Source organism: Rhipicephalus sanguineus, chromosome 1 (assembly GCF_013339695.2).
Source record: "Rhipicephalus sanguineus isolate Rsan-2018 chromosome 1, BIME_Rsan_1.4, whole genome shotgun sequence".
In the NCBI taxonomy this organism is placed as follows: domain Eukaryota; kingdom Metazoa; phylum Arthropoda; class Arachnida; order Ixodida; family Ixodidae; genus Rhipicephalus; species Rhipicephalus sanguineus.
Genome location: NC_051176.1, coordinates 58,700,466 through 58,771,981, shown reverse-complemented (window position 1 = coordinate 58,771,981; position 71,516 = coordinate 58,700,466). Strand labels below are relative to the sequence as shown.

The following is a 71,516-nucleotide window of genomic DNA, read 5'->3' as shown; positions in this document are numbered from 1 at the left end:
CGCAGCCGCTGCCACTTGTGTTGGAGTCGCCATCTTGCCTCGCGAAAACGCTGGTCCGCTTCCCCACGACCTACTGTACTCCTGACCTGCCCAGCTAGTGGCATTCTACCATAGTCCATTGAAGGACTATGGTTCTACGAAGCTGCCTGCGCCGGATCCAGTTCCAGACTTCGCCACTAAGGGGGCGCTCGAATTGAGTCAAGAAAAAGTTTTCGAGGTAGTGGAAATAAACAGGGAGGTGCACAGGTGGGATGGTTTCCAAGAAGACAGAATTCACTTCGATAAGAGGCTTGGTCTGGTCATGAGGTGGGTTGGCGACTGGCAGGACGCGCAGTAGCTGTTCTGGGGGACACGCGGGCCCTTCGAGGTCCGGGGTAGCTAGTAACAAAGAAGACAACCAGGGGGACTCTTTGACAGGTAGTATTGCGAAAAAACATTAAAAAAAAGTAAAAGAAAGAGGGAGAAGACGCGTGTTGCAATTACAGTTACATAAACCTGCAGGCTGGCAGAAAAAATGCAAAATGGTTAGAGATTGAGGAACACTTAAACAAAGAACAGATAAGCGTTTATGCGGTTACAGAAACACACCTTCGAAATTTGGAAGAGCCATCACATATTGACAATCATGTTTCGGAAGGGTGCAACAGGATCATATCCGAAAGGAAAGGTGGGGGTGTAGGAATGCTAATTCACCGCGGCGCCAAATGGGTTAGAGTGAAACAGACGTGTTCAGAGCACCTCTGGGTTTCGGGCACAGTTGGTGGAAAGAAAACGTGGCTAGGGGTAGCCCACTTGTGGATGCGGGGAATAACTGCAGAGAAAAGAATCAGTATATAGTGGATTGCACAAGTACGGATATTAAGGAATTTGGTAATGGGGCCGAAATTACCCTTCTATAGGGGACATGAATGCCCATATACGTGACCTTGACGGATATTCAGACACCAATGGCAAGTTATTGCTAGATCTCTGCGAGCAACACAGTCCTGAGATAACACGGGGCCTAAAAAGTGTCATGGGCAGATCACGTGGGAAGTCGGAAACAAGCAATCAAGAATTGATTATTGTCTCATGACTGAAGCAATTTATCCCTAACTGAGAGAAATGAGAATGGACGAGGGAGGGATTGAAAGCTTGGGTAGTGATAACCAACGCATGATGTTACAAATGGGATATAAAACTGGAAATGATAGCATAGAATGAAGGTCTGGCAGCTCGTATTTAAATGACAAACAAATAACAAATATAGCAGCAAGAGTCGAGGAAGAAGTAGGCAAGATACCAAGCAAGGACTGGGAGTATAGTGAGCTGTTACGTGTAATGACGAAGGAGATAGGGAAAGAGAAGAAAACTATTTGCTGGAAAGGAAAGAGGACGTCAAAGAATTGGTGTAACAAGGAAATCCGGGAAGCGATCACGGGAGCATAGACAGGCATAAAAGGAGAAGCGGCCGCCTGACGAAGTCAACAAAATATGGGAAATATATTTAGAAAAAAAATTCATTGTACAGAAATTGGTCGAGGCAAAAATTAAAGGGTGACAGAGATTCACGAAACAAAGAAGGCCGCGCCTACACTCTAAGCCGCAAAGGGAAGGAAGAAACGTGTCTGTGGTTCGTCCTTTTGGGGGGTAACTGCACTGGCACAACCATTACTCCCTAAAGGATGAACGATTCGTCCTTTAGGGAGTAACCTGCCAGGGGACGAACTGTTAGTCCTCAGTTGTTTTGAGGGACGAAATGTCGGGGTGTAAAAGTACCCCTTTAGGGAGTAACTGATTTATGCATGGTAGCTGCGTAGGACGAAACTGTTACCCCTGATGGACTAACAGTTGCCCCCTTCTGGATTAAAAAAAATCAATTTATTACAGTTCTGGTTGAATTACCGAGAATTTGGAGGTTGCTACTGCATTTGACGACATACACAATTAATATACAGAATAAATTCAGAAGTAAACTACAGAAAATTCACAACAAACCCACAGGATTCGAAACTCGTGACCATTGATCAGCAGTCGCGTATGCTAACCCTATACCACATGCCAGTACGCAGCAGAGTGAATATTCCGGGGCTATTATGTACAGGCACCGGTCTGGAAGCTGCGCGTTCTGCCATATTAGTCAAAGTAGCAAGATTCCTTATATTAGACTTCAGCCTTCAGTGTTTCGCAAGCAACCATTCGGTTATCACGTTCATGAAATTGTAAAATGCGTTGGATTGGTTTTCTGCGCGCGTTTCGAGCGAATTTTGGGCGCTTGATGAATGTATGTATATATAAACGGTCTCATGTATGCACCCGTCGACGTGCCAAGTTGCTCGCTTCTCACTGTACAGAACACGGTTGGTTATATCGTTCAGTGAAAATGTCTGTTTAATGACAAAAAAACGAAAACGTCTAAAGAAACAACCAAGTTTATTCAACGACTCGTGTCAATTCTGCAGCATCGTGTGTACACATAAATTGAACAACTTTGTTGAATGCAGAAAGATAGGATGGCTTCTCTGCATTATAGAAGAGACAATGAAAAGTGCAATGTTTTATCGAATGGATGCTGTCCATCCGACGTCAGGAAGTGCAAACGCACCATCGACAGCTGCTGAGAGCGTGTTCATAGCAGCAAGATGTTGAGACGTTTCCCAGGAGCGCAACGCTCTCATTCATCGATTTCCTGAAAAAGTAATTGCAGAAGCATTAATATTCCGGCAGAACTGTTCCTGCACATGCAGTTACGTCACAAGGCGTCTGTTAGAAATGCTGCATGCGTAAAAAATTAGACGAAAACTGCTCTTTCACAAAACCTGTCATATAGTGCAATGGAAACAGTTCAGAATGTGTATGAAGTTCGAAAAAATTCGTCCTCGAGTTAACGTTTCACGCTTTCACAGCGAACACGCTAGTGGGGCCCACTTATTTTAATGAATGAAGCTTGCTCTCATTGAGAGATATAAAATAAATGATTCCTAGCATCGCTACAAACGAGCGAAATCTGCGGATGCCGTCGCCGACTGCCCGTGTAGCGATGCTAAGCCTTTAGCTATAGGCATACTATTTTAACAGCCAGTCTTCCCAAATGACTTGGTTACATTACTATAGAAGATATAGTGCGGAGTTTACGTGAATTTTCTTTTAAGTCGCGAATATTTCTGATAAACAACGCTTATTTGGGCAGCACTGAAAACAAAGCTATTTTTGAACAGCTGTACTTGCTACAGCTAATGTTGAGCCTTCACCGAGGTTACCATGTTTCGATGGCCCAACCATCATGCTTGTAATTCTATAGCAGGCGGGGCGCACTCCCGACGCTGTATTGCGCGAGCTCAACAATCATGCGTGTTTTGTTCGCGCAGAACGAGAATGTTAAACAAGCGGTGATCGTTAGATATCAACTGCACACAGGTAAAATCACGCGGAGCGATGGCAGCCTTGTTTACACTCACCTCTCAGGCGATGTCCCAGTCGGCTCGCGGCATTTCGATAGGGTAGCACTTCATTCCAGTAGCAGATCACGTTTACCACAACGCGAAGATGATTCAGTGCACCACAAGTGACAGCAATCGTAACCACGAAACGAGAACACATCCACAACGCACCGCAAAACCGCCGAGTCCTAGCTTGTCGTGCATACGACGAGAACACCACGCCGCGCATTGATACAGCTTGGGCGCGAGCACATTTTTATTTTTGTGTGTGTGAAAGCGTTTTCACATTTGTTTATTCTTATGCCATATGAACGATATTACTTTACTTCTGCCGCAGTTGCCGTAGTTGACAAGACCTTTTACACTTAAATAAACTGTTAACAGTTCATTTCTTTAGCGGACTCTTTGAATACGCGCATGCTGACCATTCGTTCGAGGTCGCCACTGCGCCGGAAAGTTCCATGGGAGTAAACGTTGCTCCCTGTGGTCTAACAGTTCCTCCCTCACTTTGCACACGGCACCCTCGTCTTGCAGTTAATCTCTGCGGGGACGAACTACCGGTTGCGGGGACGAAATGCAGCACTTACTCCCATTTCGCACCTTTGCGGCTTAGAGTGTAGGGTATTTTGGAGCCACATAAAAGTGCTAGGTAGGAATTCTGTCACAATGCAACAACATATTGTGGATGGAGGAGGAAATCAATTGGAAGGGTACGAAGCGCTAGGTTACGTCCGAAAAGTAACAGCCGATTCGTGTAAAAAGATGGTCAAGGGGATTTCCCGGTCAGTAAAAGTATGAAGGAGAGCGCAACTGAGGAAGAGCTAGTACTTGAGAATTTCAACTGGAAAAAGGCCGAAGGAAAAATTCCAAAGCGCACTGCTTGCCCTGGGTTTTGATGGGGTTCCCGTCAACCTCATTAGCGAACTAGGACATAACAATAAAGAAACACTGTTGAAAGACATAGAAAAAATGCTTACAGGACAGGCAAATAGCGGACAGTTGGCGAAACGTAAAATGAACTTAATCTATAAAGGCAATAGGAGAAAAGGATAACATTCGTTCGTATAGATCGCTAACCATTTCATCGGTACTATATACAGGTTGGCGATGCAGGCAGTAAAAATAAATATAGAAACGTGGGCAGAACCTAACGATATTTTGGGAGAACTCCGGAATGGATTTCGAATCGACAGGCGGGTAGACGATAACCTGTTTGTACTTACCCAGTGCATAGAAATATCTAAAATAGCAAACATATGCCCTTGTACGTGGCTTTTATAGACATCACTGGTGCGTACGACAACATTAATCAGGGAATTATGGGGGATATATTGAAAGGAATGGGCAGGTGACAACTGTGCACAGCTTTTGAGGGGTATATACCGAGAAAATGCAGTTTGCATAGAATGGGAAGGAATATATAGCAAAGAGAATGTGGATTCTTTTTGGGGCTGAGAGAGGGATGTCCTTTGTCCCCGCTGTTATTCATGCTGTACATGGTCAGGATAGAAAAAGCGCTAGAAGGTAGCAATGGTTGGTTAATCTGTCACACAAACAGGGCGGCGTGATGATTGAGCAGACGCTTCAGGTTTATTTTATGCAGACGATATTTTCTTATTTGCGGAAGTCGACATGATATACAGCGGCTGGCGGATATATGTGGAGGGAAAGGTGAAACTCTATAGGACTAGGATTTAGTGTAACAAAATGTGAATTGATGGTATTCAGTGATCCCAATGATCAGGCGGTGTAAATTCAGGGCCAAGAAATGCCGAGGGTGAGCGAATACAAGTACCTCGGAGTATGGGTAAATGAGGGTGATAAGGTACATGGAGGTACAGGAAAAAACCTCGGCAACAAAGGGAAAGAGGAATGTTGCAATAATGAAGCACAGGGCGTTATGGGGATATAATAGGTACGAGGTGCTTCGAGGTTTGTGGAAAGGTGTAATGGTTCCGGGGCTTACATTTGGGAACTCAGTGGTGTGCATGAGGGCAGAGGTGCAATCGGGAATGGAAGTAAATCAAAGTACTGTGGGACGCCTCGCGTTGGGCGCTCACGGGAAGACGACAAATGAGGCTGAAAAGGGCGATATGGGATGGGCAGGTTTTGGGGTGAGGAAAGCTTAGAGCAAAATGAGGTTCGAAGAGAGGCTAAGGGATATGAAGGAGAGTAGATGGGCAGATAATTAGGGGTGTGCGAATAGTGAATTTTAGAACCGAATCGAACACGAATCGAATAGTGATTGCATGCTATGAGCGTCCCCTTTATAACGGGGCGATGTCAAGTGTGCCACCAGGCTCGACAAATAAAATTTTGTTCATTTTTTTTTAATGTTGGCCTAATGCCTCTACTTTGATTAAATCTATCTTACAAAGAAAAATAGTAAATTCACAGCCCAGTTATCTGCCATTTACGGCAGAGTGTCCTTATATACCAAAGCCGCGGCGAAAAGGCCCCTAGCGGCAGAAAGAAGCGCCAACATGTGCGTCTTGGCGTTCTGCTCACTGGTCAGGTCAGGTGGGCTGCCCACGCTCCGCTGAGCAGCGGGCGAGCGCCGAGCGGTCCGTTCCAGTGATGCCAACCCTAGACAATTATCCCTAGATCTAGAGATATCCTGTCTCTCTCTCAGGGTTTTGGCGTCTTTTTATTGAATCTAGGTATTTTTATAAGGCTCTTTAAATGTTACATAACGCGGCCTAATCAAAAGCACTACTGAGTAATCACGCTTGTTGAACTAGAAAGGCTGTAAAAACAATAATTTTCGCTATTCGCTGTTTTTCATGTAACAGAGCTTTGGTGTTTCGCTGGGCCGAGTGAAGGCGATCGCAGTTCTGTAACGCGATATTATTATATGCTGAATACTGGGCACAAATGAAACTTTGTCGTTGCAAGTTTTAGCATGCACACACGTATTATCATGAGCGTCCTAGGTGACTGCTGATTTGTGAAACAAAGAGAAACTTTGTATTGTAGTGCACACGAAAGCGTGCCAATTAAGTTCACGCTCGCCACGTGCCTTCACCGTGCAAAGTCTCCATGTCTAATAACTTCTGGACCAGGATACTTTGGGAGCAAGAGAGCGAAAGTAGAGTTGCTACGGATTATGAAAACGGCATGATGGAAAGAGACAAGAAAACTGTTCGTGTGTTTTCACTCTTTCTAATAATAATAACTGTTGGGCTTTAACGTCCCAAAACCACGATATGATTATGAGGGACGCCGTAGTGGAAGGCTCCGGAAATTTCGACCACCTGGGGTTCATTAACGTGCACCTAAATCTAAGAACACGTTGGCCTCGAGCATTTTCGCCTCCATCATTTTCAGACTGTCTGTCACCATTCCCAGGATTTGGGGACATCTGTACGTGGCGCCATCTCTCGGCGGCAGCAACGGCGTCCTGCCAGGGCCGTAGCCAAGAGGCGGGGGGGGGGGGGGGTCAACCCCCCCCCCTCCGAAAATTTTCAGTTTTGCTTGCGTATATATACACGCACACTTACAAAACCCAAGCACGAACATACATAAAGTATGGTTGAACCACCCCCCCCCCCCACCCCCACCCGAAAAAAATTTCTGGCTGCGCCCCTGCGTCCTCCAATAACTGAATGAGAATTAGGCGAAAAAAAAAAAACAATCATATCTCTTGAAAAAAGCTAGTTATCAAAAACGAATCCGGGTTCTATACAGCAGATACCTACTGGAATATTAAGCACTCTGGGAAGCCACGAGGTTTGCAGTGCGACACTGTAATTTTAACAGAATGTTCAAATAAGCATCTGCTGTATAGAACAGGGGAGTCGTTTTTGATAGCTAGCTTTTTTCGTCAGATATAGTTTTGTTCGCCTATTTCCAATTCAGTTGAGAGAGATGGCGCTACGTGCACATGTCCTCAAATCCTGGTCATGGCCGTTTCATAAGAACGAAAATGGTGACAAAAAATTCGGCAGATCCCACGCCTTGTGGGAATCGGTTTCATGCGAAGCAGTCGGCGAGCAATTGTCTATGCTGCATTTTTTTTTGCCTTTGAGCCAAGCGTTACAAGGTGGATCGACATGTTTTATAAGTGTAGTAGTTGTGTGCACGGAGTAACTTATGCTCTGGTGTAATCGGGCCCCGTTCGCATCGCCTTCTTAATTGCTAGCCTTGCTTCTGTTCTCGGTGCATGCCTCAACCGTGCTGTAAGGAAACGAACGACTGTGCGCCTAACATTGGCCGTTTCAAACTATGCTAGAATGCCCACTGCAAGTACATTTATACGCGTCCATATTTCAACACGCGAACTCAACCTACGCAGCTGCTCACTTTGTTGATGCTTTTGCAGCTGATGATGATTAAATATGCCCGAGCGCTTTATGATGGGTGGGCCTTAAACACCCACTCGTTGCGCAATTCATATGTTTTGATGCCTGGCGCGATTCTACGCTTCTGCCATGCAATATTACACGCGTTAAGGAGACTCCTTCCACTACATGACGTTCATATAGTGTTTTTTTTGTTTTTTTTTTCCGAAGCAGTTTCAAGCAATAGCGTAGCTCTGTGGTAGAACATCTGCTTGCCACGCAGACGGCCTGGGTTAGACTCTCACTCAAACCGAAGATTTCTCTGATTTATTTTATTTGCATCTTCATCGATTTTTCGGTCACGGCCAAGGTGATGATTTTTCGCTCGCAACCAACGACGCCGACACCGAAGTTTCTGAGAAACGAGCCCATTAATGCTATCGCGTTAGAAGGGGGGGGGGACATAAGTTAACAGAACATGCAGCGTGAAATAGGTGGCTTTTATTTCTCTCTGGCAAAGAATGGTCAAGCTAGAGTGCCACGCCAATTCAATCACAACAGCATGTCAATAAGTCGTGTGGTCTGCAGCCACATTCAGCTTGTTTCTAGCTATGTTTGCTCTTCAAATATGCAAGCCTAGAAAAAGTACGTTCGCGTGCATATGTCGTAGAAAACTGCAAGAAAAGCTTACAGCAATCTCATGGAGAAGGGTAAACATAAGTCAGCTCCGCCGCAATGCAATGGTGTGATGCAGTGAAGCATTGTCAAGAGAGACAAATAGTGTGTCTTCAAAAACGCGTTTTTTTTTTCTAGTTTTCTTTGTGGGTTTGGCGGATCCCCATTTAAGAACCACTGCTCTAATATTTCAATATGTGACCACTGACAAGTCCCCGCCAAAGCGCGACTAGGTTCGCGGCCCGAATGCGCCAAGCAGGTTGGGATTGGATTGCGCAGCGACTCCCAACGTCCCGAAAATGAAGTTATAACAAAGCCCTGGCGTGGGCCCTGGCTGCTTGCTGGGCTACTACTTCTGTGGAAGTGAGCTGAGCACTCGCGTTCAGTGTTTTAAAGCAGCTCCGGCGCAAAGAAAAGGTTGACATATTCTTTATTGTGGATCCATAATAAAGAAAGTCAACGTTTCCTTTGCACTGGAGTTGCAGTCTAGAAAGTGTTCTAATGTATCTTTTTTTTACAGCGGAGTTGTTTATGCCAGCCGTTCGTTGTAATCCGGCAACAGAAAATTACCATCATCATAAACCTGCACGCGCTGTGTTCGTCCTCTTCTTCGCTCCCAGAACACGTGCGCCTATTAGTCTGGCTGGGATGGAATAACTCGGATGCGTGAGGGAATGGGTAGAGAGAGAAACTCTAGGCGAAAAAAATTTCTTGACGAGGCGGGATTCGAACCCGCGTACCCACGATCCGAAGGAAAGCATCGTAACCACTCGGCTATCCAGGCACGCTAGCAGGGCATAACATAGCCTGGCATAGTATTGGGCGCGAGGCCCACCACTGGAGACGTTGGCGTTGCAATCGCTGTGACGTGGATCAGGTGATCTCACCTTGCTCCGGCTATGGTGACTATGGCGAAGGGAAGCTGACGGTTGAATGCGTTGTTTTTAACCGCGATTTCGTGGCGTTTTTCCTTTTGAACAGCGTTGTTTTGCTCTCACTTCATGTGTGCGGACACCTAGAGACTAACACAATCAGGAAAAGAGCAGTAAAAGGTATCGGTGGCATGGTTCTTTTCTGCTCCTTGCCACATGCGCTACGTACGCGAAGGAGGCGTGAGCTTTCACTTTACCCCTACCCTGCTTTGCAAGCTGTCACCTAGTCTTTCTTTTATTATATATATTTCAAGCTCAGGGCGTTATAACGAACACCGACCACGAATGTCCACATCAGGCCCGTAGCCAGGAATTTTTTTCAGGGGGGGGGTCACTTGCTGAAAGCCTTGACTATTTGAGAAAAACTGATATTTTTCATGATTTATTTTCGATAAAACACCATGTGTCATCAAAATTTCGGAGGGGGGGCTGTCCCCCCCCCCCTTGGCTACGGCCCTGGTCCACATAAAAGCACGTATACATGGTTTGCATTGACGTCACCGTGGCCGCCATCTTGGTGCACAAACTGGTTGAGACGCAGGGTGAACTCTTGCTCGAACGCGCGGAGCAAGACACGGTGACATCAGATTAGTTCCGGTGCCCCCTCCAATCCTTTGTGTTCCCCCTTGGCGCAGCTGACGAACAGAAGAAAGCTGGGAGAGCACAAAGGAACGCGCGGGGAGGGAAGGACTGGGTGTCCTCCGCTGAAATGACACTCTAATAAGATAAAAAAGTCACGGTGGCCGCCATGTTGGTGAACAAGCGCAGAGAACCTGTCTGTGACGCCACGTGCAAGCCAGCTCCACTACGGCAGAATTGTTCCCAGCGAAAAATGAATGCGCGAATAGTCCGGTTATGTATGTTTTAAAATATGACGTAGAAAAACGTGCGCAGACGTGTGGGAATTCGTTGCCTTCATTACGATGAAGCGGGTGTGCCGTTGTTTGCACGGATTGTCAGCGATTCAAGGTAAAGCCGAGAAGTCTAGTTATTTTCTCTTAACGTCCGTGTTCGGGCAGCGCGTTCGATGAAACCTTCTTTATTGCATCATACGTGTGCTGCTTGAGTCTTTGCCTGAATGTTACCTGTCTTGCCGACGTAACTTCCTTCGCAGTCTGCCCCCCCCCCCCCCCCCCCCCTCCGTTGTCCATTGTAATCGTCCTCATGTCTTTTCCCGACCACGCGGGTTTCCGTCCGACTCTCGACTTCAGCCCATGGGGCTCCTCAATTGCTTACAGATTATGTCTGTAGAACGAGCCCATAGCCAGTGTCACTTGTTCTTCTCTATGTTGTTTTACGCTACATGCGAAAACGTGGCCCGCCTCAACCACTGATTCACCTTCTAACAGCAGCCGCGAAGTGTCATACTGCTTATCAATGAAGCTGTAAATGCTGGAGGCTGGTATTTTCACAGAAACATAATATTGCCATTTAGATCACGCTAAGCCCTTGCAGCGTACGTGTTCATGAATTCAAGTGCGTAAAGTATTACGGCCGGCTGGCACACAGTGAATTTGCTATCGTAATCGAACGCGATCGGGCCGTATATTTTTCGATCGCGATTGGCCGTAAGCGAGCTGAGTCAATCGTCGAAAATTTTCATCCATATGTGGCTCGATGGCGACCGAAAGTTCACCGTGCGACAACCGTAGAAAATTCGCGCAATAAGAAGCAACAGATAAATATTGAGATCGTGCCGCAGAGGAACTTGTGCTCATGTGAAATGTCTAGCTCTGAATAAGGCGCGCGCGTGCATATAAAGGTTGCGGCGGCATGCAGCTCTAAGCATGTTGGATGCTTGCTACAAATCGGAGAAACTGCTTCCGTCGTGATTCATGGGGCGTGTGCAAAACAGGAATGTAAATTTGCGCATGCTGTGTCAACCGCGTCCCGTTTTTAGACGCAAACCTACAATGAATGAAGCTGCACGGTTGCACGCGTTTCTTGCAGCAAAAATAGGCAGTTTTAGAATAGCGTACGCAAAGCTTTGCGTTGGCTTTTCGCGCAACTGCACATGCGTCGTACGCTAACCGCTTGCGGGCTCCCGTTAAGCATACGTTAAGGCAGGTAGCGCAAAGAGACACGGACACAAGCGAAGAATAAGTGCACAGGTGGCGCTTGTCCTGTGCACTTATTCTTCGCTTGTGTCCGTGTCTCTTTGCGCTACCTGCCTTAACATGAGTTCCCACAAACTAGCCCAGTTATCCGTTCTCGTAAGCATACGTTAAGTGACGGAAATAGCGGGCCGCAAACGCTAACGCTAACTTAGCGTACGCTATTCTAAAACTGCCTAATATGTTTCTCTGCTGCAAGCACGCGCTAAAGCCCATTTGATGCTCAGTTTCAATTCGACACAAAATAGTTCGTTACCTTTTACAAAAGTAGCGCGAGTCGGCCCCCGTAGCTTCCATATCGGTGGCCGTAACGATGCCGGCAGTCAGGGTAGGGTGGCTAGAATTCTAGCCACCCTAGTCAGGGCGTTGTATAAGGCACAGGCGTGCGCAGGGTTCTCCTTCAGGGGGGGTGGGGCGAAGGTTCGTCACAGCGCCCCCCCCCTCCCAACAGGGGCGTAGTAAGGGGGGGGGTTGGGGGGTTCAAACCCCCCCCCGAAATTTTTCAGTTTTGCTTGCGTATATATACACGCACACAAACGTACGCACGAACATACACAAAGTATGGTTGAACCCCCCCGAAAAAAATTTCTGGCTACGCGCCTGCCACCCAATTATGTCCATGTATGGCGCTGACACTGCGCCCTCTCCCCCGAGTTGTAGCCCCCCCCCCCCTATTATGTCAATGTCTGGGGCTGACTTTGCGGCCCCCCTCTTAGGTGAATGGGGGGGGGGCGGCCGCCCACCGGGCACCCCCCCCCCCTCCGCCTGTGCGCACGCCTATGGTCTAAGGCGTTAGGAGGAACGTAACATTTTTTCGGAGCAGTTATTTAACATTTCGTACTGTCAGTGACGAAGCCACAGCAGTATTTTACTGATTTCATTGAAGTACAAGAATAATAATAAAAAAGGAGACGCGAACGCGGCTGCGGGTATGTGCGGGAAAGGGATGGCGGGGCATTCCAACCTTGCACGTCACTGGGATGCCTTCGCATGGCGGCGCCACGGTATACCAAGGGGGTGAGAAAGGTAAGTGAGGGTGAGGAGGGGTAAAGCATAGCATAGAAAGGGAAGAAAAACAGATAATCAAAGAAAGATTGAAATCGATAGCCAATTAATAATCAATCAATAACTAATAAATTTCTGGAAATTCCTTAGCATTGCTCAGGTAAGCAAACATAGCACTCGGCAAATCGACAGCTAACCAATACCTTTCCAGAATCCTGCCTTGGCTACATGGCACCGCGCAAAAAATTCCTGCCACTGCATCGGTGGCGTCTGTGCGCGGCTGTGCGTGCACTTCATCTAGCTGCCTTCTACTTTTCTATCCACTCCGCACAGCTGCATAGGTGGAGCTAAAGCCATGACGCCAGCGTCGGTATAAAGCAGCGGCGCTCTGGCGAGAAAAATGAACAGACGAGAAAGGCCGCCCAGCACCGTTGTTCCTTCAAGATTTGCACCACTAGGTCGAAGCTGTCCTAAGTTTTTTTTCTTCAGTTGACTACATCATTGCAGGAGTTGTGAGAAACTAGGTTTGGTTTCCAGGTCTGGTTATCCACCGAGAAGAGAGGCCCTGTCAACAAAGTCCCTGTTTGCCTCAGCTAGCCTCTGCAAGCAGCATACCTGCCCTTATGCCAAAGTCAAGGGAGCACATCATATTCCACGAGTCCCGCCTCCTTTATTCTTTTATGGCTTTTCCATTTTGCTTCGCCAAGCATTTCCAGTTGCAGTACTGTGCATTTTGCATCGGCTGATGAACTGAAGTCGTGTGCCAGTCAGTGGTGTTCCAAACTTAATGCGAAGCTTTCTCAAGAAGGTCGAGTGCTTGTGTTCGAAATTTGATCGGCTTTGTGCCACACAGACGTATCATGCCTAGGAGACACGACCTCCGCCGCTAAGTCTGCTTACTGCGCTTGTTTGTTTCCAATGTTCAAATCTGGTGAGAGGCCCACAGAGTGCTCCTTGCAACACAGTGCAACTATTAGCCTTGAGCATGACAGCATAATTATGTATGGGACATTTGAATGAAAGCAGTTGTCATATGCACATGTGGTAAGCCTATGAGAATATTGCCAGACATGAAGCTGCAACAAGCCAAGTAAACAGAAATGCCATGAAACTTTATTGTTGCACTAAACAGAGGGGTAAAGAACGAGCCGTTGAACAATCATATATTGGCCTATATTAATATTTTTTGCCCTCGTTAAAATTTTCAGTGTATTGTCCAATACAGTATTTCACCCACTCTACTGGCGTTGATTAAGGTGCCAAAGAAGGCACATTTGTTACACACTAAAAATAAAAGCACTCATGTAAAATAGAAGTTTGTTTACACAGCTGCATGCCTTCACCAACATCAGTCACAGGTCTAGGCTGCCAGAAAAACAGCCCACTCAGTATAAGCTATGCCTAGCATCGAACCCGTAACAGCAAACCACTACAACAAACAAGATTCCAGATAGCGGCATCCGTCAACATGGTGCGAAAGTGCTGGCGCTACGCTTACACAACTGTGTTCGCAAGAAAAAAAATTAGCACAGCACTGAGCCGAGCACTCCACTCCAGCACTGAGCTGCAATGATTCTGAACTTACTAATATGCGAGGAACTTGGAAGCTAAATAAAAATGTAACACACTCTTACTGAAGGGTAAGCCCACATAACTTTGTCAATGTCTACAGTGTCAATGCAAGTCATGTGCACAAATAATATCATGCATATTCTATAATAAAGTGCAGACTGTTACTTTCCAAGCTTACGACAATGCCCACACATGAAAAGAAATAGTAAATCATGACAGGTCACCTTAAAATGTTCATTACTTTTTGACATGTGCTGCTCACAGAAACGCAGAATGTAGCCCCAATGGGTTTAGGTACGATTGATGTGAGAAAGGTGGCGTGTTTCATGGTCAGTATTAATATAGCGCATTAAAGGTATGCTGAAACATCTTTCCAATTGGATTTACAGGTAGTTATCGCATCCCTTCAAGCAGCTTCCTCTTCCCTTATGCCCATAGAGCACAGAGCAAGCTACAAAGGCAAGGGGACCAAACATTATGTCACATCATGGCCTTGTGCATTTAAAATTTTTTTCCTTTGAACTTTTTGGCTATTTCCAGTTTGGGCATGCACAGCACTCTTTGGAAATGCTCAGGTAGAGTCTTTGAGGGTGACGCATTCGGAAGTACATTACCCACAGAGACCAATCAGAGCACATGGTTGTCGGAGCATTTCACAGGCAGGATTATGACAAGAGGGCTCATTGAGACACCTCATGGCGGCCATGGCACTCAGGCTTCAAAACCGATGCAGTAACTGCGGTGCGTATGGAACTTTTGATTATTACATGACAGAGCTTTGTATGACAGTGTGTGTGAGCTTGCACTCGCACACTCCGGTCCAGCCAAACATTTTCGGTATAGGATTTTGGGACATACTAGTACGCATGAGAAAGTTGTGCAAACTCGACTGACAAATAGTAGCCGCCAAGTTCATATTGTCGACTTTTAAGTGCTTTCACTTAGCTCAAAAGAAGGCAATGTCTGCGAAGGAGCCTAGCTTAAGAGGTGTGCAGAAAAGAGCTAGTGTACACCTGCAAGTGTACATGTGGCCTGAAAGATAATATGCACTGGCGAGTACTATCGTAGCTGGCTCAGTCTGAGACATGTGCCCAACTCATGCACACATCTCTGAACACACACATGTATTAAAGTGCATACATGTAATATGCTGGGTGCCACCTCATACAAGGATAGAAAAAAAAAACATCAGATGGCTCTCGCTCGTGACCTGAACAAATGTGAAACTTTTTTTCGGTCTTTTTGACATCATAAACACATGTACTTCATTTAATTAGAAACAGACAGTAATAGTATTAGAAATCAGCACATACCAGGTTGGCCCCACTATCTGTAAGAGATTGCATACATGGTTGCTGCATCAGGTGCAGTAATGATGTGGCTCACATATTTACAGGAGCCTCATCTACCAATCAAAGATTTTCAAAGTGTGTCTCAGGGCCCCTTTGTGGTAGCGTGGCATCGTAGAGCTAGGCATTTACTTAAAGACAGGCTAGAAAAAAGAAAAAAAAATGTCTACCCTAAGTTAACCCATATATGCCCAAACTCAGAAAAAACGACAAAACAAATATTTTTTTCCATAGAAAGTGTACTTCTACCCTCAAAAGAAAGCACAAGTTCTTTATTTACTGCCAGGTAAACGCAACACTGTTTTTCAAGCTGTCCTATACATATAGGACACTGGGCATTAGGGGTGCTATGTGAGGGTGTGGTAAGCCTTGAAACATTTCACGTGCACACCGACATTGCACTTTTTCCTCTCCATGACGTCTTTCACACAAAGCATGGGTCTGCCCGGAGAAAGCGGTCGGCGCGTGGCAGCATGAAAAGCAAGCAACATCTAGGCTTGCACACGTTGAGAACGAGGCCTGCTCGATGTGCTGTAGGTGGCGCTAGTCATCAGCTAAAGAAATAGCGATGTTAGAGTGGATCAAAGAAGCATCCTATATGGAGGACACTGGGCATATATGGGTTAATTTGGAGGGATTGAAGTTTCTTACATTAATCTACGTGTTCACAGGTTAGTGGGAAGATGCACTAAGCAATTTGGCACAGTTTTTATTGAACCTGGTTGAGAACACACTAATTATGTTGACATGATGCAGGATGGCAAGTCCCAGTCGAGAGCACAGGAAACCTTCGCGCCAAAGGAAATGGTGACAGACTAGACGGTTTTGCACTGAATCAAGATGTGCACTTTCACCAAATTAAAAGTAATAAAAGCTGCCCTTAATTGGCTAGTAAAACCTACCTAAAGTGACCAACGTTGCTCTATGGAGAGTAAATGGCTCCACTGAACAACTGCTACGACTCGTCAGTCAAAGGGGTGAACACAGCTTGCGCTTTTAATAAATTACAATGTATATACAAGGAATCAAAAGCACTGCACAACACTTTATGGGCAAAAATGAAAACACATGTGCTGCAAGACAACACCTACTTAGCTGACATTGAATCTTCTCCGCAACAGAGCCAGCAACATTCGAGAAGTCACAAATGGAGTGGACAATAAAAGGCCTGCACAGCAGGCACCCGAAACAAGTTGTTATGGCTACACATGATGATCTGTCCCCAGTGCACTGTTATGACTGACCTGCAGTGATTAAAAAAGTTCAGCCTCTCTCAATGAAAAATAAAAGGCTTCTCTTTCTAAAGCAGCAGAAGAGACAGGGCAATCTTGGATAACAATGGTACCACATTACACGTGGCACAAGCTTACGATTAGCTCACACTTGGACCTTGTCTGGTAAAAATGCGCACTGGCGCCACACTGAGGAAACCGGATGAGCTATTGGACAGTCACATGTGTTTCCTAACGGTGTAATAAATGCCAAAAACTACAGTGACTAGTACTAGCGCTGCGACCAGATAGAGGATGGCCCTGTTTTGCATCGCTCGACGCATCATCCCACTCAGCACGTGGGAACTCTTCCCGATGTCGTAGTCAGTCTCCTTAACCTGCACCAGAAGAGCAGAGCAAATAAAAGAAATTGCTTATCTAACATAGCACCCCGAACATGCATATTTGCCAGGAAGTACAGCTGATTTTATGCTAATGTGAACTCTATGGAAGATTCAGAGCCTTAAATGAAAGGCTTGTTCGAAACTTCTTATTTAACTGCCCATTCGCTTGCTGGCAAGACCTCAATTACACAGTGGCCTCTGTGAATCCTCGCATCTTGCGAGATCAATATGCTCTGAATTTCTTGGCCAGTGTTCTTTTATGCACTTTAAGTGGGTATGGTAGGCTAAATGGGTCATCTTGCTTTTTGCTTTACACCTCAAAAACTCTTCCATATTTTATTGTAAAACTTTGTGTGCCGATTAAGAATGCCTTTTACCTTCACATGGTCTAATTTTTTTCCTGGAACCTTTTTTTTTATTTGCGAACCAAATTTTAGGCTGGGGTGTAGTATTGAATGTTATCTTTTCTAGGAATCCAAAAATAGTGGGACCGTGAAATTTTGCACTCTAATGCCAAATCAATGAAATCATATTAGCTTTAGTCCCTACCAAAAATAACGGGTTCCTACATTTACTTCACCAGAAAAAAAAAATATTAGCCTCACTGATCACATACTGTAAGAGACACTTTCCAATTAATCTTTTTTTTTTTTCGAAAATATAACTCAAATATTTTTTAGAAGTTTTAGGAAAGTTTCAGAGTGATCCATCAGATAGTTTTGAAGAAAAGGTACATCGAAATTCAATATTCTTCGAAAAAGTGATGTTGAGAAAAACGCCATTTTAAGTTTAAAAACACAAGCGGAAAGTGCTCACAACAAAAACCAATGACTACACTACAAAAGCACCCCCAGTGGGAAAATTTTCAGTCAGAACTTGTGAAAATGGCAGAATATGAATATCTAGCTGTATTTATTATAAAAAAAAATACATAAGACACCGAAATTATACGGAAAACAACATGTAAACAAGCCCTATGTCCGTCAGGAGGCACAGTTTTTGGTGCCATTTTTAAATAGCTTTGAGCGCTCCTACGCACTCACCACTGCATGGTTTTGCTCTTTACAGTGTGCATTATTTTTCAGCAATGAAATAAAGAAATCGGGTTTTTGCACAATTTATCCTACTCCCTTAAAGGGACACTAAAGGCAAATATTAAGTCGACGTTGATTGATGAAATAGCGGTCCAGAAACCTCGTAGTGCTACTTTTATGCCAAGGAAGTGCTTATTTTGAAATAAAATCACGTTTTAGTGGTCCGCATCGCGTTAGCGCACTTCAAATCACCCGCCTGAAATCAGACTTTCATATGTCACTGCTGCTGTACCCAACATTGGCCGCCTTTACTGCGCGGCCGCCGACACTAGTAGCAGCAGAGCGAAAGTAGCAGGACCCACAGCAGCAACAACGGCCATCGAAGTCATCGAAGCTTGCCGCAATCGCCGCTATGGATGTGTACGGAGAACTTGACAACGAGCTGACTCTCGGACTCGTGAAATACCGATGGAACAGCGCTGGGGCAAAGACTTGCTCGGATGGGCACAATGAAAGCCTTGACCAAGTTGCGGTTGGTCTCGTAATCCTCAGTACGAAAGTGCAGCGAGCACACACGCAGAGTTTTTGGCTGTTTAGCACAGTGGCGCAATAGCATGACACTAAGCCACTTCGAGCGTAAGGGTTCATTCCGTGGCACCCAGTGAAAAGACACACTGGTTTCCTTGCTGCAGCACAGGCGTTGTGCACCATTCGGGCATCCGGCAATATCACATGCATGCAGCATTTTGTCCAACTTTCTGTCAGAGCGACTTTAACAAGCGCGCAAGACACACGTTGCAGTACGCGATCCCGAAACTACCACTGAGACGTGACCGCGTGAGTGAAGCAGGGCGCCGGGTGAAGCGCAGTTCGGCGAAACCGGAACCTTTGAAACAGGCGTGCCGTTCCCCATGGCAACGCAAAAGAGGTTCTTTTTTCCGTGAATCAAACAGAAACGAACAAACAGCATTTTATTACGTCTTTTGATGCACGGAAGGTTCTTTTTTTATTGCTGCTAGTTTGATTACTAGTGATTTATTGTAGGCAGACTCTCATACATCATCGGGATCACTTCGAAATGTCCCACTCGTGGCGCTAATCATGTGATACATTTAGCTTAATATCTCGGTAAGTAGGGCACTGCTGTTGATAATATTGCAGTTTTTAGTTGTCATACATTGAGCTTTCACTCTGACATAAATTGTTATTTGCCTTTAGTGTCCCTTTAAAGAGATTGACAACCGCTGAGAATGTGTCACGAGATGTTGGCATAAATAAAAAGACCACGAATTACCGAAACAGATTTAATCACACCATTTGTACTTTATAGGCGTACTGACACAAAATTTTTATTTTTTCTTTCGGTTGCAATCAGTTGCTCATGGCTCACTTATGATGGCTGGAAACCTCATTTGCTCAACCATGCAACAGTTAATTATTTTGAGATGTTTTTATCTCCTGGTCACAGTTTCGATTTCCAAAAGTGTTAAGAGAGGCAGAAGTGGGTGGTATTTCTGCAAACACAGCTGGCCATGTGAGCACACAAACATTGATGCGCGTCGCACATGGCAACACACACGCGAGCGTCGTGTTGACAAATGCGGCAGCAGCACCATAGAGCACACACAAGGAGCATAGCAGCCAGTACAAGCTTCTGATGTAGGTGGTTGTTGGTTGTTTGCATTAAAACCAAGTTGATCTCGATGTCGCAGGGTGCTCCGTCTTGCGCTCAGTTGCGCAGCATGCACGTTAATATTATGTAGATGATGTGTCTGTATTCACACAAATCTATCTCACCTTCAAAATTTTGTGTCAGTACTCCTTTAAATAAAGATAGAAATTTTAAACAACTGCAGAAGGTTTGAAGGAACGGTATGTAGTGCCATTATGCGAGAAGGCTTGGTACTGTGCAATGGAGGCAGGGGCGTACCCATAGAGTTTCATACCATACCCTAGAGAGGAAACTGGCGCTGCGATCGTTCAACCACCATGGGAATGATGGGAAGTACAGGCTTCGGATTGGATAGCGTTAGCTAGCGAACTGTGTACGGATCTTTTTCTACAGTTTCAGTTTCGTTCTTCGTGAGGCGTGGGTAGTGGGGTGCGTTTCAAAGCATTCAAGCAGCGCCTTTGTTGTTCAAAGAGGCTGAATACCGCTAGACCTCTTGGTTTGCTGCGACGCTGCAGCTTTACAGGTTGTATTTGACAGTGTTAGCAAAGCGTCATGCACTCACCGCTGCGCACAGATGTAGCGTCCCATGTCAGTGCAGCAAACTGCATCGAGTTCACGTTTGTTTGATAAGCGCGTCTTACCAAAACTCGTTCAAATCAGCTGCAAAACGACGGCGAAGCTATGTAGACGCAGCGTTGCGCTCCTCTGACTCGACTTCACAACAAAACGAAAGATGCGTTGGAGGCAGACAGCTTGAACAGACGCACCTGGCATCGCAGCACACGATACGTTAAGTGTTTCTCACTCAATACAGTACTGTTATTTCCATAAATAGATAATGCGTACTTTCGAGGGAAAAACAAGCGTGTTTCTTTTCAAGTGTTGTACAAAAATAATTCATTATTTGGTGATGCCAAATCTGGAACACAGTTGCAGAGTAATGCATACCCTGGTGGTTGAATTTGTTCAGGTTTCAGTTCCATCTCACGGTCAAGCAAACTTTTTGCAATAAGTTTTACATACAAAAGGATTAAGCAAGTTTTAATTGGAATTAACTTCATATCACTTTGTTTTACACTCGGCAAACAAGCGTCGCGAATCTCAAGAACCTAATCCATCCGAAGCAAATCCGAAGCCTGTACTTCCCATCATTCCCATGGTGGTTGAAGCGCGTCTCAAGGAGCCCGCGTAGACACTAGCGCCAGATTCCCCTCTAGGTATTATTGTAAGAAACTCTATGGGCGTACCCAATGGGGAGCTCAACCACCCCCCCCCCCCCGAAAAAAATATTTCTGGCTACGCCCCTGAATGGAGGCATTAAAGATACTGCAAGTTGTTGGCTATTATTCAATGTCACCATAATTAGTACATGAAATTGCACTCTTAATATTATAGTGGCATTTTTGCTTCATTCATGCAGAGTATGTGGCAACAAAAAAATGCTCAGGCTCTTTTTTTTTCCTATACTTCATTCTATGCGTATTACATGGCTATAAAACATTACATTTGCCGCGGTAGTATAGCAGTTACAGTGCTCGGGTGCTGACACGAAAGTTGCAGACTTGATCCCGACCATGGCATTTCGATGGAGGTGAAATGCTAGAGGACCGTGTGCTGTGCGATCTCTGTGCACGTTAAAGAACCCCAAATGGTCGGAATTATCTGGTGCCCTCCACTACGGCGTGCCTCACAATAATGTTGTGGTCTTGGCATGCAAACCCCACAAATTATTGTTATTATTATTGAAAGTGTTATAATTACCAGTAAACATGTTCTCTCACACTGCTGCACACAGTGGCACCATTTACAGTGGCTGGCAACAATTACAGTAGCAGACTCTCCTCACTTATCAGTGATAGTGCTTGTCTGCTCTTTGGCTGCGGTAAGATGCACCTCTCAGACCTCTCTGCTGCCACCCAAAAGCCCTACCACTGTTGTGGCACTGATAAAAGTTATAATACTTTCACTGATCAATGGCTAGCAGTTCAATGCTAGGATCAGCATTTAAATCTGTCTCCTACAACTGGCTCAGTCTTGGCAGATGTTGGAAAGCACCATGAAATCACTTGTGATTGCCAAGTTGTACTATGATGAGCAATTTCAGCACTTTTCAGCACTTTTGGCACTGCCAGTGATGGTTGTACTCTGGTTCGCTAGTTTGTGGGCGAGCTCTGATATCATGCACTAAAAAAATTCTATCTAACGCTTTTTTTTCTTCACAAAAAGATATGGGGAGTATTTTTAGGTACCATAAAATCAAAACAAAAGCTTGAACTAAAGAAAGGCAGTTGTACAACATGACAGAGTTGGCTATGCATTGTTAAAGAAAACCAACGTGACTGAGCACAAATAAAAGCTATGAGAAGCACGCGTGCAGAAGCGACAGATAAGAAGCTCAGAGCTTTAGCAAGGTGGTTATTTGGCCAAATTGGTACTTGGCCAAATAACCACCTAGGTAACGTGTGTCAGCACGAAACAAACATGCTCTGGAGACACATTCAAAACGATAGAATGCTAGGAGTGTGCGGTTTTTTTTTTGCTTCGTTGTGGGTTCACATGACGTCACTGCTCAACACAATGTAACAGTAAGGAGCATACCTTTTCCCGTGCTCTGGTTATCGTCTCTCGCTGCGCGCTCAGATCGGACAATATAGCAGCCCCGACTTTCTCTGCAAAAAAAAAAAAGGAAAAGAAAGCACATCAAGTTCTGTTGTAATTGAATAGAGCTGGCTCCCTCGTACCTGTTTCGAGCGCCAGCTTGTAGCCCCCTTTCAGGAGCTTCGTTGATCTTTCCATCCTTTCCGTGTTATCCAGAAGCCGCTGTCGCTAAAGTTTGCACAAAAACAGGAATTGCGTTGGCATCAACAGCCTCCAAACAGAGCACACAAATAAAAATATATACATAAAAAAGAAATATCACCTGATCGTCACCAACGCAGTTGTCGTCATTTGACAAAAGCTCCTCTCGCGACTTCAGCTCGTCGCAAAAAGCTATCCTCGCCCTCTGCTGAAAATAAATCAGGACAAAACATAATCAGCGACTGCACGAAAAAATAAACGCGGCTGTCCTTACAATTTATAGCACTAAAAGACATATTGACCACTTACAAATTCTTTCCGCAATCGTGCGAGCTCCGCCTGATAACTCTTGACCCTGTTTTGGTACTTCGGTCGGGCCGCGACAGACAACGTACGGACTTCGAGCTCCATTTGCTCAAGCTGCCACCAACAAAAACAAGTGTCAAGGTTCTGACACAAACGACATCATCTACGAGAACTTACAAGCTCATTAGCCTCTTCCAGATGTCTCTCAACTTCGGTGACCATAGCAGCCTTCTCATCTGCAATACATGTCGCGGTTAGACTTACTGAGTATACACGATTGGCGCCAGCAGCGAACTTGCTGGGGGACCTAGCAGTACCTACCTTGAGCCAAATTTGGTATACGGCTTGATTTCGACGTAATATCAGCCGTCAACGCTGCATACTGCTGCTCAAATGTTTCCATAAGCGTCGCCATTTTGAGAATGCCAATGGACGATTTGACGTCACTAATGACGACAGCTGACAACCTGACGCAGCTTCCGAGACGTCAGAGCTACAGCGAGGTGCATGCTGGGTCGGCTGGCTTGGCTTCCGCTTCCTTCTGTGCTTCCTCTTCAGCCATTCTCGATTTCGGCGAGGTATGTGCTATCGTGTGCTCGTGTTCAAAATCCATGTAATCGGCTCCTGAATGAAGCAGTGATAGCTTGATTTTGTCGCCGTCGTTCACCTAAAGCATTAATTCATTCATCCTTTGCAGAAATAAGCCATGGCGCAGCGTTTAACCCTCCGACGGCGCCTGTCATACAACACCAACTCGAACCGCCGGAGAATGTAAGTGTGCGCGTTTTTGTTCATGCACGGTCCTGTTATTAACGAATGTGTGCCGATTGAGAATGTATACGTGGCTAGGTCTTGATCCTCGGATGGATGGACCTTGGTGTGCTTTGTAAAAGATGAGAAAATGTGCTGACTGCAGTTAGCGATTGGCATGCGTGACTGACGCCACGCCGGTGTTTGCAGCTCCAAGACTCCCGGCGGCAAGTTGGTGTATCTTTACTTGAAGAAGCCAGGGAGCGTCCCGAAGTGTGGTGATTGCAAGCTGAAGCTTCGTGGCGTAAGTTGCATTTCGTCGCACTTGTCACCCGTGTCCATCCTAATGCTTTGCAGCTCTTAATAGCTGTAGAGTTTCGCTTATGGACGACATAAATATTGCCGCATTCACCCATTGCTGTCTGCAAGTTTGACATCTTGCAGGCAGAAAGTTATGCGGCCGACAGGATCTTTGATCACACGTCGCGATGCTTCATGATCGTTTACAAGCTCGTGAGGCAGCGTGTGATAGTGTGATGCCTAGGATCGATTTAACCTTAGTTAGAGTATCGCCTAAAGGCATTGTTCATGCGTTGCGGTGAGCTATTTTAACTTAGGCCGGCGTCTGACAGCCGTTCTGAAAGCTGCGCCTGTTTTCTACCCTTCGAAGGATGAACAGGGCAAGACCTCAACCTGTTTGTCCTTGCACAATGAACCGCTGTTGGAATTGCTGCTCGCGCGTTTGTACCGATTAACTCTCGACGCCTTGCATGGTGCCGACGCAGCTTCTTTTGTGCAGTGCTTAAAGTCTGTGGGGTCTTAGGGGTTTTTGAGCCCCCCCCCCCCACACACACACGCACACACCAATATTGATAAGGGATTTGATACCCCCCTTGCTAGAATGTAGAGTTGTGTGTTCGCAAAACGGTGCAGGCTACCATTTGCGCAATGGAACGATGTTATAAGGTATGTCCACGCAAAAATAAGCGCACATTGTTTGCTCAGCTTTACTCTGTGTGTAGGGCTTCCAGCCTGATATGTTTTGTGCTACTTAGATTGGTGCCGAGATTGCCTGCAAGGGCACCATCTGAACACATGGCTTGCACTTGCATCACTGCTCGGAGCGAGTCGGCCATATTGGTGAACAGCGGTTAGACCTTGTTCAGCGCTGCCTCGCCACACTGGCGAGTTTCTCCCTCCACTATGGTTACATGCGTGGTTGTAGGCTGCTATAATCGTAGCGACAGCTGCGGAAGAAAGAAGCAGCCCACTAGTATGAGATTCTTTCGAATACCAAAGGTTATTGAAGGCCAGTGCAAGCGTACAAAAATGCTCAGCGCCAACCTTCGGAGGACCTGGCTGGCGCACATAAGGCGTGCAAATTTCAACGAAGAAAACTTCAACGTTCGTGTTTGTGGAGCGCACTTCGTAGTCCACATTGTTCGACGAGACAAACCTAGACTGGGCACCTTCTCTACGACTTGGCTAAAGCTTCAAGCATGCAGGCGCTGCGCAACATGAGCGCGCGGGAAACAGCATCGCGAAAAGCAGCAAGCGGAGACCGAGCGCAAGCCAGTGCATGTTGAAGCTGAATGCGGCTCGCTCTCGATGACGGACCGCATGCAGTGACAAAACCCTCAGCACTACGTTCACACATGCGCACATACATCCCTCTATGCTTATGAATGCTTATGACAAAATGGACACCAGAGGGGATGTGCAATCGAAAAACATGCTGTTGCGTGAGCACCTCGCTGCACTTGCATGAGAACTAAGCACAGAGATCAGCATTTGTTGATTTAGCAGCGTTTGTGCATCGCTATTTGATAAGTCGGGGCTGGCGAATGGGTGTTTGATGAACCATTCAACTTACCTCTGCAAGCACGATCAAATTTTCGGTCGCGAAGCTCCTTTGAAGGACAGGCTCTTTACCCAGTCACTGGTAAAGTAGTTGTGCAATCTCATTGACTTGTACGCCTTTATTTCGCCCAGAGTAACAAGGTTAGTGCTGAAAACCAAATAATTCGTGACGTTGCCATGTGACACTTCTGGGAAGGCGGAGATGTTCAGAGTCAATATTCGTTCCGGGTCGAAGTGTAGGGATCCACTCTGTCGCACAACCGCACTTTTTCCTCATAGCGTGAACACGCTTGTCTTACCAGTTCTGAATAGTACGCCACATTTAACTGCTGCCTTGTGCCAACCGGCGGCATGATGCACAATAAACGGCTCGCAAAAAAAGAAAGTGACTGTGGAAATGTGGCTCCGTCAGCTCCGTGGTACTGAACACTAGTCATGCAGCTGGTACGTATACGTACGGCTTATCTATGTGGCTGTTCACCAATATGGCCGCCGCAGTAGGACCGCAGCAGTGGTGACGTCACGTGCAAGCCATGTATACCTTTGGGAACCCTGCATTTGTGTCCTCTGACCTGAATCATCCTGCGCAAGTCTGTCACACCAGACAGTTGATATTGTTCAGGAAAGCTACCTTTGTACTTGGTGTAACGATTACTCTGAAGATAGTGATTTCATGAATAATGCTACATACATGGTGGAAAGAAAGAAATTAAGAGGGGAGCGTGCCTAGCTTCCACAAGCCAACCTCCTCTGAAGCCGCTCCCTCGTCATTTCTCCTTTCCCTCTTTGTCTTCGGTGTGTTGCCTGCTGGGAAGTGAGCCTTCTTTGGCTCACGGTAGGTTCTAGTTGACACCGGGTTAGAAGCTCGTTGACAAGCGTCGGCAGTCTGCCGCGGTGAGCTTGGTGCGTCGAGGTCAATGTGCATTGATTTCGGTCACTCGTTGCCTAGACGCTGATTGTTGTACTTATTGATCCTGCCGTTTTGAAAGGGCTTTTGTGTCCGCACTTTTAAAAGGGGGCATAAAATACTTCACACGCGCGCACAGGATCAACGCGCGTAACGAATAGCTTTTTTTCCCTCCTAGTGGTGTCAAACTTGCACGTGCGACGCTCGTGCACCTCATGGTATGTGCATTCCGGGGCGCGTCTTGCCTACTCGATGATTCGAACGAGAACGTTGTGGCTGGTTGTGGCAAATAGAGATGACCACAGGCGAAAGAGCGTCCAATGCGCCACGGACGCACTCGCGAAATAATGCCAGCTGCGGGAGCCAGCACGTATATGTTGCGTCCCATGATGCCTCCACGGAGAAACGGGAAAAAGATACGACGCAGCCATCGACGCCGTCATGGAAGAAAATGCATGGGTTAATGGCCTCAGAAACGCTACGCGTAAAACTCACTGCTTGCCTATCACGTGGGGGTGCTCATTTCCCAGCATGCCCCTGTTTCTTTTCTTTTTTTTTCTGGGCTTCAAAAATGTCACGTGACGCTCCCTCCTAGTTTTTTTTTTATTCCTCCACGACTACATACATTAGAAGTGCCAACTCTGTTTCACTTTGAGCTCTTTTATGTCTGATACCACCGAGCACCATGACGGAGCTTGGGGTCAGTTGTTTTTGGTCTACGTTGTAAATTGGGCAAGAAAAGAAAAAGAAAACTTAAAAATTCTTTGCCCGTTCGCGTAAGTTGTGTAAAACAATAGTCTTTCTCTCCCTCTTTATTTTCCTCTCCATTTTTGCTCGAATAACTAGAGACCCCCCTTTCGATGGAGCCAGACTTTAAGCACTGCTGTTGTGCAAGTTGGCTTGACGGCAAAACGCGCTCTTCGCGGAGGCTTGCGACTTCCGGGCCAATCAGTGGCAATAAAGTGTGGCGGTGATTCATCAGCTGATGTTTGTTACAGAAACACTGCTGGTAGCTCGTTTCAAGCGCTGCACTGCATGTAATTAAGGCAATATTCAGTAATCAAACAAATAATCAACACAATCGACTGACAAGAAATGGAAGCTGGCTTTCGCCTTCCGAATCACTTCGGGGGAATGCATAAGAGACTGACTTTTTAGCACTGGGGCGCTGTCGTATGTCATGGCATTTGTCTGCTTTCTGCTGATTTACAGTGCAAGATTAAAACTTAAGATTAAAGTGCAGGACCTCTGCACACTGATGACCACGTAGTTTTGTTTCGAGTGTTATTTCATAATATACAATTTGTTAATCCAGTATTCTGTTTGCTTGTGTCGAAAAAAATAGCTGGAGAGCTTACGTCACAATGTCCAACTGCATGACACCCTTATTTTTGCATTGAGTGGAATAATGAGCGCTCCGGAGAGCATTTTCTTTGAGGTTTGCAACGAATTGATATTTATCTAACTCTTCATTAGAGCCTCATAATAATTATTCAGGTATCTGCAACTTGCTACATGTGAATGCAACTTGTTTCTCTAATGTACTCCAGAATGCGAAATTAGCTGCTCCATGGTGCTCCCACGCGCAAAATTACCTGCTCCAAAGTGCTCCAGAATGGAAAATTTTGCTGCTCCAGAAATTGCTCCTAATTAGAAGTCTTCATTAGCATCACTGTGTTTTTATAGAGGTGAACGAAACATTTTTTTTTTTTTTTTCGCATACATTGTGGCTGTACTATGCAAACATATATAGAGCCCCATCTGTCTTTGTGGAGCGTGTGAGCTGCTGGCCTTGCTCTCGAAGACTACACCTTGCTGTGGGTCGGAGTCTGATGTGGTTTGCCCATGAGCATGTGTGGCCTAATACAGTAAAAGCTCGTTAATTCGACTCTCGTTAATTCGGAAAATCGGTTAATTCGGACACGTCATTTGGTCCCTGTAAATATACGCATCACTCTATGAGACTGGGCGCTCGTTATTTCGGACAGATTTTACCGCAAATCGGATAATTCGGCGACTTTCGGGCCGCTGGCGAGGCTCGAAAACGAAAAAGGAAGAATTCGGAACAAAAGTGAAGCTCAAACGCAGCATCGCCATGGACATCAATTATCGACTTGGCTTGGATTGAGACTGGTTGAACGCCTTTTTTTCCCGTGTGGGTTTGTTGCTTTGTTCCCGTTGGTGTGCTACATCGTTGATCGCCGATTTATCGAGGAAAGTTTCAGTACGGCTCCTTTAGCTTGATCGTTGCTGGTGCTTTTGTGCCGACTTCTCGTGCGACCGCACTCTCCGCCGACGGCAACGCCGGCGAAGCGGCCCAAGTACGAGGCCAAGGACTTCACCACCAAAGTAGAAATTTTGCGTGCTCTGAATAACGGGCTCTCCCGACAAGAAGTGATGAAGAGTGATGAAAGGGGATCCTTCAATCGGCGGCAAGAAGCAAGGAACGAGTAACCGTACTTTTATCCCCCAACGTGACGGGAACAGAGCGCTTGCCGCTTCTCGTTATCGGAAAGGTTCTAAAGCCACGCTGCTTTAAGAATACCAACAATCTTCCCGTGGATTACCGTGCCAACCGAAAAGCGTGGATGACAGGTGAAACTTTTGCGGTACTGCAGACATCATGCGAGCTGCTGAGCACCTTGAAGGGCTCAGAAAAATTGTGTCCGCGCGAATTTCTGCTCGAAAACACAAGCATCCGCGATTACTTTGTTAAGTAAAGGTATGCTGAAAAAACTCGTGCATTTATTGTGTTTATTTTGACCATTCGATAATTCGGACATTCGGTTAATTCGGACATTTTTTCTGGTCCCTAGAAATCCGAATTAACGAGCTTTTACTGTAGACATGCAGACCAGCTATGCACAAATGGCAACGTTGAATAGTGCCCTTCTTTAGCAGAGTTTGCACTCGGCCTCGGGGGTGCTTGCAGCATCTTGATGTCAAAGAATGACGGGTTTGGGCTGATAACATCCCACTCACACTGGCAAATTTAGTGTCATTTTGAGCGAATGCACTTACGCCCCCAGTATGTCGCTTTGGCAGCGTGCTGCTGCGCGAGAAAGGGTAGTGTACTTTGGAATGGTGGTAAGGGCGATGGATACTCGAGTAGTAGCACAACAGGTATTAGTTATTTTGGGCAATGTTTCTTAAGTAATGTGTTATAGCTATGAGCAGCGCTTAAAATAAACTTTAGGTACAAACGCGGCAGATGCGGCCATTGCACACCGTCTTCTGGGCTTGCCCCTGGCGGCCCATGGCTGTATACAACCTAATAGTGAGAATAAGAAAGTAGATCTTTGTGGTATAGTATGTTTTAGTGCATAACAATATTTCTGATAATGAGAATGATAGTTTTAAAAAATACTATGCACTCTGCTTCCATATCAGCGAAGTGAGTTTGGTGATTGCACTCACTGGCAAGTGCGCTTTGCAGCAAATGACACTAAAACGGCAAGCACATTTCCTCAAAGAGCACTTCAAGGGGCCCTGCAACACTTTTCCAAGTAGCCATAGAATGGTTTCACTAAAGGAGTTTATTGCCTCACAAATCAACTGCCGCAAAAATTTTTAGAATCCGTCCAGTATGAGTGGAGTTACAGATTTGTCGCACGCTGTAATTGCTTTCTCTCTTCTCTCGTTCTGACGAAAGCAGTGGAAGCTAAGCAGGGAGGGATGGCATGGAGGAAGAAGGCACGTCATGCGCACCTTGTGACCTTGAGCACTTTTTTTTTTTCTTCGAACGCGCAGTGTACTTTCAGTGCGATTGCGCGTGGGCAAGTGGTGGCCTGCCGCGGCAGCCGCAGTAACTACCGAGTGCGCCATGTTTAAATCAACCAATGGCGTGGAACTTGAGTGAATGAAGCAGTGATTTTGAGTAAATAGCATAATTTGTTGAGAGAAGAGCAAGCGATCTTTAGCTGACTATGAGAATTTATTGTAAATCCCAGGCCGCGTGCTGCGCTATAATGTTTGGCTCGCGTGTTCTCTGGAGTCTCGGCTACCGTTCGGTAGTGTTTTTTGACCATGCTGAAAAGGTGTTGCAGGGCCCCTTTAAGTTGGCCCATGTGACGGGTATAACACGCGCCCGACTCTTTAGGAACAAACGATGCACGCTTTGTGGCTGTTCCGAGATGTGCGGTCTCACGAAAAAGTGATAACCTCGGGTAATGCGCACAACCGGTAAAACAAAGGCTCTTACTGACCTAATTTCTGGTTTAAAGCAGTGTCCGCAGATCTGCTTGTCTATTAGGCTGCGAGTTTTCCCAAGCACACCACGTGAGAGCCCACCACCATCACCAGGTGCCGCCCCAGAGAGCAAAGCCGGCTGCTTGCGCGCTCACTGGGGTGAAAACATCCTTTTGTGTACTGTTCATATGGCACGCGAGAGTACATTTCCTGCACGCAATGACTGCAACTGTCCGCCAGGTTTCAAAACGTCAAAGGCTTGGATGATGTCTCGGGTTGGGGGGGGGGGGGGGTGATATTGCTACAGGCAAGGCACTGCATGAAGCATGCCATGTCCACAATGTTAAAGAATTAACTCAGTGGGCAGATTCAAGATGACTGAGGACGGTGTATCGACTAAACTCAAATCAATATCCTGTTGAAAGCTATCAAAGTTAATTCTTAATAAGGCCTTTTATTGCCTGAATGTGTTTCGCTTTATCCTGCTTTCCTGTATAAAGGCTCTTTGGCAATAAATGCGACCTAGATGTGACTGAAATGTAGAGCAGACAAGCTGAAAAGTGTGAACACGCCGTGACGTTTTCGAGTTACCAAGTAGTCCAAGAGCACAGGTGTGCTGAATGTAAGGAAAGAATATCTGCAAACCTCGAAGATGGCCTGCCTGAAAAAAAGAGGTGATTGCTCTGCTTACTGATATTGTTAAGGGGAGACGCGGGTCGAAAAGTCGCGGTTTTCCGAAAAAAATCTGTTTTTTTTTTTTTTCGGCTGTATTGTCATCCTTGGACTATAATCTTTTATTTCTGAAAATATCAAGCTCAAATTCGCACGAGAAATTATCTAAAAAGGCTTCCAAGTGAGAAGCGGTGACGCGAGAAATGCGCAAAAGTCGCGAAAAATGGTGTAGTTTGCGTCCTTCTGTCGCGAAAATGACGCGGTGCCCGCCATTTGCAATCCTGCCCGCATGTAGCGTAAAGCTGTCTTCTCCACAATACACCAGGGGTTAGTCTCGTATCTTCACGCAGAATAAAGAAAAAACGAGAAAAACAACGCGTACGTCGAGCCGTCGAGCGTTTTTGAATTTCGTGGCACGCAGCACGAGGCCGCCATTGGACGGCGGCGCGCTCCACCCTCTCCTCCCTCCCATCTCCCCGGCAAAAGAACGAAGCCTCAAGCGCCGCGACTGAGTTGTTCTGCGTTTCTTCTGTATTTTCGTGCCATGGCAAGCCCTAAAAAGCGCAGTTCTGATGTTCGAAAGTTCAGGACTCGCCACAAGTATCGAGGGAAACGGCGTCGGACGCTTCCCAAAGCAACAGCGATGGACGATGCCCCCGACGCTCCGATATCGGATAGACCTAACTCCGACACCGAACCCCGCGACAGTGGTTGTGAAATTGACGCTGCTGTGGAATTTATCAGTGCATCCCAAAAGAAGATTGGAGTCTTTGAGAGTGAGCCTAGACTTGTAGGTGCTCCTACTGTCGACACGATGCTTTGCGAAATCGGCGCGTTCACGGCACCTGTGGCGGGTTCGGCATGCCACCCTTGCCGCGAACGGAAGCTCGGCGTCCGAGAGGCGGCTGGAAAGCGCAGACTTTTGGCATTCCTCGAACTGTGTTGTGAAAATTCCGATTGCCCCGAGTCTACACTTTTGTCCACGCACACGTGGAGGCGGATTGTGGCCCAATTTGATGTAAATAGTGTTTTTTCTGATAAATGCAACGTTTCAAACTTTCAAACTTGTTTTTCTCATTTTCATTTTTTTCGACAATTTCACGTTTTGCGGGCAGCCTTTTATAAACTTATATTTATTGTATAGTACCGAAACTTGGCACACGTATTCTTCAAGACATGTAGAATGCAAATATCTACTTGAAATTGGTATATCTATCAGCATTACTTGTGAAAATATTCGGTTACTGTTTCAAAGGAGACTGAAAATAATCAGTTACAGAGTACAATTTTTTTTTATTAGTTCCATTATCTCTGTGGAATATCTGGATAGATATTGGTACAGTCTGCAAAGAGTCTAATAAGATTCAACACAATGATTTTACTGAAAGTTTAGTACATAAAAGAGTTCCCGCAAAAAGTGTAACATTTTGCCATTGTGTATGACATAACTCAACAACTGTAGCAGCTACTTGGAAAGTAATGACATATTTGAAATCTGCATGAAAAACTGTACATATAACAGAATTTTCAAGTCTCTATTACAAAAAATAAAAAAAAAGTTGTTTCGAGGAGCGTCTCCCCTTAAGCTACGTTGTACACATTCAATTAAGGTAGCTTTGTGCATTCAGTTGGGAATATAAGCAGTGCACATTCAGTGCAATCCTAATGCTTTTTCAATGCTGGCTCACATATCTGCTGACACGTGTAAATCACCATGACAGTAGCTGGAAAAGTGGCATGAGCCACTGTTCCAGCCTTCTTGTTTACAAAAGGGAGAAAGTTCTAATTTCTGGGCAGCCAGCAGATTTATGTGCCCCTCTTCAGTAGTCTTTGTATTGCCCATGAAATGCCTGCTGCAGATTCTGGCGTTTCCTTGTGGATTCTTGGACTGTGCTATCAATTTTGATCATGGAAAAATGTTCCCATGGTAGTGGGTCGATCAATGAGACAACACACCACAATTTGGAGGCCCTGCGGTAATTAACAATTGCATTAAAAGTACAGCTGATTTGACACGGTGCTCTAAATCCTGCCCAACTGACTGTGGAATAATACTTTTAAAGGGGTACTGACACGAAAATTTTCAGTTGTCGTTTTTTTTTTTTTTTTTTGCATCAAATGAAAGGCCGATTCCTCAAGAGCCTAGAAAAGGTACTGTTAAGCGCAAGTGCACCCTGAAGAAGTAATTACACTGTTGTGAAAAGCTAGTTTTAGTTCCCACTGTAACCTGACGTCACAACATGGTATGAGCTTCTCATCACGTGCTTGCACAATATATAGTGACGTTTCCACGGCCGCTTCGCGCCGTGGCTCCGTTGGTGGCGCACCAGCGGCCATCTTGGAAGTTTTGGTACCTGACGTTATCACAGCTGGCCAGACTGCTGCGCGAAGTCACCAGAATTAGTACTGTAGCCTGATGTCAAGCTAGTGTCGATGTTGGTATGTGCGCCATGGAAAAAATGACTTAAATATCAAAATAACATACGAGAATTTGCTGAGCTTCACAATTGCTAGAGCAGTCTATGCATACAGGAGATCTGTATGGCAGAGTAAACTCACCTTGGAAAAAGGTGTCAGTACTCCTTTTAAGCTAATACAAAGAATTCTTATTTGTCATGAAAAACAAGGTGAATCCAACGTTGACAACTCTTCCTCTGAGCAAGCTTTCGAGAAGGGGGTAAAACTTCCTTTTACGTGAATTGTAAATATTGTGGCAGCCGACAGACCATGCTTCTACAGTGCAGAACCATTAAACGATCATGTTTAATTGTTCTGGCAAGAGTCCAATTTGTACTCGATTCAAATCAGTCGGAAACAAGCTTGATGACTTTAGGCACCCATGAAAAGTATTCGAGGATCAAATAGTTAACGTGATGAAGAAAAGAACTTGAAGCAGTCATTGTCGTTTTGGCTTTTGCAGCAGATCAGTACTCTGTAAAAGCGAAAACATTGTTGTAGAGAAAAATTCCTACTTGGGATACTGCTCTGCATCCTTGAAAAACCATGGACAGGGAGCCCTTGAAACACCTTGAATTTAGGCCTTCGAAGCACGAACCCTGCAAATGCTTTTCTTGCGCTCCGAACTTGCACTTGCAGCCAGATTTTCCCACACGTCTGCAAAGTTGCAACTTTTTCTCTTGGAACGCTATGGTGAAATGTCATCTGCTTCCAGTCATTTTCACAAAAATGTTGGAACAAAAAAAAACTGCATAGAACCCAGAGATATACAATATGAAAACGCTAAATGGGGCCACCGTAGCCCCACGTCAGAAGGCTGGAGTGACAGGGCAAGTAGTAGCAGTAGTAGAGAACCTTATTGGTACAAAATAAGATGAGTGGTTTTCGGGACGATTGGGGCACTTTTTCTGGGGCTCCGCTGATGTGGGCTTGTTGGATTGCCTGAAGTCTGGCAGCCTTCTTAGATGTCTGAGCTTGAGAGCAGGGCCTCCCAACAATAAGAAGGTGATACCAATGATGGTGAATGGTATTTTTTTTTTTTTGCTGAATTTTGATGTGCAGAAGGTTTATATGTACAAAAATACACCTGCTATGTGGAGGAGTCATGAGTGGTTGAATTTTGCTGATTGTAGGGCCAGTTCGAGCAAAAAGTATAATGATGTCCCATTCGCTGCTGGTGGAGATGTCAATTACCTGGCCGAAACAGCGTTGCAAGGTGTATTTCTGTTTACACTGGCGAGTTCTTGTGAGGCCAAGCAACTTACTGAAAACGTACTTGTATGCCGCTTAAAACACTTGCATTACTTGTTACAGATCACGCCTGCAAGGCCAAGGGAGCTGTCCGCACTCAGCAAGCGCCACAAGACTGTCACGAGGACCTATGGTGGCTCGCGCTGCGGAAAGTGTGTGAGGAATAGGTGAGTAATACCCCTGTCACACGGCACGTGTAATGTCATTCGCGGCGAATGACATTAGGTGTTAATGGCATTTTTGTTGCTGCTACACGGGCATAGTGAATGACATTCACACGCAATGACATTCGGCCGTTGAATGTGTTCACCGAACTCATGGAAGCGCGACATGTGTAATCTCGTCGACAGGCGCTTGAGAAGAGATTACAAAATCTGTATCTTAAAGCAAGCGTAAACGATGTTCAGATGTTTATTAAAGGTTGTTGTTAACTTTTTGGTAACTTTTTAACGTACAACGCGATAGTGGAAGCAATTTGTGCAGCTATATTCTCGTTTCCAGACTTTGACTTGACGCTAGCGCCACCTGTCAGCCATGTTTACAAACGCTCGCTGCTGTTTTGGTGAAGCGTCGCGCACGTGTTGAACACAAATCTGCCAGCCATGGAAAGCAATTAACGTTCGTTTGAACTGATCATCATCCATCACGGTCACAAATTCACGAACGCTGTCACGGTCCGAAGTATTGCCGACTACAAGTTGTGACTCGTGAGCGGCTTTAGCTAGTCTTGCTTTGGATGTGTACACGGATTTTTTTTCTACTGATGCTGTTGTATCGCGTCGCAGTATATTTTGAATAAGCCGGATAATGTTTACCGTTGTATAAATAACAATAAAGAGAAAATATGTGAACTAAATGCGTGATTTGTAACTTTCGCGTTATCATAGTAGCCTGCCGATTAACATGGACATCAACTGCGAATGTCATTTCATATGGCCGTGTAGACCCGAAAGGCAAGACAGCAATGACATTTACTATGAATGGCATTCGCCGCGAATGACATTACACGTGCCGTGTGACAGGGGTATAACACTGTTGTTCTCTGACTAGAATTGAGTAAATACTGTAGCTTAGCTCAAACATGATCTTTGGTATGTGAATTGCATTGCTAGTACGTAGAGAGTGCACACTTAAGTTTTATGCTAAAAAAAAAAATAAACAAGCAGCGTGACCAGGCGTTCTTTTATTTTCAGCCATATTTGCAGATTGTTAGTTACACTTCTGAGATGGACAGAATTGACTGTGGTTTGGAGGCCACGTTTTGTGATGCTTTGTGCTTCACAAAACTTCACATATGTAAGAGATATTGCTGCACGTATAGTCTACGTCAGATTTTTCTGACTCCCTCGGGACCACAAGAGAGCCCGAAAAAACGTATTCACACTTTTTCCCTTCGCTCAAGCGGTCATATCACCACAGCCACATCTGAAATATCTCAAGGTCTGCCGGTAATCGGGCATATCACTGCTTGCACAGGCTTGTGTGAACACGTTCAGTACTCGAAGGCAACCCAGCTGATCCTTCCTAGTTGCATGCCTCATGTCGCCTACTAAGCTCATGGTGTCGCTGCTGGAGTGCTTGCTGCACCATACGCACGCGTTTGCCTTGAGTGTTCATTGTGCCCGCTCATTTCCTGGCCGCACATGGTCGAGGCAGTGACACGCTCTTTTCGTTCCTGAAAGTAATTAGTGTGTGCGGTGAACTTAAAGCCCTCGCACAAAGACAGCAATTAATGGCATCGTAGTGTGTGTGAGTTGTCACGTGCAGTGCGCTCACAACTGTGCTAGGCCACACGCCCTGCCGGGCAGTTAGCTGAAGATGCTTATCGTACAGTAGACTCTCTATAATGCAAACTCTGATAATTCAAACTTTCGGTTAATCTAAACAAATCTTAAGTGTTTGGTTGGCCCACTATGTTTTCAATGTATTTTAAAGCTGCTTAATTCAAACTGCCTCACTGCACAAATTCGGTTAATTCAAACTTTTTGCTTGTCCATATCTGGAAATATCTGCTGCCTTTGTTGCTTCTAGCTGAACATTCACGTTTTTTTGTTACTAACAGGTGCAAATAAAGATTGCCTGCCTACAAAACAGCCAAACTAGCCGAACCTTGCACACCAATAATCTCGTGCTGGCCAAGGGAAAAGAAAAAAACTGCGGTCTGGCCTTGATCTATCGCGTGCCTAACTTTTCTTAAAGTCACTTTCTCTGCAGTATGCCATGCGAGAAAGCATCCTAAGAATTAGAAGGGGCTAGCTACTGTCGTGGGACGCGACACATTTCGTCCCTTAATTACACACCCGTGCGTGCCTTGTATAATAACAAGTACCAGTATTATCGCTGATGTCTAAAAATTTTACTGACAATCATACAGAGCAGTCTATGATGTTGCTGCGGCACTAAGAAACAATAAACATCGCAGTGTTAGTTGGTGTGTTACCCTGAGTCATATTTATAAGAACTTCTGATAATTCAAGCTTCTGATTATTCAAATAAAATCCTACGGTCTCTCAAGTTTGAATTATCGAGAGTCTACTGTAATAGGGTTTTCAGTAATTAAATTGTACTGATGCCGTTGCTGCCATCACGCCTCCATGCATTTCCGGTGCTTATCCGTAAAGGCATCGCAGTACTGCGCCATGACTGTGGCCCCTTCAGATTCTGGTATGTTTAACCCCATAACACCTTTGGCATTACGGCGAAGCTAGCTTTCGAAATTGACTACAGCCGCAAACGGATGGACTCGTGAAAGAACTGGTTTCAATGGACCTCTGCCTGTTTGCAAACAGTGTGACGTCACTGGGCGTGTGCCACCCACAAGTCCTGCCCTTTGAGCAGGCGCTGGTTGGCAGGAAAGTTCCGCTGGCATGATCTTTTTGCATAGCACCGCTGCGTGTGTCGGTGTTCCTTCTATAGAAGTTTCTGCAAATTGCTGTTTTCTGAACTCGCAGCTGTTAAAAGAAAAGAGTCACTGCCTATAACGCATGATTCTGTTAGGTCAACATATGCTGATTTGCTCGTTGTGGATAACAGCCATAAAAAAGAAATCTTATGCTCTTCGAAAGCGAATGTTGTACATCTTCACGATGACTGGTGTTTGGAGAAGTATTAGCATAGCATGGATGTGAACTTACTCAATTTCCGTCGCGGCATCTACACTGCAGTTTTTAAACGATGTACATTATTGGCGGCAGCCCCGCCACGGTGGTCTAGTGGTTAAGGCACTCGACTGCTGACCCGACGGTCGCGGGATCGAATCCCGGCCGCGGCGGCTGCATTTTCGATGGAGGCGAAAATTTTTGAGGCCCGTGTACTTAGATTTAGGTGCATGTTAAAGAACCCCAGATGGTCGAAATTTCCAGTGCCCTCCACTACGGCATCTCTCAATCATATCGTGGTTTTGGGGCGTTAAACCCCAGATATTATTATTAGTATTGGCGGCAACATGGTTTTGAGCTGCTTTGTGCAAGGTCACAGATTAGATTGTCACTCACAGTGGGAAATTCTGAGATGAATGAAAAAAAAAAAAGAGGAAACACTCGTCGGTGTGTGTTCGATTGAGGTTAACGAATCCCCGTGAAAATTAAGGCGAAGTTCTCCTCGATGGCATTTCTCATAACCCATTCAACGGTAACACGATAGTTTAATTATGTAAGTAGTCCCTTGCGTGGTTACTTCGCTCAGGGGTGAGACAGTTGCGCGCATATTGCACATTTTTGATACGATTCAGTTTTCCTGCGCCAAGCTGCTCCTAAACAGCCTCAAAAGCAAGAATTTTGATGCCCACATCAGCTTTAGTGGGTGTAAAAGGCCGAATTGGACGTGATTTTCCAAGCCGCGCCAGGAATACTGAGAAAATAATGCGTTCGCTGAACATAGACGCGCCCAAGCGTGTTTCTTGTATGCGCCTTTCTAATGAAGGCACCCATGGTGCTGCCATAATCTCCTCTGGACTGTTGTCAATATGTGTGACCCCGCAAAAATATGCTGCTGTACCCCGAGCGTGCTGCTTCTACTCACTAGGCTGTGTGTTCTGGCACTTAGCGAATACTACAGAGTGGCATGCATACGGGGGTTGACACTCCGGTTCTTTGTTTTGCATAGCATGTTCCTCTGGTCGCTTCGGTTTTTGTGTCGACGCTGGTGCGTGTGGTCACCTACGCACGCGTTTGCCGTCGGCGAGCACCCTGTGGCGTCAACTAGCTTCCTGCATGCGACGCATCTCTGCGATGCTCTAGCGCATGGGTTCTCAAACTGGGTTCTGCGAAGGACATCTTATGGTTCTGGGAGTGGCCAGAACGAATGCAACGTGCTCCCGTTTTACCCCCATTAGCAACTACAGTAAAAGCTCGTTAATTCCGACTCTCGTTAATTCGGAAAATCGGTTAATTCGGACACGTCATCTGGTCCCTGTAAATATACGCATCACTCTATGAGACTGGGCGCTCGTTATTTCGGACAGATTTGACCGCAAATCGGATAATTCGGCGACTTTCGGGCCGCTGGCGAGGCTCGAAAACGAAAAAAGAACAATTCGGAACAAAAGTGAAGCTCAAACGCAGCATCGCCATGGACATCAATTGTCGACTTGGCTTGACTTGAGACTGGTTTAACGCCTTTTCTTCGCGTGTGTTGTTGGCGGTGCCATTTTATTGCTTTGTTCCTGTTGGTGTGCTGCATCGTTGAACGCAGTTTTATCGAGGAACGATTCAGTACGACTCCTTTAGCTTGATTGTTGCTGGTGCTTTAGTGCTGACTTTTCGTGTGAACGCACTCTCCGCCGATGGCAACGCCGGCGAAGCGGCCCAAGTACGAGGCCAAGGACTTCACCACCAAAGTAGAAATTTTGCGTGCCCTGAAAAATGGGCTCTGCCAACAAGAAGTTGCTCCTGTGCCATGACGTCGGCAAACAATACGACGTGAGTCTCCTAAGCGCAGTTAGCATTCTTGCGTATGTGTGGCAGAACACGCCTGCGCACGCCATTGCCAACTGTTTCAGGCACAGTGGCTTTGTTGTACCCGACTCCAGCGATGCCGAAGTGTCGCCGGACGACGGTGCCGACGATGGGCAGGATTTCGGAAGTGTTATGCCTGATGCAGTGACACTAGAGGATTATATCGACATTGATGATGGCGTTGCCACTGCCGGCTGTCTGACTGATGAGCAAATCGTCAAGGAAGTGATGCATGGCAACGAATCCGAGAACGAAAAGCCTGAAGGGGAGCAGCCACACCATGAGCCACACGGGCCCCCTCGCACTGTGAAGGAAGTCGCGGAGGGCCTCGTCATCCTTGAAGAATTTTGTTTTGGCACTGCAGACAGCATGTGAGCTGCTGAGCACCTTGAAGGGGTCAGAAAAATTGTGTCCGCGCGAATTTCTGCTCGAAAACAGACATGCATCCGCGATTACTTTGTAAAGTAAAGGTATGTTGAAAAAACTCTTGCATTTATTGTTTATTTCGACCATTCGATAATTTGGACATTCGGTTAATTCGGACATTCTTTCCGGTCCCTAGAAATCCGAATTAACGAGCTTTTACTGTACTAATTTATTTAGACAAGCGAATTTGCATTGCATTTTGCATTTAACGAGGCAACCGCATGCCGCATTTAGCTATTTGTATTGCTAAGGATGTGTGGCATTAGCGACATTCTTCCTGAAATTCCCTCATTTTTCCCAATGAAGCGGAAAAAGAAGAAAGGATGTATAGAATTGTTTTTTTCTGTGCTGAGGTATGCTTGCAGCAGTTGATCTGGATTAAGATAGATGTTCGGTCTTTTTTGCGCTGGTAAATCTACCTTAAAGGGGTCATGAACCACTTTTCCAAGTAATGATCTAATGACCTCAGTATCAGAGTTTACTGCCTCCCGAATCGATTGCCGCAAAAATTTCTCAAATCCGTGAAGAATCGGCGGAGTTACGGGGGTTTGGCGCACGCTCCCAGAGCTTTCTCTTTTCTCGTGCCGACGAGCGCACTGGAAGCTAGACAGGGCAGGATGGCACGGGGGAATGAAGTTACATCAGCGCGCGTCATGAAACGTGATCGCTCTCCCGCTGTGATTCGCTTGCGCGAGTGCGGCTACCGTGTACTGAGGAGTGCGGCGTTGGCAAGTGGCGGCACCCCGCGTCAAGAAGCGCATCTGATCCGAACGCCGCTCTCGATTTACGTCGGCTGTCAGCCAATAAGCATGCTATGTCTCTTGCGACGTAAACTGGCAGATCCGCGACGTCAACATGTAGGCGCCCACCGACAAGAGTGAGAACCGGCCTCTGTTTGAAAAGAGGGCGCCTGAGGAAACTGCAGCTTTGCGCTCCGCTTGTGGCCTTTACGTGGGGCGCACGACTGTAATATTTGGCAGAGCAGCTCATAGCCGTGTCAGCTTTCCGCAGGATGTGTTTTTTCAACAAGCCCAAGGGGTGCTTCATGACCCCTTTAATCATGAACCAACTCGCCCAAGCAGCCGTTTTAGCAAAAGTTGGTCTGGGTTAATAGCTTTTTATGCACCTTGCACAGCATAAGACAAAAGTTGCTGCTGCCAGTAGTGGCAGTGAACATTTGTGAGGTAGCAATGCTGTGTAAAGAGCCACACCTTCATCACAGCCTCATGAAAGAAAAGCTCACTGCTACTGTGGAGGGTGTGCATGTAGCACCCACACATCTGAAAAGTTTTCAGACGCCTAATATTCATCTGATGTGCTGTGTGCTACGTGCCAGAATATTTGTCGCGGGTTATTCGTGTATGTCCATTCTAATGCCTGGCAGGTGTGTCCGTTTCCTGCTGGGTTTCGCTAATGGACAACAGAAAAATGTCTTCTGTTACCCATTACTACCCCTGAGCCTGTCTCTCAGGGGCAGAAAGTTATGAAAGACACAATTGTTCATTGTATCTGGCATGCTTAGTGCAGCCTGCTCTGTGTCAAGCAGATTACTTGCTTTTAATGGCAAGACTGTCCCTCCATCTGGCACAGTAAAGGGTAATGTTCGCCTGATTTAAGAGCTGCCAGATTTGGGATAGTCTTCATAAATTTCCCTGAGAAAACAGCATTTTGCACCTTAGTCACAGCCGACATTGGCTCGAGTTAATCTTATGCTAGTGAAGCTGAGGTTATATGGTGGCATTGTAGTTTTGGAAGCGTGAAAGGAAGAAAGTTGTCACTTGCAAAAATTAAACACACAACTTCCACGTTACACCTGCAGTATACAGCCATTGTGCTACGTCGACAGCTCGACTCATGGCTACAATGGTGAATGTAGAACATTGTTTTTGCGCAATTGCATTGTGTAGTCATGAACATACTGTGGAGGTTGAGGTTCTCGGTTTGCACTGGAAGAGAGTAGTTTCTTGGTGCACTTTCATTGGACATTTTTCCACACTTAAAAGCTATAAGTAACATCCTCTGCTCTTCTTGGCTTCATTATCTGTTGCTTTCATATGTTATCTAACAAAAATAGGCCCTTCAATTCTGCTTCATCTCAGTTTTATGCTGGTTTATGTTTTAAGTGTCAGGATGGATTGAAAAGCTAGTCATCCATGAGCTTGCTTATTTGCTGGCATATTCTCTGTCTTCTTTTCTCATATTTTCTGCTCCCCCCTCCCCTCCAGTGAATAGGCACGCAGCGCTTCCAGTAAATATCTTCCACCTCCTTTGTTCACCAATTCATGTTTCTGCCAAACATGCAAAGAAATTACTTTCCCCATGACTTCTGAGCTATAAGACATGCCGACAGTGTGCTCGCTGTTTCCATAAGAGTGCCACAGACATCAAAAGTGACCATTTCTGTTGATCTCTTGCACTCTGTAGTCAATCGATGCCTGCCAACACTCCTGATTGCACGGACATGGTTGTAAATTTCCCAAAAAACAGCCCTAAATCCACTGCTAAAGAAAACGAAGGACAGTGGTTCCAAAGTTCCCTGGCCTTGTTTTACCGTGTACGGAAGGCTTTTTGAGTAATGTTCGCCGCATTACAATGGTGCCATGCCTAAAAGAGTACTAAGATTCGGATTACTAGCTGTCGTTGAACACACACATCTTCCTTACACATGCGCAGTCTAATTATGAATACTGGTATGAGCGCTTAAGCTTAACAAAATAACTGACAATAATTCAGGACTGTCTAGGACAGTGCTGTGGTCCTGAGAAACAAAACCATATGCTTGAATTGAATTTTGAAGTAATTATCCCATGAACATTGTTTTAGTAATAGCAATTGTTGGCGCTTTACATCCCAACACCACGATATGATTATGAGGGACGCTGTAGTGGAGGGCTCCGGAAATTTCGGCCACTTGGGGTTCTTTAACGTGCACCTAAGTACACGAGCCTCAAGCATTTTCGCCTTCACCGAAAATGTGGCCACGGCGGCCAGGATTTGATCCCACGACCGTCCGGTCAGCAGCAGTCGAATGCCATAACCACTAGGCCTCCATGGCAGGTGGCATTGTTTTAGTAAACACTGCCAACGTTTTCAAGCAAGGAAATATAATAGTAACATGGATTACCCGGACTTGCGTGGCAAGTAGCTATTCCATGAACGTTTTAGTAAACACTAATGTTCAGCGCAGGTTTTGAGTTGCTATAGCCTCAGGCAAATTGTTACTTCCTTGCATATTGCTTACTCACTGCTTTAAGAGAGTTCTGGTGTAGTGGTGGTCGTGTGTATTGTGGAGAGGTAGAGGAATGAGTCTTGTATGTGATCTCATTGTCGCTCCCTTGCCACGAAACATAACAGGACCAATTTATCCAGTATAGATCTGTTCTTAGCATTTGAGAAATGCTTTGAAATGGCGTTCACTGCAGCAGGACATGTGATGTAGACCTCTGGAATTCCTTTTTCGCAGGATCATCAGGGCTTTCCTCATTGAAGAACAGAAGATTGTGGCCAAGGTGCTGAAAGCGAAGCAGTCCGAGGAGCCAAAGAAGGCATCAAAGAAGTGAAGTGTGATGACAGAGGGAAATACATAAAACATTTGTAAACTGTCTGAATGGGCTTATTTACACCTCAGGAGACTCCTGAGCCATGGAAACTGTAAGACGTTTTTTATAAACACCCAGTATATTGGGGTTTGGTTGCACTTTTACCAGGCAATATGGAAATATTCATTTTACAATGTAACAGACTGTTCACCAGCCAAAAATTCAAAGAGGTGGGAACACTGGGAAACAGTGCTTGTGTCACGCTGTATTTTTGGCCATACTTTCAGTATATTGCTGTGCCCTTGCAAGTGCACTTCTCCTAACGGTGCTGCAGTCTGAGTTTTATTAGAAATATTCACGCCAGCAAAACTGCATTATTTTGGCAGATGCTGTTACGCAAGGCATTGAATCTGAAAGGAATTATTTACGTGCCATTGGGGACAAAGTAGTCAGGTGTTTAACTAGATATGGGTGGTGGTTGCTGCAAGGGTATTATTTTTCTTAATGATTGATTTACTGCACTACACTTGCGTAATGGGTGAAGCATGTAAGTAGCAGAAACTATTGCTGTGCGACTGCGTGCATCTCTTGTGGCATTACCAATATATCAGTTATTTTTTATTGCCTTTAAATTCTTTATTAGGCACAACTACTTTTATTTAAGAGGTGACCCTGCCTCTGACACAAGTTTTTGGTTTTGAGCATATTGTTCGTAAACTTTCACAATTTACGTGTTCTTATGTGCAGATTTCAAAGATGCAATTATTTTTCTAGTACAATTTGCTGTTTCTGAAATATCAAACATTTCATGTATATTGTTAGGAGCAAGACTTATTTCTAAACTGTGAGAGTTTACAAAGCAAATCAGCATATCACAATAACCTGGAATGACTACTGTATGCAGTAAAACAAGAATGGATGTTCTCGGCCCATTTCAACAAAAGTTACGGTGCATTGAACATTTGCAAGCAAGCAAGGGCCCAAAATCCAAGCAAGTGCAAGCTCGCGTCGTCGCAGCTGTGGCTTGCTTTCTTGGCTGCTTCTCTCGTATTGTTCACTACATTTGCCCCTGGTGAATAGCATAGCCATCCTGGCGAGACCTAAAGCAGGCGTCAGTATAGGCCTTTTCACAGGAGAGAAAAAAACGGGAGTACAAAGGCCGAGGTCACAGCCTCCACAGTGCATTTTTGGGGGGTCACGCCTATTTAGCGCAGCCCAGAGAGTGCCTGTGAAAAGGTCTACAGTGGGGTCATAATAGGGCTTGAGGCGACTTGTGTGGACTGTTGGTGACGTAAGTCTTGGGAGGGTGTCAAAGGCTCAACCCCATGACTGGAGACATACGTGCGAGAATGCAGTAGGGTCCATGATATCAAGCCAGTAATTTCGACGAAAGGCCAGGAGTGTTCGGTGGAATCCAAAGCCAAACCAGGGCACCTGTCTTGAAAGTTGGGAGAGGTCGGTCGGTGTCGTGCCTTAGCTTCTGACGGCCTTGGTAAACGGTTGTCAGCGAACAGGCCAATTGTCTGCAATCTTCAGCGTACCTGGCAACATCAGAGAATGCAGTGTATTCAGATGAGTCAGGCATGTAGGGAAGCATAGTGTCCAGCGTGCATGATTGTTAACTTTTGTTCAAATGGGCCTAGAACATCTATTCTTGTTTTACTGCATACAGTATTCATTCCATGTTATTGTGATATGCTGATTTGCTTGGTAACTCACAGTTTAGATATAAATCTTGCTCCTAACAATGTAGTACATGAAATGTTTGATATTTCAAAAACAGCAAAAAATAGTTGCATATTTGAAATCTGGACATACAAATACATGAGCTTCGAAAGTTTCATAAATAGCTACTTGAAAGTAGAGAAATGTGTATCTGAACCAGGGGCCAGTAAACAGGCTCACACTTCTTTTTGAACACCTCCCAAACAAGCTCGCTAATTTGTGCACAAGGCCACAGTGATCACCTTTTGCGAATATCATAGCACGCACTCCATTTCGAAAAACAATACCCGCACCATCTCCAGTGCCTGTCCAATCCTCCTTGTATGCAAAGTGACGTAATCTTGCCCATGGGCAACATTACACAGCACCGACTTCGTCAATTGGTCCTTTGCATTACGAAATGGCACCTTGGCCCTGTGGTGATGCAGTTTTGGACAGACTGCGCTGTCCGCATTTTCATTTACTTGTGCTGCCCTCTGCCGTTTCGGTAGAGCCCAGAGACTACTGGGGCAAGTGGTATTGCCAGAACGAAAGCCTCCAAGATGAAGAGGTTTTGAGACTTTTTCGCTAGGGGAAGAGTGCATACCTCAGGAGTGCATCCTACCCCTCGCACTGCGCTTTCTTCCCGTCGCACCATGACACGAGCGACCCATGGGGGAAGCCTTGCTCGATCACTGGCTGTGCATCAATGACGTAGTTGATGTCGTGCTACGTTGCTGAAGTGTGCGTAGCAACGACAAAGTGCTACACCTACGCCCCGCTGCTGAGAAAGTTGGGAAGGCTGAGCGAGAAACCGAAACCAGCCAAAGTGCATTGTGTAACTTCCTTATTACAGCACTTATTCGCAAAGCTCTTGCGCCAGCATGTTCACACCGTACAAGTGCGCAGTTATTTCTCCATCAGAAATTTTATACCACGAGGTTGTTTACTGGCCCTTTAACCCTATATGAGTTCATCTACATTTTTCACATGATGATAAAAAATATGCCTGCGGGATATTGAAATAATGTGCTTAGAAATAGAATAAAGCAATTTTCGCCAAAATATCACCATTAGGTTACGAGAAAAAAGTGGGATGTATGTGTCCCATTGACCCATGGCGTGTCTTCGAAAAAGTGGGAAACCAAGCCTTAATCCTTTCGCCAAATTTCTCGCATGAAAATGCTCGAAGCAAGTGGTACAGAGGGGCACTTCAGAAACTGAAAACGAAAGTTCTGCCGCAACCCATTTCCAGCATTTTGAGATCACGTTTGCCAGGCTAAACACATGGCAAAGGTGCAAAACAGTTTCCGGACTTCTGTCACCCTCTTGGGTTGAGAATTGAAGGCAAAGGTAATTGCCAAACTCTTGTTTGGTACTCAGAAGTACACATCAGGCTGGGTGAGTGCGACTCATGGCGATATTGGTGCAACATCCAATGAAGAGTACAACCTCCTTGGAAATTTAACAGTGTGAACTTGGTGGACACCCTGGTATAGTACGGTTCACCATTTTGGTCTGATTGGGCGCTACTGTGTAAAGAATGTCACCTCATGTACCTTTATTTTGCCTGATGGTTATTTATTTATTTATTTATTTAAATACTCTCAATGCCATTTGCGGCGTTACAGAGAGGAGTGGTTACAAGTTAGAGATGGCAGTCTTGAATGATGCATGATCAGGGTTGCTGGCGATGGAGGCAGGAAGGTGGTTCCATTGGGATGAAGTCTTCGGCACGTAGGAGTGGAAGTATATGTTGGTATGGCAGAATGGCACATGGACTTTGAAGTTATGGTCGATGCGAGATGAAACGTAAGAAGGTGGCGAGAACAATGTGCCTTTTATTTCAGGATTCATGAAAAAAATTTAAAAAAGCAGAGTGCTCTTCGAAAAACTACCTTGCCACGCACGAACTCTCCATTCACGGCTGAGAACACCCATCTCAAGGGTGGGGGGGGGGGGGGGGGGGGCAATATAGCTCATGATAAGGATGCCTGCTCACCTTCCATGACAAACACACTACTAGAAACAAAGAGAAATACATCCACAACCTCACGAAAAGCTAGATAGATTGCAAGAAGTAGACTGGAGATGTCTCAAACTAGAACCTTTCAAAACCTAGTGCACCTCAACTGCATCTACCCCAGGCAATTCCCCATTGCTGGCTGTAGCCTATGTAAACAAATACGCAGGCATAGAACACATACTGTGGAAATGCACACACTCTACAAAGCACGTTGATCATAAAAACCCGGACCTTGAGGGGCATTGGTGCGACGCTATGGCTAGCTCACAACTACAAGACCAAGTTTGGGCCATCCAGCAGGCCCGGGAAAATGAAAAGGCTAAACCTCGCCACGAGCACCCCGGTGGCCTTGGCCAGGCCACTAATCTGCAGGTTCTGAATAAAGTTTTTACCAGTCTTGGGAAAAACTGATAATGTGACGTTTGAGAGGCTAGTTTTTCATAAATTATTGGTCATTTGCACAGATTGCATGCTCATCTGATCCTAGTTGTGTACGGTGACCTGAAAACTGCATTGGGCTTCCTTGGTTAACGTGGGCAAGAACTCTGTTTCTCAGAAATAATTTACTCTCTGAAGTAGCTACCTGCATGTTCACTTGCAAGCAAAAGTTAAAGAGACTTACCAGTGTTATGAAATTTTTCCCACAGCCTGAGTATGCCAGCTGAATCAACTGGTATGGTTAATGTTTGGCTTGTCAATGCAGTGTTTCGATGTTGCAGAACTATGCAAAAAATAAGTGAAGCTGTTGAGACATCTTCCTGCAATTTTCTGTGTGGCAGTGCACTTACCAGAGCACTTGCAGCCTACGAAAGCCCCAAATTTTCTTTCAGAACCTAGTTGATCCAAAGTTATATGATAAAAGTTACCTTGCATAGGCATTGCTCAAATAGACATTTTTGTTCCACAATTGTCTCTGCTAGTAATTTCATTTTTGTTTTCTGATTGCATTTAACACATTCTACTTAGTTCAACTAGGTGGTGCCTGAAGATTTTGGGAATTTTGCATCTGGGCCTTTTTGGCTGTGGCCAAATTTTGGGTATGGCAAGATCTTGGAGTGTGTGTTCCTACGTGTTCTGCGTGACCTCATTAACTGAGCCGCGTGGGGGACCTGTGAGGACGGCGTAGACATTTGCCCCCCGACTCCCATCAAGGAGTGCTGTTGCATTTGAAGTATGTGAGATTTTTTGCATGGCTCTCCTTACCGTACGGTTGTCTTGTACATCATGGGCAGCAGTACAAATCTGCAATTTTTCTGTGCTGATGATGTGGTTCTCAAACTTAGCTTGTGAGTGTGCATGTGCTATTTTTTTATTGGTTTGCTGGCAATTTAAGAGTAACAATGAACACATTTGGTTTGTTTTTGTCTCACCCTGCACTGTGTATGTTAAACACACGTACACTGTGCATGTCTGACGCACTTCAACACCAATGGTGGTTTTTGATAGCCCCCCCGGTCTTTTTGAGTTGTAAACTGCCACTTGTTCGTTTTGCCTTGCTAATATGGCAGAAAAGTCTGTGCCCTCAGTTTACGATTAAAAAAAAAGTACGTTAACGATAAGTGCCATCAAACTTGTGATCAAGGCCAGCATGGGGCATGTGGTTTTGGTTATGTCACAGCCAATGGTGAGGGAACACTGGTGACAAGCACGTGATCAGGATAGGCCAGACGTTATTGCAGACATTTGTTCCTCATGACCGGCTGCCCCTTACACGCCTTGATCGCACTGCAGTCAAGATTTCGTAACTTATCATGGCTACAACTTGTTGCAGTTGGGGGCTTCATCCAGTGGCTGTGATCAATGGACGTGTGTTTGGGATTGGGTGTTACCCCTTGTGTCACCTTGCAGATACATTATGAGGTATTGGTTGCGGACAACAAATTTAGTTCGAGACATGACCTGCCACGCTGAACAGGGACACCCTTCTTGCACGATAGAGAACACTCCGCGTGTCGAACGAGACAGGCTCACTAGATATAATGACACAACAAAAGCATATCTAAACACCAGAAGGATATACACACTGCATAGTCCCAAATTGAACAGGAGGCAGGCCATCGCCTGGAGACAGCTCCAGACGAAGACCTTCCCTAACCCATTCCATCTAAAACGAACCTACCCAGACAAGCATCAGGACGACACATGCAAATTGTGCCAGGAAGGGCCAGCAACACTCAAACGCACATTGTGGGAGTGTAATGTAGTTATCAGAATGATGGCAGTTATACTCCGGAGACCGTCATTGAGGTGGGCCACTGCTCTGCGCAGCTCAGACCTCGGCATCCAGACCTGGGCAGTCCAGCAAGCCCGTGAGGTGTCATTGCAGCAAGGCCTTGACATTCCCCCGTGGGAAACCTAAGCCCGGGTCGCTTTAAACCTTGCTGGACGTTCAATAAAGTTGTATCCATCCATTCCATGCATAGTGCACATGTTTCTGTAAGAATGCCTTCTACTGCACGTGCCACTGTGTGATGCAAAAGTTTGTGACCTGCAAGCCAGTAGTAGGCTCTGCACACATCTTGCGCCCCTTTATGCATGCAGAGCCTCTGCTCATTTATTTCAAATGATTATATTGCACGCTGAAATAATGCACACAGTGTGCACTGTTGACTCCTGGAATGAGCTGGGCAATTGGAGTTTGCACAAGTGCAAGCAAGTGGAATTGTTCAACAAAGAAGCTTGTTCGTGATTTGTAAGTTATTGATGCAAGCAGGACTGAAGGTACGTATTACGAATATTTATAGAAAATCCAATATGAACTAGTAATTTATAGATTTATTGATAGCCTGGGAAAAGCCCAGTCCAGTAACAGATTAGGGTTGCATGGCTCCATGCATCAAGAAAAAACACTTTTGCACTGTATTTGTATAGCTTATTCTTGTGCACACACAAGTTAAACTCTTCAAAGATTTGCTCATCATTTCAATGTGTTCACTTTCGCATTATATAATTACATTTGATTTATGTGACTGCCTGGTGAGAGCTTATAGCTAGTCTTGTAGAATTAGTTTATTAGGAATTTACAGTTGGCTCGAATTAGTCTCTACATTATTTGTATTGAGGCCTACGTATTATGATGGTGCTTAAGACTAATATAATTGTGTACCTGTCCTACCTTCACTTGAGGCTGAATTGGCCACGTGTCCAACAGTAGGCAATTGCCTGGCCTTGTTTGCTACCGCCTGTCTTTACAGTACCCCACTGTCACAAAAAATAGAAGTTTCAGTTCAAATATGCATGACTTTCATTCACCATTGCAAGTTGCTAGGCCAGAAAGCTGTATAATTAATGGTGGACCTGGTACATATTTCTCTTAGTATGTGAAAGCACCATCACACTGTAGGCAGTAATACCAGTTGCAAATTGACCAATATGTACCCAATGCAAATCTAGTCTATGGATGGGAAACTAAGAATTGTGCCATACCGTTGTATAAACTCCTATTGCTCAATTTTCTGCCATCCTATCGAACTTGATACATCAAATAAGAAAGACTAATACAAATGTCTCTTGAAATTCTTGCTGTGGATAGTTCAACACTTGTACATTCCAACAGTGGTCCTTGCAGGAATGTTTCAGACGTTTGAAATTTAAGAGCAGGAATAGTTTGGGTGGTGCACAGGCATGCCTCTGAGTGAGCGCGACACCTGAGAACATGACAGTGGCTGAGAACCACAGATGTGCACGAGCAACAGTGCATTGCTGTGTCTTTACTATCAGTTTTGACAGGAAAATTCGTTTAGTGCGATTTAACCTTGGCAAGGATGTTTTCTCGACTAGTGGGCAGGGGCGCCAGAACCGAGGGGGAGGGGGGCTACACTAAAGGCTCTTTCCAACTGCACTACCAGCTGTGAGGCTAGCAACACCTTATTAAAGGGTCCCTTCCTTGAACAAGTGAAACAAAATTTTCTGGAAGCTTGTGGCTTTTATCTCCATGTCAGCGCTTTTTCTCTGTCAAGAGCACTGCCTGTTCTCATCTGGTTCAACGTATCTTCCATACTGAAGTGGTTCTCAAGGAGGGGAAGGCTGGGACTCTATTCTGCACAGGCCTTGCAGGAGCACGTCTCATCGTTCCAACTTTAGGGTGCTTCTTGTTCTCTCCCTTTTGCACCTGCATTGAACCTGTATGTTCAGCTCTAGCCTCTTCAAAATCCTAATGACCTGACAGTTTGTGCACCTGCATTGCACCTGTATGTTCAGTTCTGGCCTCTTTGAAATCCTAATGACTGTTTGTCATCATTTGAAGAATTATGGAATTTCTTATATCATACGTAAATTCACCCATAGTCTGCGCATTTTTGCAAACAGTGTCGAATACCAGGATTAATTGGCCATTAAATAAATCACGCTTTTTGTGTTTTATAAATAGTCTTCCTTCATAAAAAGCAGTTGTTAAATACAGTGTATAGACTCTCAGTAAATGAAAATCTCTTAATTGGAATTGCGGCTTAAATGGAACAAATGCCTCTAACATGCTTGGTTTCATACCTGAATTTACACCCCTGTTTGTCTCTCAGTAAATAGAACTGCCATTAAATGGAACATATTTTCCTTGTCCCTTCGGGTTCTGTTTAACGTGAGTCTACTGTATAGAAACTGTATATATATATATATATATATATATATATATATATATAGTGTGAGAGAGAGAGGGAACTACACGATGTGACATGACCCCTCAGATGTCTCGCCCACACATCAGATATACTTCTGAAACCCCTGCTATAGGGTCAATTGGCTATCAAAGTCTGCTTGGCAATAGCTGCACTTAATTGTTGGTTTTAACATTTGTGACATGGTGGTATTGTACGGAGGCATCGCGATAAGAATTGGAACGGGCACACAGCCTTTCAAACATCTTGCACTGGGCTTGTTCATAAACAAAAGTTTCAGCCCATTGCGATTCTGGGCAGAGCTGTAGGTTTTGAATTCGGAACTGTGGGAGTGGGGGGAGGGGAGGAAGCATAGAAAATCGTCATTGTTGTGTTCGAAATTTGGAAGCGCATGTCTTCCTTGTCATTTTCGTGCCCTTCACACGTGTTGAGTGCATAAGAACGGTAAGCAGGGCAGAAAAGTGAGATTGGTTTGTGAATACTGGCTTCATATTTGTTCATGAAGCACGTTAAGGGCACAAGAATCTTGGGACTCTGGAGGGATGAAGCACCCCCCTCCCGCCACACACACCCCGTAACTGACATTGCTCACAATTCTGGGCATGCCACTAGTGGAGCCTGCTGGCTATTAGCAGTGACCACTTGCGAACTGAATGCTTTGTGAACTTGGCCCTAGAAAACCGAAAAATGCCTGAAGTATTGAAAAAATGCTTAGCACGTGAATGAACTGTGCATTGGCTGCAAGTGCTCATTGCAATGTCCTTTCAGTTGTGTGCAGTATTGTGGACATCACAAACAATCAGGACACAGCATCCACCCATTGAACTTTTTAAGTGCAGCAGGCTGCTAGACTGATTATAACCTACATGTCAGCACGTCTTTCAACCACCAGAACGCACTGGCAGCTGCTAGAACGTATATGGTCAATATATATGCCGTAGTTCTTGGCAGGACGATTCCAAGAGTGTGCAGGGTTAAATGGTAGTGCCAGAGTCCAAGATTATTGCTGCAGCAATGTAGTTCTCAGCACAACTTGCAAACATATGTTAATAGATTACATTATGCTACATCATCAGCAGCATTATGATACATTTGCAAGCAAAATAAGAGGGTGAACATTTCAATGCACCCTTTGTTCCCACAGGACACTGCCCATCCATGTAACCTCTCCTTTCCTCTGCACATCTTGATCACCCTCTCCCCATTCCCCAACCGGCGCTGAGCCGTGCTCCGAACTAGGGCTGCAGAAGTTGCGTCTTTTCCTCTCCTTAACCTCACCTCTTCCTGTAAGGCCCTGCTTCTGCCTTTCATATAGCTGGGTTACCTTGGGGAGAGGGAGGATGATTTGGAAAGGCACAGGCGTGTTTCATGTCTCGGTCTCACCAGAGGTGGTCACCACAATAGTGCCTTTGTGAGGATGAGAGCAAAAAGGATTAAAGAAGGAGATGATAAGGTGCATTGCACGCTCGGCCACAACTCGTCGGCTGCAGATGCAGCAGGCGCACCAGGCAATTGGGGAGTGGTGGCGTGCATGGAGGAAGGAATGGTGGCGTGAGCCTGTTCAGGTGGCGCCAGCTCGGGGGGCGTGCCCTGATTCAAGTCTAATAGATGCAGATGTCCGGGCCATCCGAGCCTCCGTCGTAAAGGGAGGCGATGAGCGCCTGGAATGCTGCCTTCCGGGTGGTGGCAGTGGCTCGTGGATACAGCATTTCGGTCACCGACTCACCGCGGCCGCTTGGAGCGAAGGATCAGATAAGCGGCAGCACCAGGCGTTCTCGGCCTTCTCGTGATAGATTCGCCATGTATGTAGTACACCGACGTCGCTTATTCGAAGCCTCTGCAGTTTCACAAAACGGGGAGCATGGCAAGTGTCTGGAATGGCAGTATGCGCTCCGACGCAAATCTTATCAGTGCCGTTTGTCGGTTAAGATTGCGTCTAGTCTGCGTGGCCTAATGGATAAGGCGTCTGATTCCGGATCAGAAGATTGCAGGTTCGAGTCCTGTCGCGGACGTAGTGATTCTCTCTCTTTCTTTTTCCCCCGCTCCTGGTGTGTGTTCTTTCTCTCGCGATGTCACGCCATTCACACTTCGGTCATCATCGTGAATGTGCTAAATAACGAAAAAAAAAAGGCCCATACATTCGCAAACGAAAAAAAAAAACTTTTAAGATATGAGTACCTTGGGGAAAAAATACAGTAAAAAGAAAAAAAAAGGAATTCGTCCGCGACAGGACTCGAACCTGCAATCTTCTGATCCGGAATCAGACGCCTTATCCATTAGGCCACGCGGACAAGCTGGCTTCAGGCGGTTGTGGGTGCTCTTTGTTTATCTTTGAATGTTTAAATTTTTCTTTTGTATTGGACGAATGGCGGCATTTGAACATCGACGATGACCAACGCTCATGGCGGTCATATTTATGTCGCTGCGCCCAATGGGCAAGAATGTGGGCACGACCTATGACTAATTGTAAGAGCAGTTGAAACTGTTTCGAAGTGAAGCGTGAAGCTTTTCAAACTTTGCCATTTCACGTGTTGTCATCGTCGTCGCTCAGCGAGTGGTTCCTACGCGCGTCGGCGCGGCCGTGAAAGCGCACGCACGCTTGCTCCAAATGCGAGGGTCCATATGCTCTCAGCACAGGCACTGACAGGCATGCGCACGGCGAGAAGCAGGGGGGCCTGGCCCACCCATTGCGTGAGGCATAGGCGTAGGCAGCTTGAGGGAGGTGGGATACCAATCTCTCGGGATTTTAGCATTTTGTATGCGTGTATATGCACGCACACATAACACGAACGATCAAACATAAATGGGGGTAGGACCCCCTTCCCTCCCTGGACCAAATTTCCGGCCACGACCCCGGGCTAAATCAGCGCGAGAAACGGAGACAAGGAAACATGGGCGTCGGCAGGCGGGTGTAAAAGATGGGCCCTTCCAAATCAACACCACCACATGCCCCCCCCCCCCCCATTCCCCCCCACCGCGATGCAACAGGGGGTTGCGGTTGCACCCCCAAGACAAGAGAGAGAGGTTTATTTATAGAAAGGCAGAGAGGTCGGCCTGAGCGATAGTATGCTCTAGCCACGGCCGCTGGATGAAAAAAATCTAGCGGCCGTGCTCTAGCAGGCTCTAGCCCAGCCGCTACTCTACACCAGGGGGAAGAGAACGGGGAAGAAAAAGAGTAATGGATGACGATGGTGAGCTAGAAAGTCAAGTCAAAATCCTGCCGACGCCCATGCGAGGAAAGGACCGTACGTACAGAGCGCAAACTTCCCTTCCCTGATCGAAGCAGAAAGAGACGGTACATCAAATGCGAAGGGCGGAAACATTTCCATGTGTACATGCATGCCCCACCATGAAATGCGACCGCTGTGGCCGGGTGTCCAATCCGCGTCCTCGAGCTTAGCAGCCCACAGTAGCGTAGCCAGAAATTTTTTTCAGGGGGGAACCATACTTTCTGCATGTTCGTGAGTGCGTTTCGGGGGCGTTTGAAACCCTCCATGGTGCGATTAATAAACAAGAATTAAACGTGCACTTTATCTCTGCAGAGTAATATTGTCGTGCGGCGACTGTGGCTTCGACGCGGGCCGCTGTCGTTGTACTGTGTTTACACGTGCCTGCCTCGTGCATCAGACATCCTATGAAAGGTGGACGAGGACCGAAAGAAGGCGATGATGGTCTTGGCGAAGGAGTCAGGCCTCACAAGGTCAACATGCGCGACTGTTGAGGTCGCACTTGTGCGGGCGCGGCCGTAAATCTCCCAAAAAACATCCCCAACACCTCCGCGATAACAATATCATAACACAGGACCGTGGTTCTGTAATTTTGTGGCCTTGATCCATCGCGTCAAAGCGCTTCTTTCGTTACTTTCGCTTCAGTACTCCGGTGTCATGCAAAAAAGCATACTAAAATTTGGAAGGGGCTACTGCTCTGCGGGTCACAATGTACCTGGTTCATCAATTAAATGCGCGCGTACAGGCCGTATATTTGCGAGTGCTGGTATGATTACCGACATCTAAAACCTTAACTGACAATCATTCAGGGCTCTTCGTGACGTTGCTGCGGCCCTGAAAAACAATAAATTCAAATGTACGCTAGTTTTCTTTTGTCGCGTGGTAATTTTCCATGCTTTCTGGTGATACGAATTTCGGATGACACGAATATTTTTGGTGGTCCCGTGAGATTCGTATCACCGAGGTTTCACTGTATATACGGGTTATGCATGTGATAGTATTGCAAGCAACAGTTTTTATACATCACCCCCGCAACTTTATGCATGAATACAATACAATACAGCCTCGCCAGTAGTATAGATTTGTATTATTCAAAAAATTTCGTTAACGTCTAGAAACTGCTCACTAATAATTTCGTTTTTTATGTAGGTAGCAGTGACTGCAACTTTTCTTTTCCATAATTAGTGCTACACTTTCTTGCAGATATACGTAGTACATTCTTTATTATACTTATCATGTTTGTATTTGCAACTTTGCTTGGAGCGTGCGAACTTCACAGTAGAAAACAGCGCAATCGAAGACATGAAAGACCAAACAGGAGCAGGGCTGAACAGCGCTGGTCCTGTGTGGTCTCTCATGTCATCGATTGCGCTGTTTTGTACTTTGCTTGGAAGGGCCTCCGGCCCTCCGAGTAAGTACGCCTATGCAAAAGGTGTAAGCACAAATCTTTTTTTTTTTTTTAATGTGGGTGATTATAACGTTAAACTACCCCGCATTGTTTCCATCCGCATTGGCCGTGAACTGTTTATGACTGGTCTAAATTTTCTGGCTCATGCACACTGCAACTGCTCGTCACTCGATGCCACAAATGACCACAAAATGATCCATTGCATAACAACCACTTATGCACGACTACGTAAAAAATAAGAGAATACACTATTTTCAATACGGCATATTTTTGGTCATTGGTTCATCGCCATTCGTCAAAAGTTTTCGGTGTGCCTTAAAATCACGTGCTTGTTATGCGACGTCACAAATACATGAAATCTCGCGGTGTTAAAATTACGTGTGCACACTAAACAGCGCATTACTATGCTGAACAATACCTAAGCATTTTTTGGAATAGTCGGACAGTGTCTCATTATGAATGTAATTCAAGACGGCTGCCCGCCGATCACATTGGCAGCGGCTACTTATAGCAGCTGGCGAGATTTTCAATTGTAGTATAACGATGTTGAGCTGTTTGTGCGCGTGTACAACTCTGTGAACTCATTCTTGCTCAGAGAGAGGGAGGGAGGAAGAGAAATAAACAGCTCTGCGGATGTGTGCTTCTTTGCCGTCGTATTTTGTCCTGCACAAGTCAATTCGAGATGACTCAAAACCAACTAGTCCGGCTGTCAATTCGGTCTCCTTAGTCCAGAAAACCCAGGTCGCAGGGTCAAATCGCGGCCGTGGCCGCTGCACCTTCGATGGAGGCGAAAATGCGTGAGGTCCGCGTGCTTAGATTTAGGTGCACGGTAAAGAACCCCAGGTGGTCGGCATTTCCGGAGCCATCGTCTCTCACAATGATATCGTGGTTTTGGGACGCTAAACCCCAACAATTATTAGTCCAGAAAACCGTGGACCTTGACCATTTCCCTGGGCTTCCCAATGTACTCGAGTCCATTGATTTATTCCTCACCTTGTTCCAAGCCGCCGTGATCGCTGCAAGCTTATGATAAGCAAGGCCAACGTTTTTAGATTAATCTAACAACGTTGGCAAGGCGACGCAGGTAATCGGCAACTCAAGCAGAAACATTCTTTAGCTCCCCCAATGCGGCACGACTAAAACACTCAACAGTTCAGCACACTCATCGACTCATAGCAAATTGGATATATACAGCAGCGGTGACGATATTCCTTTCCGATGAAAGAAAATGAATTTCCTGAAACAGGAAGACCGTTTGATTGGTCCATCAAACGTTTACTGCTGACCGTATTTGCGTCGTCGATTATGTAAATTTCAGGCCAGGCAGAGCAGAATAAAATGATGACAGAGTGCTCTAACGTTAAGAGCCCCTACTCAGCGGTATATAGCCTTCTCTGCAATGCTGTAGCGCAAAGCGCGAAAGCGTCGCATAGGCGGTCCGCACCGCAGAGAACGTACAGTGCGTGGTCGTGAGACACGGGCGACGATCTCCACAGCAGAAGCGCAGGATAAATTTCATGATATAAATAAGTGTTTAATGTGTAGAAGTAAAACTTCGCCTTTCCCAGTGTACAGTCGACAATGACCATTGTCGAAAGTGGGAGGGGGGGGGGGCTCCGCCCCTTTAACTTTTCTCATTGGGGGGCTAGCGCCCCCCTTGCCCCCCGGTAGATACGCCTATGTGTCAGACTAACCACCGGAAGTATTTCGTTGATTGCGTGCAAGGTGTGGTACATATGATGTGCCATTAACTTGCGTCTAAAGGCCTGAAACGGTTTGATTGACGCCAGCGCCGTGTAGCTTTGGGTTCTGTTGCCGAGATGTTACCAATACATGCTATCCAAGCATACCGAGGTATAATTTCGGCAACAGCGCTCAGCACTTCGCGGCTGGCATCAGCCAAACCAGTCCAAGCGACGCTGCGGAGCATAGGCGGAGCATAGGCGGAGAGTACGGGGGGGCTGGGGGGCTTGACCCCCCTCCCCCGGACTGCCTCATGAGGGGGGGGGGGGGCAGAGCCCCCCCCTGGCGCCGGCCCAGGGTATTTTTTAAGAGCTTGGCTCCTAAAGAGCTTGGCACTTGTCCCCGGGTCGTCCTGTCTGGCAGCTATTTCACAGGAGGCTGTTTATGCCCGCTTCTTTTTCATTTCAGCCTCTTAAAGTTCGGCACATGGGCCAGTGACAAGTCAAACATTCAATGGAAAAGTGCCCCTCAAACGGATTTTTACGTGCAGAATATGTTGTGCTGATGAACAACTGAAGCGACGACTTAAGCTATGACAAATTAAAAAATTCACTAGCGATTTCGATACTGCCTAATTCGCTGAGCGCAGCCTCGGGTTCGGGCAACGCCAGCTGTGTTTGAAGTTTTGACTATCCGCAGTTGTAGCAATGTAACATTCGTTATATTGCCACAGAAACTGCCAGCGCTCGAGTGCTACGCACACTATATACTCTGTGCATTGCAGCTGTCGCGAACCAAGTGAAACGCCCACAGTCCCGTTACGACAAGCGAAGCCAGCCGCAGTGGACGTGCCAGACCTGCATGCGCACGAGCGACAGAGGAAGAACGCGAGGTTAGAGGCCAGTATCTCGTGATATCGACAGACTCCGCGTTCGCTCTCTTTCGTCCTCGTTCGCACTATCGGTTACGCCGCCGACGCCAACGGCGGTGCCGCTCAACGCAGGAACGGACGCCTAAGAGCTGCGCTCTACCGTAGTGAATGGTTTTGAGAACACAAAAATGATACTGAGAATACAAAGCAATCCCGACACAGTCAGTCAGTGAACGCTTTCGCACAAGCTTAGTCGCCAATAAAAAAACAGGCAATTTCTTGGTTGCCTACATATTGGTCCTTCGACATTCCTGCAATTATAAAAGTGCCGAGAAAAGATTGTACGCAGCTTTGATTTATCAGTAAAGGGTTTTACTAAAAGTTCGGCCACCTATGAGCAGCTTCATTACTCGTCCAGATTCATAACCGCAGCTCCGCACAAGGTGTAGTGGTAGCAAATGGTATTTGCTACCATCTCAGAATTACTTTCGGCCATCTTGAATTGAACTCACTGGCATATAATCAGTGTTGTAGGCGTTACCGAAAAAAAAAGTAACTAAATACGTTACTCGTTACGCTAACAAAAAAGGAACGCGTTACCGCCCTACGTTACCTTTTAAAAAAGTTAACGCGTTACCGTTACAGTTACCCTAAAAAAGTAACGGACGTTACTTCTACCGTTACTCTATGGTCAGAAATTTTATTCACAGCATTTCCACTCTAGGAACCCCAAATAACAGTTTTAGAAAGCTGATATTTATAATTCACACAGAAATTCTATCACAAACGACAGTTTTTGCACGAAGTACCGATTTAACTAGAACAGGTTGCACAAATGTGTCGTGCCATGGCAACAGTGCGTAGCCAGAAATTTTTTTCGGGAGTGGCGCAGGAGGCGTTAAGTCATCCGTTATGTTTGGTTGTGCGTGCGTTTGTGTGTGTGCCTGTACATATATACACATGGAAAATTAAAATATTTGGGGGGGGGGGGGTTAACACCCAACCTCCGCCTCCACCCCCCTGGCAACGCCAGTGCTTGGCAATAGTGGAGTGACCTAAAGTCGCCTGTACAGTTACATGTGACGGCTGCTAACTCTGTGGCACATGGTAAATCCATTTGCTCGGTGTGACGTTAAACACAAAATTAGTTTTTATCATCAACGCTCTCCTTAAACCCCAACTCTCAACGAATTTAATGTAATTCTGACGGTGCGCTTCTACTAACAAGACAGATGATCAAATAGTCATAAAGAAACGCTTAAACGGCTTAGGTTTGGAGAAAAAAGATTTGTAGACATGCATTTTTTACCCTTTAAAAATCTGTATACTTGCCTCAAAAATTTCGAGCGTTTATGTGAAGGTGTTCAAGGTCAGCCTCGTTCGCTGAAAAGTTGGGTAACTATAGAAACGTGTAGCCGCAGATGCCGATAGAAAGAAGCAAATTTTATTTTAAAACAAAGTTGATAACTATCGCTAGATTATTGCATGGTGAATTTTCTAATAACTACAGCTTCTTGTAGAAATAAAGCAACAGCTGCATTTCAAAGCTGTCATTGGACAAATTGCCTCTCTTTTTAATGAATACGTCCGCACCTACACTAAATAGGTACTCGAAGGACGCATTGGATGGTACTCTTAACGCCTGATGAATGAAAATAGTGCGAAAAGACGTAGGACGAGACGAAGAAGGCTACAGCACAAGCGCATGTTCTGTAGCCTTCTTCGTCCCGTCCGTTTTTTCGCGCTATTTTCATTCATCATGAATTACCAACTCGCCTAACAGTCTATTCTTAACGCCTGGCGGACCGGCATGAGTACGCCGCGGCGACAATAGAACGTCGGGGCGAGCTCTGCAATAATGGCGCCTATGGGACCAGGGAGTTTTGTGTAAAACTTCCGGGATAATTGAAAAAACAAAAGTAACGAGTAACGTGAAACTTCACGTTACCGAAAAATCTTGACGTAAGTACGTTACCCGTTACGGTTCCTAAATAGTAACGAGTAGGTTACTACGTTACCGAAAAAAGTAACGCGTTACCGGTAACGCCGTTACTTGTAACGCGTTACCGCCAACACTGCATATACTTAAAGCTTCCCGTGATAGCGTTATACTCTCTCCTGTGTGGCGCATGTTTTAACAAAGTAAAGCCTAACCCCACGCATTGCGTGAATCGATTTTACGCGACGCAGTCAACGAGTCAACGAAAAAGGTCGCCTACGCGACCTTTTTCGCTTCGAGCCAAGAGTTACGAGGTGGACCGATGTCTTTGTGTAAACTGAAAAATAAATCTATGGTCTTCCACTTACATATCTTCGTTATGATATCGCGGGCACCTAAGAGACTAAAGTTACATTAAATTCTTTAATTTGGAAGTTGGACTCCTCTCTCTCTCTCTCTCTCTCTATATATATATATATATATATATATATATATATATATATATATATATATATATATATATATATATATATATATATATATATATATATATATATATATATCCGGTCTCCCTTTTTTTTTCAACTATCTCACTCGCCCTATATATATATATATATATATATATATATATATATATATATATATATATATATATATATATATATGGAGAGTGAGAGAAATGTGGAAGAGCAAGTCGGGCCCCCGCCTCCTCCGGTAAAATGAAAACTCTCCGCCTATGCTGCGGAGCGGTCGTGTTAAAGGAGTACTGACATGAATTTTAAAATTTTTCGGGTTGTTGCTCTAAATGAAAGCACGGGTGTTGAGAACCCTAAAAAGAGTGTCGTGGTGCCTGGGGATGCATTGCATATATTTTTAATACCGCTTCTTTCAACCAGCAGTTTCGGTTTCGGTTTCGAGAAGGCGGCTTCATAGTGACGTGTCAAGTCTGCTCGTGACGTCACGGGCAGACTGCAACCCACGAAATATGCACCTGCTGTCCTTTGCTGTCAGTCGAACGTGGTTCATGATGAGTGAATTGTCGTCCAGTGCCTCCGACAGCGATTTCAGTGATTTAGGCTGCATGCAGAACCCAGATTTCGCAAACCAAGAGAGCTGACTTGAAACGTCATAGGGCTCTCCATGCGGTGAAGCTGCCTTGCAGATGCTGGGAGATGAAAACTTTAAAATCAAACTTAAATATTTATACGTGTTTCCCGGATGCGGTGTGGGGAGAGCTTTAACACTACATGCCAAGGAAACAAAAAACGTCCGTTTTGCTGCACTTCAAAATCGTGTCAGTACTCCTTTAAGCGTGCTGACGGCTGTACATCGACCAAACGGGAAGAAGTCTCAATTACTGGTTGAGGGAACATCACAACAATGTTAAAAAAAAAAAACAACTACGGGCAATGTTTTCATTCACTGGGACGCATGGAGACGCGGCGAGGCTTAGCTCTCGCACGCCGCCGTGCGCTCGCTACTCCCAAGAATGTCCATGCACGTGACGGTCGAGGGGGAGAAGATCACCCCCGAGGAGTGCCTGGAGTCCGGGTGGACCACGGCCATTTCCAAGCGCAAAGTCGCAAAGCCAGCCCGGCGGCACCGAACGCGGCGGGTCCCGCAACCCCGCCGCCGGCGTCATCAAGAAACGCCTCGCCGCGGCCTCAAGGCTCTCCCGCCTGCCGAGGGAGCACTTTAGGATCATCGTCCGCGCCAGGGGCGGGATGGACGTCATGATAATTAGCCAGATCAAGGTGACACAGGCCCTCGCCATGGTGGCTCAACTTGCCCTGGCCGAGACGGAAGGGCACATCACCTGCCCCAACGTGGTCCTAAACATCTTTGTCGTGAGTAGAGGTGTGCACGGGCTCCGGGTAGCCCGAAAGCCCGACCCGGCCCGCGGGCCGGGCTCGGGCGGGCCGACGTATTTTCACCTCGGGCCCGGGCCGGGCTCGGGCTACTTCGAGTTTTATCGGGCCGGGCTCGGGCCCGGCGCAAAGCCCGACTCAAGCCCGAAATATAGAGAATGAGCGGGAATTGTTTTCCAGCACGCATACAGCGCCTTTTCCGCGACCGCCCTTTACCGCTTTTCCTTTCCATTCGCTACTTTAAACAAAAGGGGAGCAGGTAAAGCACTGCCTCTGTTGCACTCCGACAGAGAAGTAACACCACCTGAGCTAGTGACGGCGCCACGCGACTGTTCGCGTTAGATTTAAGGCCAAATCCCATATGAGTGAAAATGCGCGCGACAACGACGAGCGACCCGACGTAGATCGCCTTCGTGCAAGCTGACGCAAAGCGCCGCACTTCGTTGAAGCCGGAATCGTTGGACTGCTCGCTGTTTTTGCACGACAACTTGTAATCTTTGTAATAGAGACTGTACGTCGCGTGTCGTTTGATCATATTTGATATGCTCAATAAAATGCCAAATTACCGGAAAACGATGTTTTGTTTTCGCAGCGAACCTTCGAAAAGCCAGGCCAGGCCGGGCCGGGCCCGGGATTGTGTTTTCGTACGTCGGGCCGGGCCGGGCGGGCTCGCAGCCCTTTGCCGTCGGGCTCGGGCGGGCCTTCGACAAAGTCAGCGGGCCCGGGCCGGGCTCGGGCTCGGAAATACGGCCCGTGCACAGCTCTAGTCGTGAGTATACACCGACGGAGAAGAACGCCCGCGAGAGTGGAAGCTCTACTCGTGGGGTCCGCCCGATACGAAGTCAACTCGTACCTCGTGGCGCCGGATAACACGTGCAAAGAGATCGTGCGGGGCGTCGACCTCGATCGGCTTTGACCACAATCAGCTGCGCGACATGATCGTCCAGCCGAGAAACCCCAAGGCCCTCGAAGTGAAATTCATCAAGGACAGCACCACGATCATTGTCCTTTTCGACGGACTCAAAAGTGCCGATGTCATGTGCGGCGCCAGCATGCTTCGCTGTACGCTCTATATAAATAGACGCCGGACGGACATTTGCTACGCCTGCGGGAGGCTGGGTCACCGCGCCAACGTGTGGCCGGCCCCAGAGAAAACGATTTGCAGGGGGTGCCACGTCTCCCGTGGAAGACCACGAGTGCTCGCCCAAGTGCGCCCTCTGTGGAGGGCCTCATCTCACAGCGTACAAGGCCTGCAAGCAACGCTTACAAGTGCCGTACGTCGTCCGTCGCAGATGGAGGCAGCGGAAGCGCGCCGAAGAAATACCGGCGCCGCAGGGACATGATCCGAGCAATGTCCGAGCGTGCCGAGAGCGTTCTCGAGGGGGGCGCTCAGCCACGCCAGCGGGCCGCCGCAGCCGGTCCAGTGGAAGCGCCCGCTGCAATGGGAGCTTTCGCTCGTGTGTCCGGGTCGAGGAGACCACCTCGCTGATCGAGTCAAGCAGAAGCCTCCAAAGGTAACGAAGGGTTCGCCGCCAGAGCAGAGCAATCCTAGAATCGCGCGCTTAGAGCAGGAGAACGCGCGGCTCAGAGCCGCGTTGGAGGAGCTCAGGGCCAAGGAGGGGCCAAGTTCGAGTCCTTTCGCAAGTCGTGTTTATCTGCGCCGCCCACGCCGGTCCCTAGGGAGCTCACCGCAGAGGCGTCGGCGCCGGCGCGTTCCGCCAAGAAGCGGGCCCTCATGGCCCCCGTTGAGGGAGAATGGGACCTTGAGGAATTCAAAATTGAGATTACAAACTCCCTGAAGGACGTTAGGGAATCGGTAAATAACCTCCAGGCGCAGTCTTGACCTTAGTAGAAACGGTGACTGCTCTCACGAACTGGGTCAACGCTTTCGAAACTAGGGTCGGCCTCGGAGTCTCCAACCCCGGGTTCTCGGGCGTGGTTAGAAATGGTCTACCCTCAGAAGCGGAGGGTTTTAGACGCGGTTCACCATATGAAAGGCCAAGCTAAAGCTCCAGACATGGCGGGTCAGGATAAGAGATTCCTAATCTGGCACTGGAACTGCGCCGGGTTCCTGCAGCAGTTCATTCGTTCACGCGGGCGCACGCCGCACGTCATTTTCCCAGGCAGCACACAAGCTCGGGCCGATATTGGTTTTACGGCGGCTGTGCGCGGCCCCACCTCGGGCCAGCATTGCCAGCCTGGCGCCGACATCGGCGGAGCCGGTGACTTCTGCCGGCAAAATTGGCCCAATTTTGCCGCCTTTCAGCCGATGTTGGTCTTTCACCGGCAACATTGGGCCGAGTTATCCGGCCTTCTGCCGTCTTCCCGCCGACATCGGCTTAGCCGATTTCTTTCAGCGGCAACATTGGGCCGAGTTTGCCGGCGTTTTGCTGTTCTTCCGCCGATATCGGCTTAGCCGATGGCTTTAACCGGCAACATTGGGCCGTGTTAGCCGCCGTTCTGCCGTACTTTCGCCGATATCGGCTTAGCCGATGGCTTTCACCGGCAACATTGGGCCGAGCATGCCGTCATTCTGCCGTGCTTCAGCTGACATCGGCGGAGCCGATGGGTTATCGACAATGTTGGAACTTTCTTGTCTCCCTTCAGACAGTTATACATGCCCTGTTGAGAACGTCCTCCTGCGTCGCGGCGCTCCAAAAGTCCTCGTCACCGACAGAGGTACGGCTTTTACGGCAGAGCTAACGCAAACCATCTTCAAAATAGAGCCACACAAGTCACCGACCGACATCACCCGAAGGCGAATGGCCTCACCGAGCGGCTAAATGAAGCCCTCGCCGACATGCTGGCAATGTACTGCACGTACGTCGAACACATGACATGGGACGCCATAATATCTTCCGCACATAACCTGAAGTTAACACGGCAGTGTAAGAAATGGCGCACATATGACGCCGTTCAATCTAGTTGACGGAAGCCCCTCAACGATGCTGGACGCCGTGTTGCCGGCCGTCAGTGACGAGAATAACCTCGACGTTGCGCTCTACCTTCAGCCCGCCGAAGAAACACGGCATCTCGCCCGCCTAGGATACAATCGTAATGCAATAGAGCATTAGGCGCTTGAATATTTGTAGCTTAAGCTGTAGAATACCGCTACATGGATTGCTGTACTAGCACAAATAACAAAGTTCAAATATTGTACCGTGCTAATGCCGCACGTACGACTCGGGGCGCGAAGTATCGCCGACTGAACAGCTTGCATTCTCTTATTAGTTTCTGCTATGACAATGACTAACAACTATCACTAGCACAGTTACTTTTCTACCAAAAAAGATGGTCTTTAGAAGAAAAACTGACTGAAAATAGATGGCCACTTCGTTGACCAGTTGTTCAACGCTATCAAAAATGTTGAAACGTTATAACACATACCATTAACTTCATGGGCCAAATTCGAAGTACTTCTGTTTTGTAAATGTTTTTGCCACTGGTCGGCCGACTTCACTGATGTATCCAGCATCAAAATTCACCCAAACATTCCCGCACGAATGCTTTTAGCGGAAGAAGTTTCATGTGAATACTAATTCTGTGCATAAATCGAGCCTGTCATCATATTTATAGCGCTATATCCTTTCAGCCGCTGAATGTCTGGCGCGAGCGCTCATATACTACACGGACAGTTTCCGATCTCTGTGTTTACACGTATTTACTCACGTGCGTGTCTGGGTCAAGCGTAACAAGCGCATTTGCTTCAGTGATGTCACATAATTTTACTTTATGAAAATAGTAAAAAGCTCAGCAAGGCGTGTTGCTGAGCTAGTTGGTTCATTACTTGAGAAAAATAGGTATGGTGCAAAAAAGACCGGGCGAAGTGAAGACACGTTTTTTGGCGTTTGAATGTTTACAAATCAACTAGCCCGCTGACCATCTTTAACGAACTGACAAACAAGTGTTTGCCACGTGTTTGTGCAGTTCGCATTTGCACTTCGTTGCCGTCCATTTTGTGACATACATATCTTTTTCAAGTAAAAATCTCGCTCAACGATTGCTTCCCACGTGCTTTCAGAAACAGTCGTATAAAATTATTATGGCACGTGAAATACGATGAGAAATGCGGCTCCAACGTGGTGTACGCAAAGTTTTCATGTAGCGACATGTGGCAACAAGTGATGCATTGAAAATTCGACGAACGCCTTTCTCAAACGGCATGCCCATAGACATGCTGGGGGGATCGCACACCATTGTGGTAGGCTGAGCCATGCTTTCAAGAAGGGAGAATTCGCATTTTTTTTTTCGTCTCCTTCAACCTCTACCCCCACCCCTCCCTCCCTTCCCCTCGTTCAGCGTCATTGTCGCGAAACTCGCTTGACCAGGCAGGGTAGGGTAGCCGTCCAGACGGAGGGACAATCGTAGCTGCGGGAGCAGGTTTTTTTCACTCCGACCAGCAGAATTCTTCAAGAAGTGCGGTGTGTGGACATGTGTGGTGGAAAGTCAAAATCGTGCACGAGACGGATACGCGGCAGGATTCCGGCATTGTTTTCGGCAGAGATCACCGCAGCGAGAAACCAGTGGCCCCCTGCGTCCATGTTGAACTCGCTCACCTCATATAAGGCCACCACGCGTTTACTACTGTTACGTGTCATCAGATTTTTGTTCTCTTCTTCTCGCGTATTCCTCTATTGACCATCGTGTTTTGTGTATTCTGATATGGTGCGCATTGCATTTTTTATTCGCTCGTGTTTTAGCGATCCAACGGGCACACGTGAGTGGTTTTTATGCACGATTCCTCTCTGTTACACTCTTACCTTTAGATTAGGAATGCGTGCGTATCTATCTTGTTTAGATGTAGAGTTCATGGGATCTTGTGGTACCGCTCGCAATGCTTCTCGCGTCGTGTGCAGCAGTTTATCCATCTTTTTGGCCCTAAAGTTATCACTGAAAAATTGCAATTCCCGCTTAAAGGATAACGCTAATTTAATTGCCAGTCATGTGTTGCGAATGCCTACCGTTCCTTGGTGAACTTAATAAACGTGGGGGGGGGGGGTGCTCCTCTGCTCGTAATTAGCTCACGCGTGTACACAATCTTCTAGTCTAGTTCTCGCTTTTTCGGCAAGCCGCCTAACATTATCTTTCTTTTCTTCGGGTCCGTGTTTAATCCTACTTTAATGCTGCCTTCGTTTACATCTCCAGAATTTTTTTCGTGATTCGGCACCGTCGTTACTGAAAAGCGCGATATCGTCCGCAAAACGCAAGTAGCTAAGGTATTCTTCGTTAATCCTTATTCCTATTTTTGTCCGTTTTAGTTCTTTCAATATTTATAGTGAATGTGCCGCGCATAACGTTGAAGAGATTGTAACTCTTCGCATAGGCGTGCGCACAGTGGGGCAGGGGGGCGGCCGGCCCACGTAGTCACCTAAGAAGAGGTGGGCGCAAGGTCTGCCAAACACATTGACTTAATAGGGAGGGGGGGGGCGATGAACCTTCGCCCCCCCCACCCCCTCTGAAGGGGAACCCTGCTCACGCCTATGATTTTGCGCCTGATCCCATTCTCGATTAGGATTGTCCTGCTTTTTTTGAGGAATACGGTGGCTGTGGGGTTGTTTTAGATGTTGGCTACGGTATCTATAGATGTTTAGATATTCCTTTATGGCATAATTATTCCGGAACTGCTGGCGTGTGTTGATATCTGTGAATAAATTTGTGTTTATCACCTTGCAAATGTGTTGCTCCTTAATTTCGCAGACAGTTGGTGCAGCAGGCCTTTCATCAATTTAGTTTTGTTAGAGACAATATTGACTTTCGTTCTCGGCCTTGCACGGTTCGACAGAATTGTGGGTCTTAATCGCACACTAAGAGATCAGTGGAGCAGTCGTTCTAATTAGGAAGCATTTTTCGAATATGGCACCAATGGTAGTCGATGAATGTCGTTGGGCCGCGAATAGTCTATTTTAGCGCTGCTGACTTTACAGTACAGTAACCACAGTAATACCGAACTGCCGTGGTCGGCACGCAGCCATGTTAGTTTATAACACATGTATCAGTCTGCCTGATCGAGTTACTTTACGCATCGAGCAACTACGCCGGTGTCTCCATATAAACTAGCTATGTAGCCGACCACGACGGTACAGTACTACTGTACTTAACGCACGGTAAGCCACCACTGCTAAAACATAATAATGGGTGTAAACGGTCACGCCGGCGGCTACCCGACGTCGGCGGGGCCGACGCCGCGCCAGCATCGGCTAGCATACATAGGCCCAATGACGGCTAGCCATCATCGGCTGAATAACGGCAGGCCCGTCTCGGACCGACGCTGGCTAGCCCACGTCGGCCCGAAGCCGGCAAGCCCGCATCGGCCCAAAGGCGGCTAGCCGACGTCGGGCCGATGCGGGCGAAAGTAGCGCGAGCGTGATTTGCCGACGTGGGGCCAATATTGCTGCCGTCATTGGCCGACGTTGGGCCGAGATCGGTCCAATGGCGGCGTGCTGCCTGGGTTACTACAGGTGACTCTTAGGGTGGCAGTTTCGCTGCAGGGTTGCAGTCCAAGACCTCGTGGCGTAACCTACAGGTCTCACTCGGTCTTTGGCGAGGGCAGGAGGGGCATTTGCTTCCTCGTGTCCAAGCGATGTTCTTTTGTCGTACACTCCGTGGCGCATGGACCACAGCAAGGTCGAGCATTCGCTAATTGAGATCATTCCCAACGCCTGGCTCAAATCCGGCATCTTTATTCTCAACATATACAGATCCCCCAGGGACAACAGACACCGCTTTGCGTCACTCGTGGCGAAGGCCGCGGGGCTGGCGGCGGGCACCCCGCTGGTGTTCGCGGGCGACTTCAACGCTCCGCACCGCGAGTGGGGCTACCCGTCCTCGACCGCGAAGGTGTGGACGTCCTTCCACCAGAGCGGGCACTTCGATCACCAGGGACTCCACGCCGGACCTTACCTTCGTCAAAGGGGTGGAGCAGGGGCGTAGGCAGAAATATTTTTCGGGGGGGGGGGGGGCGACACCTCCTTGACCTGAAGTGCATGGGGGCCGGGCAGGCAGGTGCGGTGGAGCGCCATTTTGTGCTCTGTATGCCATGGGAGAAAAAGAATTTCGGGGTGGGAGACCGGTGTGCCCCCCCCCCCCCCGGCTACGCCACTGGGGTGGGACCGACCTCGTGGCGTAACGTGCACGAGAACTTGGGTAGCGATATCACTACGTCTTGGCCGCCTCCTTCGAGGTGTCGAGCAGGCCCCCGCGCGAATTTAGGGTCACGGATTGGGACCTCTTTCGCAAAGTCAGGGAAGGAAAGACAGCGGAACCCACAGACTTTAAAGACTAGTTGTCGCAATTGAAAATGAACGTCGAGTCCGTCACCAAGACAGTCCGCACGGACCTCAAGGTGAACAGGATGGACAGTCGTCTCGCCCACCTCCTCGAGGCCAAGGCCGCTCTCCTAGCCAGGTGGAAGGGGCAACGGCTCAATCGTAGACTCCGTAAGAGGATAGCTGAACTCAATCGCACCATTGAGGAACACTGTCGCGCGCTTGCTAAGCAGCAGTGGGACGAGCTTTGCAACTCGGTCGACGGGCCAATACGCACGGGAGGCAAGTGGACCTCCTGAAGCAGCTCCTAGAGGAGTCGGCCTCGAAGTCCAACCAGAGACTAGCTATGGATAGGGTTTTGCTCGAAGCCAACCGGGAGGGCTCCACGGCGGACGACATTCTCCGGTAATTGGCCGACAGATACCAACCGATGAGTCCCTTGGGTGACGCGGACTACCCCCGCCACCGGGGCCTCCAGAGGGAGGATCTCGACGCTCCTTTCTCTAAAAACGAGGTCTGTGAAGCGCTTTTCAACCTTAATGGCCGATCGGCCCAGGGGCCGGACGGCCAAGGGGCCGGACGGCATTTCGAATAGGCTGTTTCGCAATGTGGACGTAAAGGCCGTCGCCACCTTAACAGACGAGATAAATCGCGTGTGGGACACGGGTGACGTACTGGGCGATTGGAAGCTGCGTCAGTAATTCTTATTCCAAAGCCAGGTCGAACCCCCGACCTAAACAACTTGCGACCGACCTCGCTCACTTGAGTTCTAGTTATTCACGCGGTTCTAGTGTTCTAGTTATTCTTTGCTGCTCCATACATGTTGACAATTGGTATATCATGTCGCACTGTTTGCTGGACGTTTAAATGTTGTACACTTCACGTAGCGAAGCCACGTCAGGCTGAATGGCCTTTAGCTTCGCTTCGTTTTTCTGTATGTTTTCCAGAATTAAAATCTGTTCATTCATTCATTCATTCATGCATGGAAAAAGTCGCGGAACACGTCATTCACAACCGGATATCTAGGTATGAACGCGAACTCTTCCTCTACAACATGATGGGATTTCGCCCCTCCCTGTCCACTCAGGATGTCATGGAATTCTTTAAGCACCAGATCATTGGTAGGGACACCAAA

At 46.7% G+C, this 71,516-nt stretch overlaps 2 protein-coding genes and 2 non-coding genes across 5 annotated transcripts; 2 read left to right on the top strand and 2 right to left on the bottom strand.

Annotated features, from left to right (window-relative positions):
* Positions 1–16,338: 16,338 nt before the first annotated feature.
* LOC119391779 (vesicle transport through interaction with t-SNAREs homolog 1A) lies at positions 16,339–23,247 on the bottom strand. 2 transcript variants are annotated; one of them, XM_037659434.2, is made up of 7 exons: positions 23,094–23,247; positions 22,950–23,008; positions 22,776–22,886; positions 22,588–22,674; positions 22,409–22,493; positions 22,266–22,336; positions 16,339–16,955 (listed from the first exon to the last, which is right to left on the bottom strand). In XM_037659434.2, exons 1-7 carry the CDS (start codon positions 23,185–23,187, stop codon positions 16,797–16,799), a joined length of 666 nt encoding a protein of 221 aa, XP_037515362.1. In that variant the 5' UTR covers positions 23,188–23,247; the 3' UTR covers positions 16,339–16,796. The 2 variants fall into 2 exon arrangements, with proteins under 2 accessions (XP_037515362.1, XP_037515366.1); XM_037659438.2 differs by having other exon boundaries at positions 22,588–22,671.
* A 5-nt stretch (positions 23,248–23,252) lies between these two features.
* Positions 23,253–43,842, top strand: LOC119391771 (60S ribosomal protein L34). Its single transcript, XM_037659424.2, has 5 exons — positions 23,253–23,350; positions 23,470–23,543; positions 23,733–23,826; positions 34,921–35,024; positions 43,702–43,842. The coding sequence occupies exons 2-5, from the start codon at positions 23,479–23,481 to the stop codon at positions 43,796–43,798; spliced, it is 360 nt and encodes a 119-aa protein (XP_037515352.1). The 5' UTR covers positions 23,253–23,350; positions 23,470–23,478; the 3' UTR covers positions 43,799–43,842.
* Positions 43,843–54,059: 10,217 nt separating this feature from the next.
* On the top strand, positions 54,060–54,132 carry Trnar-ccg (transfer RNA arginine (anticodon CCG)). The gene has a single exon. It is a non-coding gene; the product is annotated as a tRNA-Arg (tRNA).
* Positions 54,133–54,338: 206 nt separating this feature from the next.
* Trnar-ccg (transfer RNA arginine (anticodon CCG)) lies at positions 54,339–54,411 on the bottom strand. The gene has a single exon. It is a non-coding gene; the product is annotated as a tRNA-Arg (tRNA).
* Positions 54,412–71,516: the final 17,105 nt, after the last annotated feature.

Coding starts and splice junctions, on each gene's coding strand:
- LOC119391779 (XM_037659434.2), bottom strand. CDS start 23,187: ATGGCGACGCTTATGGAAACATTTGAGCAGCAGTATGCAGCGTTGACG. Junction 22,337..22,408: donor CAAGCTGGCGCTCGAAACAG/GTACGAGGGAGC, acceptor TTTTTTTTGCAG/AGAAAGTCGGGGCTGCTATA. Junction 16,956..22,265: donor TAACCAGAGCACGGGAAAAG/GTATGCTCCTTA, acceptor CTTCTGGTGCAG/GTTAAGGAGACTGACTACGA.
- LOC119391771 (XM_037659424.2), top strand. CDS start 23,479: ATGGCGCAGCGTTTAACCCTCCGACGGCGCCTGTCATACAACACCAAC. Junction 23,544..23,732: donor AACTCGAACCGCCGGAGAAT/GTAAGTGTGCGC, acceptor CGGTGTTTGCAG/CTCCAAGACTCCCGGCGGCA. Junction 35,025..43,701: donor GGAAAGTGTGTGAGGAATAG/GTGAGTAATACC, acceptor CCTTTTTCGCAG/GATCATCAGGGCTTTCCTCA.